Source organism: Pteropus medius, unplaced genomic scaffold (assembly GCF_902729225.1).
Source record: "Pteropus medius unplaced genomic scaffold, Ma_sr-lr_union100, whole genome shotgun sequence".
In the NCBI taxonomy this organism is placed as follows: domain Eukaryota; kingdom Metazoa; phylum Chordata; class Mammalia; order Chiroptera; family Pteropodidae; genus Pteropus; species Pteropus medius.
In genome coordinates, this window is record NW_024350924.1 from 7,268,908 (window position 1) to 7,340,280 (window position 71,373).

A 71,373-nucleotide genomic window follows, 5' to 3' on the forward strand; every position below is an offset into this window, starting at 1 on the left:
GGAACAGATGGACGTTAGGGCCCCAGAGGCACAGCCCCCGAGGTGGCCGCATCCCATCACAGCGCCTCTGCAGCTGCAGTGCTGGGGGACCTGGCGCCCCTGACTTAGCTCTGAGGGTCTGGCTGGGCAGCAGGTGGCTTGCAGCTGAATTCCCTAACCAGAGCCCACTGAGCGTGGTGCTGACCGCACAGATTCAGCATCCATTTATTACGTGCTTGCCATGAATAAAAGGTTAGTGAAGGAACCTCAGTTTCGGGAGGTGGAGAAGAACCTAGAAAGTATGTTCTGAAAAATGCTTTACTGGAGGCCCCGAAAATTAAGATAAGGAAAGCATTTTATTTAAAGCAGAAAATATGGGTACGTACTTAGGGTAGCGCAGTTGTTAAGAACATGTTGTTCAGAGTCAGGACCAGCCCTGATGCACCTTCTGGCTCTGCTGCTTTCTAGGCGGGACCTTCGACAAGACTCTCGGTCTGAGTCTTAGTTTCCAATATGTGAAATGGACAGAACGTCGCGAAGGTGGTTGTGAGCAGTGAACGCGATCACAGAGCACTCAGCGCGACGGCTGCGAGGAGAGAGGGCTGCAGCTGGTGCCACAGTCCGCTTTGAGTGCAGGCTTGGAACACCTCTGATCCGGACGACGGAATAAAGACAGGTCAATTCTCCAGTACTCCGTGTGGTTTGATTTGGGGCAGAGATGGGGAGGGACTGCCCTAGGCAGGCCTCTGAGTGGACTGTTTCCAAGAAGCTAACCTGAAGTGCCTCACTCACCTGAGGTTACAGGACCTTCACCCGCTGGCTTTTAAGGACACCGCTACTGCTGTGTGCTGCGCTTGCTTTGCTCAGTCAGGACAAGCTGAACTTGGGCTCCTGGCCTCAGAGATCACTGATGGGAGCAGCAAGTACAAGCAGCAGGCGGGGCAGATACATTTCATTGCAAGGGCCCTGGTACAGCCCTGTCGAGACTGTGCTGGCTGCCTGGGCACGGCTGGAGCCCCTCTGGCTCTCTCTGCTCACCAGGCACCTGCCCTCTCTCTGCCCGCCTGCACGCAGAAGGATCTGGTACTAGAAGGGTGTGTGTCTCCAACAGTATAGCTTATAGATCACGGCAGTGAAGAAAGAATCGCTACCATTTCCCAAGACCTCATTAAATGCAAGCTCCTTATGTGTATTTTCTCACTCAATTCAATTCTCACGACACACCTGCTAACTCCAGCCGACCACTCAGGAAAGCCAGCGGGAGGCTGTTTCAGAGGTACAGCTGTAACGGGCAGTGGCGGCTGAGAATATGGTTTATTTTAGCATCAGCCGCTGGGCTAACCCCTTTAGATGCGATCTCATTTAATCTTTTTATCAACCCTGAAGCACCGTCCTTACTCTAGATTAAAAGGATCTGGGATCTCTTTGGAGAGCCCACAATGTCCCCTGTCCAGTGTCACCGACATGGTGTCCCCAACAGGGCTGCATCTGGAAATGCCTCTTTGGGCTGCCCATGCTGGGCACGGTGATATGGCCCGTGCTACTGCATGTGCATCGCCTCGTCCAGTCCTCAAATGGCCCATGAGGTGAGAACCCATTTTACAGGCGAGGAAGCCGAGGTCCCTGGGCTCTGAGGGTGCTCCCAAGTCGCCTGCACGGGAAGCCGAGCTACGTCTCCAAACCCATCCCAGCTGCAGTCAGCAGGGACAGCAGACGGTCTTCCTGGCTGGGAACACGGGCCCTTGGGTCCCTCTCAAGGGCGCCTGTGGCTGCCACCTGATGTGGTGGCGGTGCCTAAAGAAGCTCCCGCCGGTGCCGGGGGCCACTGGGAAACGGCGGGTCCAGAGACTTCTGTGCACCAATCACTGCGGAAGCACTGCAGGGCCGTCGACGCACTTCGAAAACACTGAGAACAAAATGATTTCGAGAGTTCCCGATTCCCCCGCCAAGCACGTCGCTGTTGCCTTTGCATACTGGGCCTCGCTCTAGTTCACGGACATGGACTTACTTTTACACAGCTGTGATGAAATGCACCCGTCCGGGGCTGTTTGCGCTTTATAACGTAAATATTTTCATCGTGTTATTACGGATTCTTCCTAACTGTAATTTTTAATGACAGGGTATCTTTTTATTGGGTGGATATGCCCTCATTTACCTGAGCATTTTCCAGATGTTTCACAGTCAAGGGGTTTCCAAAGTTACACCATCATAAATGATCCCATGATGAACACTCGTGTACAAAGCCCTCTCGATATTTAGACCAGTTTTCGTATCTTATATGCACAGGAGCAGAATTAGTAGGTCAAAGGGTGTGAACGTCTGTAAGGGCTTTTAGTATTATTGCCAAACGGTTTTCCACGGAAGCCTTATATAGGGTTTTGATCCTTGGAACACTACTACTTATATTCTAGAATGTTCTTTCGGGAAAACTTCTAAAATGCACTTCCACTGAGATGCAGTAACCCTTTCCTAGAGCATGTACATTTAACTCGGGACCACAGCTAGAAATGAAAAGATCTGTGTCCCAGTGGGGGGCCTTCAGGCACCAGCAAGAAGGCCAGGGGGTTCTTTTGGATCAGGAGAGTTTTTCTGGTGACTCTGAGCGGGTGGCCCCCTACCCTTGCCCCTGGCAAGAGCTCTGAGGGAGGCCAAGGGTCACGGGCAGGTGGGAGAGAGAGAGCTCACTTCAGGAGACACCTGTCTACAAACAATCGATAGTCACATTCTTCTTCTTACAGGTGACAAAGCAACAACGAATAATGACATGCGATCATGCACTAATGTCCCCTCCAGCAGTCTCCAAGTGCAACAGCCATCAAGGCACGTAAATATTGCGGACCTGGCTCTGCTGGCAGCGTGTGGGTTTCTGGGGTGAGATGCCCAAGCCCCGGCTGGCCTCTTGCTTACTCCGTGTAAACCTGCTTGCTGTCCCGAATCTTGAGGCTGCCAGTCCTCACCAGGAAGTCCCTCGGCACAGCAAGAGGTCTCGTCAAGGTCATACCCCCTTTCTGGTACAGTCTACATCCAGTGACTGGTCAACATGGGTGTAAAGGGAGGGTTCCCTCACCCCGGCTTCAAAGTTCCCTAGGGCATCAGCTAAGACCTTTGCTTTGCAGCCCCATTTCTCTCCCTGCCCAGACCGTCTTCCTCACTTCCCTTCCCCTCCAGCGGTGATGACCCGAGAGCACCCCTCATAGATGCCCTTCATGGAAATCTCCATCATCGGGGAAAACGCAACCTGCCACCCCAATCTCGCACGAAACAGTCGCTCACTACTCTCTAGGGCCCTGTTTAATAAATATTATCTAGCAGTAATATGGGAGAAATCATAACTCAGTGTAGACTAATTTATGGCTCTATGGCTTCTTTTGTACCGCTTTTCTGATCCTTGGAATACCTATCACATTGTGATACCTGTAGACAGAATAATGATGTCTATTTCCTAAAACTCAGAACCTGTGAATATGTCAGTTACATGGCAAAGGGGAATTAAGATGGCAGATGGAATTCGGGTTGATAATCAGATAATGTAAAAATAGTAAGATTAGACTGGACTATCCTAATGGGCTCCGTGTGATCACAAGGATCCTTAAAAGCAGAAGAGGGAGGCAGAAGCGAGAGTAAGATGTGATGAGGGCCGGGGATCGGAGGGATGCAAAGTGAAAAGTGTCGACTTAACCATCGCTGACTCTGAAGACGGAGGAAGGGGCCACGAGCCGAGGAATACGGGAGGCCTCCAGAAACCGGGAAAGGAGAGAAACAGATCCTCCCTGAAAGCGTCCAGAAAGGGATGCGACTCTGCCGACCCTTTGATTTTTAGCCCCATGAGACCCGTGTAGGATTTTTTTTAGCCCACAAAACGATAAAATAATAAATGTGTGTCGTTTTAAGCTATTATCTTTGTAGTAATTTGTTCAGCGTACGGGAAACTCATACGCTAGGCAACTCTACTTCCTTAGGGACCCAAGGGGCCACGTGCAGGGGAGGGAGGTCTTAGCAGGAAGTAGGAAGCACCTGGTACAACTTGTCACATGAATGAACCTTGGTCTTTGTGATAGACTGAAGGCTTGTGTCCCTCTCCTCCGCAAATTCACATGTTGAAATCCTACCCCCCAGTGTGATGACATTAAGAGACAGGGCCTTTGGAAGGTGATCAGGTCGTGAGGGTGGAGTCCTCGTGAATGAGACTAGTGTCTTTCAAAAAAAGGAATACCACCACAGAGCTCTCTCACCCTGTCTGCGGATAGGAGAAGATGATGGTGTATGACCCAGAAGATGGTTCTCACCAGAACCCTAGCGTGCTGGCACCCTGATCAAGGACTTCCAGCCTCCAGAACTGTGAGAATTAAATTTCTGTTGCTTACCAGCCACCAGTCCGTGGCGCTTTGTTGTAGCAGCCTGAACTGAGACAGCCTTCTTATCTTCATGTTACCACCTAAGGAGAAATCATTTAGTTTTTCTCTATAACCTACCATTTTGGAGTGAAATAATAAATATGATAATTTGAGCAGCAGAAGAGAGTGTGGGGTTCATTTCTATCCATGATTTTCAAGCTTTCTTTTAGAGGAAAATAAGGAACCCCCCTTTTTCTTTTTAAATAGATCACAGATACCCAATATCCAAGACAGACAAAGTGGAAACTCTTCTATGGGAGCCCAAGGCTCCTTGTCCTTCCCCTCGCCTGAGAGGCTCTAGCACTGAGGACAAAGACTGCCAATCACACACCTGGGTCACTGGGCCCTGTGGCTGGAGAGCCGCAAAGCAAAATCTAGAACTCACTTATCTACCCTCTACCTCGAAGTCTAAGCAGAGAGACTGCCTGTGGGTTCTTCTTGGAATACAATGCGTGGACAGGCTTTCTCTGCCTTCTCTGATCAGTCAGATTTATGCGGTGTCACACAACACTTGTGAATTTCCTGCAGGCAGCTCTGCTCCTTTATTTACGGGATTTTGTTTGTTTTATTTTGTTGTTATATACACCCATAGTCACTCTGAAGATGAAACAGGCAGCCTACTACATAGTATGAGTTGTTGGCAACCAAAGTACCAGCTGACTGCAACCTCTCTCCCCACCAACCTGCCGTGATGCTTGACGCCCCATCCCTGAAGTCACTAAGGCATGGTCTTCAAAATTCAAATACATTTCATTGATTCTAAGGCTCACACAGTACCATCTTTCAACATCTTTAAAACCAAGACATAACTTTAAATCTCTGAATTCTTACAATTAGAATTTTTTCCTTAATAGCACGCAAACTAAAGAAGCATCTTGCAATCTATGACATCTTAGATTCGAAGAAATACGTGACTTGGGAGGATGAGAAATAAATTAACCCATCAGCACACTTGGAGGCTGAGACAGACGAGAGTCCACAAAGAATGAACAGCCTCCGAGAGGAACTGAGTTAAGAAAGAGATGATTAGGAAAGGTTCTGTGTGTACACAGGCGTGTGAGTATGTGTGTGCATACACGCGCACACGTGCAAGGCAGTCTGCACAGTGTGAGGGATCTGAGCAACAAAGAACCACATGGGAGGTGAGGGGTTAGGGACACTAGAGAGGTTCTCTAAGACTAAACAAAGTTTGTATCCTGACATAAGAAATTAAATTAAGATTCTCATTTGTTCTTAGAAGCAAATGAACAAATGAACCAAAAGGGTTCACAGAGCTTATGTTACAATGATATTCCTTATTTCAGAGTCTGAAGGTAATCCGGGAAGTATGACATGCAGAGTTTCAAGCATAAATGTGACTCCTGCATCCTACAAAATGGATGTAGTTATCGTTTCTGTGTATTGGCTAAAGAGTAGATGACAGCTAATGTTAACAATAAATAACAATTAGTCAATTGGATTTCTGTTTGTTTTTCCAGTTCATGAGGTTAAATGAACTGTTAATTCATTTAACCAGAGCCCTCTGCCTTAATCAAAAGTATTTGCCAATCCCAGACCGACATTTAAGATCTAAAAAACAAAAATATACTCTTGAAATACAGACACACTGTCATTAGCTAACAATTATGAATAAGACGGGAGTTTGTTATTTAAATAATTTTGTTTTGCAACAGAAGGAAGACCCGAAATTGCCACTCGGGGACTTGTTATTTCGTCTTCCCTGCTGCAAAATATTAGCTACCACTTGGTGTCCAGCCAAGGCCGTGAAGTCCCACTTTGCTTGCCTTGCATTATGAATTCGGAGATGCGTTCCTCTGGAAAACAAACTGGCGCCAACACATAATAAAATTCTGTGCAAAAGGACAACAGACCTTTAAAACTCACACGGAGAAAAAAAAAACAATAGTTTTCTGTTAAAAGCTTCATCGTGTTACTCTCTACGGCTCCCCAGTATGAATGCGAATGGTTGGAATATTTTTATGTTTGGCAGAAAAACATAAAGATCTAAAGAAGAAATATCACTGACGGCTTAACCGAACAGAACATAATGAACCGACGATCTCTCAGCTGAAGCAGCTCCCTCTCCAGTCCTCAAGGCATTGTCGGTGGTGCACAGACCCTGTTCCCAGCATGCTCTGCAGAAGTGGCTGGCATTCAGCAATGTACCAGCTGATCCGAGGGGAGGGACACATTGATACGGAGATGCAGAAGTGACCACTGAACATAGCCCTAAATATCCAAATAGACTAAGGAAGCTGGACATTCTGCAAGCGGTCCCATCTGTGAAACCAATTCCTTGAACACAGCTCACCTGGCTAGAAAGATATCATACCATAATTCGGCCGACTTTTCTCGAGGATGTAAGTCTGTGCAAGGCATTTTCACTGGGCTCCAGGGAGGATACAGACTGGCACTGCGTAAGAGCCCTGCCCTCAAGGAGATCACCATCCAGAACGTCCACAGTGGGCAGGTGGGTGGTGCCGTCACCCAGCCACAGGGTAAGGGGGTGGGGTGGGAGTCACAGAGGAGTAGGGGGCATGCCTTCTGACGCTGGACGGCGGGAGGAAAGCAGATGGTACAGGAACACACAGCAGGTGGAGGGAGGTGTGTCTGGTCCAGACCTTGTAGGGGTGGGATTTTCGCAGGGCATGAGGCAGAAAGGGTATCGGGGCAAAGGAAACCGTGTGAACAAAGGGATGGAGACCAGAGACGCAGGGGTGTTTGGAGAAAGGGCGAGTTCCCCAGAATGACAGTGCTAGAAAGAGAGAGAGAGGCTGGGGCCAGATTGCCATGGGCAGCCCAGATGTCCTGCGGGACCAAGGACACTGCGCAACTGTGGAGCAGAGGGCCATCCATCAGGTCACACCGTCGGTCTATGCCACCAGTCCCATACTGCACGGGCCCTGCAGAGGGAGGAGCGGATGCCTGTTGTAGCCTGCAGAGGAGCCTTAGCGGTGCATGTGGTCTGACCTCATGCTTTAGCCTTAGTCTGCAGGAACTACAGCTTGGCTGTAATCCGGCAGCCCCTGCAACAAGCCTGCTTTGAGTCAGCCACAGCCTAGGCCTCCAAAGAGAGCAATAAGGGCAGAGCCCACGCTCCCAAGTAGCCCTGGATTCACCCCTGTACCACAATTAAGTTTAGAACTTTCTCACCCCAAAAAGAAATCCTGCTGAACCTCAGCCATCGCTCCCAGCCCCTCCAACCATCTCCTCAATCCTAGGCAATCACTAATCTACTTTCTGTCTATAGAAAGCTGTAGAGATTTGCCTGTTCTGGGAAGCTCACGTAAGTGGAATCAGGCAATAAGACCTTTCATAGATGGCTTTGTTCACTTAGCATAAATAAGGTCTTCGAGGTTCATCCACGCTATAGAATTACCAGTACCTCATTCCTTCTTTATGGCCAAATAGTATTCCATTACGGATATACCGAATTTTACTTGTCCATTTGACACTGATGGACATTTGGGTTGTCACCAGTTTGGGCTACGATGAATGATGCTGCTATGAACAGTCGCGGTACAATCCTCTGGTGGACATACATTTTCAATTATCTTGGTATCTACCAAAGAGTGGGATTGCCGGGTCTTTTCTCATTCATCCCCATTTCTCCTAGAAACTAACGTGAATAAATGTTTGTTGAGTGAATATTTGTTAAATGAATGAATAAAAGCATCTCATTTTCTTAAAAGGTTTTGAGAGGTTACCACAAAATCTATCAATATGTGCCGTTGCTACTGACAGTCAAACCTTGTCACAGTTCTCTTCTCGGGTTATCCGGGCTGAGGTGAGCCTAGGGTCTGTCAGTTCTCCTGCCCCGACCCTTCCTGGGAAGCTGAGAGAGCTGGGGTGGGTGGACAGAGGGTGTGTGCACCTCCCCAAGCCCCCCAGGAAGCAGAGGCTCGGGGAGGTGGGGGCCCGCAACCCAGCTGACTCACTCAGGAGATGGACGTGCCAAGATGGGGCTGCACAACGGCCACTCCTTGGAGCTGGGCCATGGGATGTGGGCAGAAGGGACGAGGGGCTGCCTTACACCAACCCACTAATCTCGTACAAGGCCTGGATGGGTGTGTATAGGGGCAAGGGGTGGTGGACGGGGTTGCGTGCATCCCCACGGGTGTTTAGAATCCAATGAGCATGCTGCCCATAACCCACGGGGATCAGCGCTAATGGGCCATGCAGGGACTTGGGGCTCGCTCCCTGATGTCACGTGTCATGATGAAGCCTCTGCCTCTGCACGTACCTCATGCACCATCCACACTTCTGCCTTGGCTGGCACTGGGCTGCTCAGCTGACAGCACGGGAACAGGGCAAACTGCTTTGACAGCTGTGACCCAGATTCGTGAAGGGCAGGGGCAGCTGGGCAGGTGCCTTCCCAGGTGATGCGAGGCAGGGCCGTGCCCTCCCGTGGGGTGCCCCGAGGGCCGCCCACCTGGGCCAGGCTCCTCCAGATGGTCTGGTGACAAAGGCTCTGAGGACGCAGCTGTAGGAGGTTCACCGGTCTGAGCAGAGCATAGTGGGTAGGAGGGGCAGAAGGAAAGTCCTCTTCCCACCCGGGAGGGGGTGCGCTGCCCCTGTCCCTCCTCCTCGTGGCTTCCTAACCACCCTTGCGGGCCCAGCAGCCACGGAGCGCATCTGCCTCCTCAGTGCTGGGCTCGCGTGGGCACTGCCATCTTTCCACGTTCTCTCATCCATCATGGGGTCCTTTCTCCCCAGGAAGACTACAACGCCTAAGGAGGAGAATATTTCTTCTTCCGGCTTTCCTGAAACCTTCAGAACACAGACACAGGCGGCCTCTCATCCAGAAATCGACAGGGACGTTTTCTCTGCCTCCTGAAGTCACAGCCACGGCTAATACACCCAGAAGTCTGTGGGTCATTTAACACACAGCTAACATTTCATGCCTAAGCCGTGTTTAAGTATTTCACTTTAAATGTAGCCCATGTTCAACACAGAAAATAAGAAAGTCATACAGAAACAAAAACCATCCATAACCCATACCTAGAAATAACTCCTGAAATATGTCAGTGTATAGTCTGTTATTTTTCTACTTGTTTGTTCCTTTTTTCAAAACTGCCATCACGATGTACACGCTGCTTTACAACCTGCTTAGTGTGAGTAACGTCATAATGCCAGGAGATAATTTTGTGCAATTTCAATGGCTGTCGAATATTCTACATGGACTTAATGAAAATTGCTCCTTATATTGACTGCTCTCAATTTTCAAATTTATAAATGTCACGAAAATAATCTTATACAGAAATACTTATGCATGGTCCTGAATATTTTATTAGGATGCATTTCTAGAAATGGAATTTGCAGGATCAAAAATTATAAACTTTTTTGAAGCTTCTTAGACTCACTGGCTGATCGCCCCTTAGGGATGTAGGGACACGCTCCTACGGAATTTGCTACAATTTGTAACAAGCTTGACTTCTGACTGGAAGCTTCAGAATAACAAAGAGAGATGAGAACTGCAATGGCCTGGCCCAGTGATGTCAAAAGGCAGAGTAAAAAAAAAAATAATTTGGTAAAACAGGCACATTGCTGGGCAGAACAGAAAGATATGTGTTCATGAAGGTCCCTTTACCCATCAAGAAACTGGTACAGCACACCACGCCCCTCCTCAACCTTAGTGTCTGTCCCCTGCTTCGAAGGGCAGGGAAGTATGGAATACATTTTAGAAAGTTTCTTCCAAAGCCATCACAACGGCAAGCGTCCTTTTGGTGGCTGCATAGCGTGGTGGAGCGAGGGGGTGACTTGGTGTCAGAAATCTAAGGGTCAGCTCCTCGGCCACAAACCCCCCAGAAACACGGAGGCAGACACCGTCTCGCCCTCGGCGTCCCCATCTGCAGCTCAGAAGAATATCAGAACCTACCCAATGGGGTTCATGTGAGCATCAAAGAAGATCAAGTGTGTCAATGTACTTTGCAAACAGTCAAATGCTGACCTCTCTGCTAAGACTGGACGCTTGCAGGAGTAAACACCGTTCTCCTGGGTGGGAGGTGTAAGTGCCCCCTGGAGATGCCCAAGAAATAGAGCGGGGCCAGGCCTTCTGGTCCTCCGGCACCCGAGGACAGAGGAGGTCCTCATTAGTACATTCCCTCTACATCGAAGAGACTGCCTACGGACGCGTCTCTGTGGGTCACAGGAGGAGACGGGTGGGTCTTTTCCTGGTTGAATTCCAGCCTCCGAGGTCGCTCCAGACATGGTCCCCCACGTGGTGGGGTCTAACCATCCTACAGCTGCAGGAAGCTTAATTGGCTCCGTTGCCAGGGGATGCGCTCCTGTTGGCAGGCCTTGGAGGAGAAGCTGGAAATAATAACGTCCCAAGGTGAAATGAGGTGACGGCTGAAATAGCTTGGAAATGTATAAAAAGCTTGGCGAGGGTGAGGCCTAACCTGATTCGGCTGTGATGAAGGGACCAGCGACGTGCGAGAGCCTGTGTCGCACAGTCGGGATCGTGGATTTTCGGTGCCAGATGAGTATGGCTCTGAGTTCTGGCCGTGCCCCTTACTAAGGCGTGACGTGTTATTTAATCCATCGAAGCCCTCACGTCGCCCTCCTCACTGTGTTTGGCGTCGGCCTCTCTCCACTAGGTCAGCTCCACGAGTGCAGGGACACATTGTCTCGTCCACTGACGGGCTCCCGGGACAAAGGGGGTGCCTGCCTCCAAGGTTCTGTCAAATGGATGCATGGTTCTGGCACGCCCTTAGGTTGTCAGTTCACCGACATCCGCTCAATGCCTGGGACAGGACTGACGTTCAGGTGTGTCAGAGGCAAGAGGCAGGGCAAGGACGGGTGACCACCAGAAAATTTACCTGTGGGTACAACAGCATCTTCCTTTACGAAACCACCTGCTCCTTTTTTCGGAAAAACGTAACAGCTGAAGAGACTGATTTCAGCAGGTTCTGCGTCCCTACGGGCAGCAATCGCTCCTGAAAAGGACTGTTATTTCGGATTGTAAGACACTCTTTGCCTTCTGAGTACATCTACTCAATAAAGATCATTTTCCCACCCCTAACCGCCACCTCCCTAAACAAAAGGTTCGAAGAGCTGGCTGACTGAAAGCCCAGCACGCCACCGCGGCCCCGTGAAGGCCGAGGTCTTCGCTCCGCCAGGATGCTTCTTTCTCTGTGCTGCCTTCGTCTGCACCCAGAGCTCCCCTCCCTCGCCTGCGCCTCTGGCAGGAGGCAGCCAGCTGTGGCAGTGCGAGGCAAAGGGAGCCAGGCTTTCCACAGACGGGGCAGGAGCGGCAAGCGCTGAATCAAACCCGGGCTCGGCCTCCCTGCTGGAACTCCCGCCGTCACCAGTGGCTCCCACGGGGTGCAGAGGGCTGGGGACGGCATCCACATTCCTCACAATGCATGTCGAATGTACGATCGAGGAGGAGAAGCCGGCTTCAATGAATGAATGAATGAATGAATGCATGCACGCATGCGTACTGAGGGCCGTCTCTGTGCCGAGGGCTGTGGGAAGCGCTGCCACTTGTCTCCATCGTCTTCCCGGCAATGCTGTGCAGCTGCGATGATCACTCTTATTCAAGGCGAGGAAAATGAGACCGTCTGCCAAAGAGCCAACCAGCCCTCAAACCAGGCCTGAGAGCTCGCAGGTGGCTGAGAGGAGCTCCATTTGCAGCTGTATACAGAAGTTGTTCGTGAGGCATTTAAAATGAAAAAAAAGAAAAAAGAAAAAGCGGGTAGTGGATGGGTTTTAGCACAAGTACCCTAACCGAGAGAGGCTCTCTTGGTGTTGCCCCGCTGGGCCGTAAGCAAACCGACATCTGGAGGGAAGACTCAGAGCTCACGTCATGGGAGCTGCAGGAAAGGATTGAGAGTTACTCTCCTGAATGAAAGAAATCAGGAGGCAGAAGATCTTCAAGGTTTAAAGGAGGAACTAGATCTAAGATAATGTGGCCCCTCTCCCAAAGTATTCAACTGAAAAAACTTAAGGGAATTCATTTAAAGTCCTATCAGATTCATAAACTCGACTTTATAGTGGGGGAGGGAAAGAACCTGCTTAGCAGTGATTAGTGACTGGGCTGTGGCTTTCACCCTTTGCATTCTCGTTACCAAAGAGAGGGAAGGGCAGGACACGGTCACGGTCAAAGCTGAGGAAATGAACCTCGCTGCAGGCCAGCCCCCAGGGCAGTCCAAACCACCCCTCGGCATTCCTCCCACTTATTAGGTGCCCGCAGGAAATTACGAAAGCTACACGGAGGTAATGACAGTTCTTACAAGGTAACAGCCGTTTCTACCTTACACAGAGATGGTGAGGATTAGATAAAATAATAGAGAATTTAACGGCAGCTAGGAAATAAGCACTTACTGAACACTAGTCATTGTAATTATTGCCAGTGCTTCCATATTATTAATTTGCGCTGTACATGTTCATGTACGTGAAGTGTTTTCCTAATTAGGTTTATTTTCTTTAGTTGTATGACCAAAGGTGACATTCCCAAATCGAAGGGTCTGAACACTGTTAGATCTCTGTATACATGTTGCCAAATTACGTTTCTAAAGGATTATAATAGTATCTACCACGACCAGCTAGCTACAAGGAGACCAGATTTTCAGCACCAGCACTAGCCTTGCATATTACTGGTTTTTATAGTAACTGGATTGTTTTTTAGAGTTGATCCTTCCATGGTGAGTGAGCTGGGTTTAGCTGGGAACAGGGCAGGGCCAAGAACCCCAGCTGGAATGAACCCAAAGGCAGAGAGGGCTTCTCAGGTCCAGGAGGGCAGAGATAAGGACGCTAACAAAGGCACGAATGTTCCCAGGTGCTCGCGGCTGGGAGGAGTGGGGCTGCAGGTAAGCCTGGATGAAAGGAGGGTTCCCTGAGCCTAGCGCTGGTACACGGAAGGGCAGGTGACAGGTGGGGCAGAGCACCATGGAACCTGGCAATCGGTGGGTGTAAAACTAATCAAAGGAAGGGCCCCCAAAGCACACCTTCTCACGGAGTAATTAGGAGAAGAATCAAAGCCTGCTATCTCAGGACGGACAGGAGGCACCTGGCCCCATAAACAGAGAGAAAATGAACCTCTGGGGGACTCGTCACCCTTTATATGTTAAGCACAGCATGTCCTGCCTTCGTGGCTCCAGTCCTTCGAATGGCTCCTATGTCACTTAGAGAAAACTTGAGGTCCTTACAGGGACCTACGAGGCTGTTATACGTTGCCCTAACTCCCGGTCCCTCACGATATAGCCTTACTTGGAGGCAGGGTCTCTGTAGGGGTAATAAGGCTACAGCAAGGTCACTAGGACCGGTCTCTAATGAAGGGACATCTGACACAGACACGTGAGCACGGAGAATGCCGTGTGAGATGCATTATGCTGCCATAAGTTGAGGAATAACCAGGAGCCAGGCGAGAGGCCTGGACCACCCCTCCCCAGAGCCTGCAGAGGGAGCGTGCCCCGCGGACAGCTTGATCTGGAACTTGAAGCCTCCAGAACTCGATACATTTCTGCTGCTGAAGCCACTCGGCTCCGGCACTTTACTACAGCAGCCCTGGCACACGCTCACGGGCCCCCACGGTCTGGCCCCCTTCATCCCCGCCTGTCACCCTCCCTCATTCGCCCTCCTCGGCACAAGGGGCCTCCTGTTCCGCGGTCCCCAGGCACGCCTCCGCCGTGGGACTCTGCTCAGCCGTTCCCTCTGCCTGGACTGTTCCTCCCCCAGGAGTCCACCCGGCTCCCTCCCTCACCTCTTTCAGGTCTTACGAAAATGTCACCTGGTCACCAGGGCCTCTCCTCACAACCCTGCTAAGAATCCGAACCCTCCCCCACTGGTGCCTCCCCGCTCCCCGCTCCCCTGAATTCCCGCTCGGCTCTTTCCCCATAGTCCTTAGCACCGTCCGACGTGCGACAGACTCTCCGCAGTTATTCCCTTTGGTGTTTCAGGCCTGCCCTCCGGCCGCACATCCTGCCAGTGCCCACGGAATGTTCTCGACAATCGCGTGGGCTAAGAACCTCGATCCTTGTTTCGCATAAACGAGGAAACTGAGGCACGAGGTTACGTGCCCGCCTTCGCTGCTGCAGCCGGACGTCGGCATCCACGTCCCATCCCAGGCCTTGCTGACTCCGATGCCACACTGGCTCCTCGCCGGGCACTGGCCGGGCTCCGTCCGGGAGAGAACGCCCCTGGCCCGGCTTCCTAGGGCTCCGGGTGGGGGGCCAGGGCAGCTGCCGCTCCACCGCCCAGGGAAGGCGTCGAGTGGCTGGCCACTGCCCAGCTGGTCATCTCCCGAGCTTCCAGGCTTGGCTCCCTGGCGATCAGCTGGGTCCAGATCACCCTGAATCTGCCACTCACACGTGCGCCGGGGAGGGTGAGAGAAAGAGGAGAGGAGAGAGGGCAGCGAGCGAGGGCAGGGAGAAGCAGGCTACGGAAACTCTAGACTCTCCGGGAGCCAAGTGGGCCGCGAGGCTGGCACGGCTGGCTGTGCTCAGCGGGCGTCCAGTGGGCAGAGGTCCCACTGCCCAGCTCTCCCGGGGCGGGGGCAGAGGGCAGACTGCAGCTCTGTAGCTGCATTGTGATGGCAAAGGAGGAAGCGGGAGCAGCTGGTCCGGCCAGGACCGGGAGGGCCCACGTGTGCACAGTTAGGCCTTTGTGTCCTGGGCCCGACAACGGGCTGCATTCTTCCCCCACCTCGGTGACGTCCTTCACGGACATGTCCCCAGAGGCCATTTTCAGAGGACTAATTAGCTACAGCTCAGATGACAAGGCATTCCTGCCGCAACCCATCTCTGCCCAGGCTGTGCCTTTTCTTTGTCTTGATCACAGAGCTGGTGGCTGACCTGGCCCCGCACAGTGGTCACCGCACGGCCGCAGGCCTCATGATGTCTGGTGCGGGACTCTCGGAACTGGACAGATCCAAGAGTTAGACCGGCCCCCGGGCTTTACTAGAGGGGCACTGGAGTCAGCGGCAGAGGCATCGCTTGGACGCAGGGGTCCTGCACCCAGAGCAGTGTCCTTTCTGGACTGACGTCTGATCGGCCCCAGGAATCTGGTTGTTACAGCAGCCCCGGCCCAGGGCCTGGACCACCGCCCGGAGCAGCCTGAGGGGCAGGGTACCTCACGAAGCCAAACTAGCTCTCGCCAGGCCGACCTCCAGTCCTGCCTGACCGCTTTCCAAAGCACGTGGGTTACTCAGCCAAGACAAACGCAGGAGACAGGAAGCACCCCAGGATGTCACTTGTTCTGTTAACCACGCTGTGGGACAACTAGGGACCAGTGACCTGTGAAGTGCCATTGTCTGGATGCAAAACACATCTTCCAGCACTGACATGGCTGCTGCTGCGGACACTGAAGCCCGAGCCCCAGTGCAATGGTGTGTGCAGATGGGCCTTTGGGGGTGATGAGGACTAAATGAGGTCCTGAGGGTGGGGCTCCCGTGACAGGGAGACCGGAGCTCACTCTCTGCCACGTGAGGACACGGGGAGAAGGTGGCCTTCTGCAAGTCGGGGAGAGAGCGTCTTGGACACTGAATTGCAGGCACCCTGAACTTGGACTTTCCACCTCTGGAACTGAGAGACAGAAATGCCTGGTGTCTGGGACGCCCAGTCCGCGGTGTCCCGCTGTCGCCGACAGAGTCCCCCGCCCCGGATTCTCCGGCCGTGCTTTCGGAGTTGGAAAATCTGGGCCCTACTCCCAGGTATGACAACTTCGAGCTGCAGGATCTTGGAAGAGGAGGCACCCCATCGAACCCTCACGCTCTCACTGCGAAACGGGCTTCTCTGCCCTCCGCCCTGCAGAGACCACCGAGAGGGTCGAACAAAGCAGGGCACGTGAAGCACCACCGCAAGGACGGCTAACGCGATCACTTAGGCTGCGAGCGTCACTGCGGCTCTGCCGCCGCCGCCACGACGACCATGACCATGACCACGACCACGACCAATACTACTACCGCTGCTGCTGTTACTGCGGCTGTTACTACTAACACCACCACCGCTATTACTACCGCTATGACTATTACTGCCATTGCTGCTACCAACAACAGTTGCCAAGTACTAAGCAGCTATTTACTACGCCAGATATCGTCCGATTTATAACGTTTTCAAGTATAAAGGCCCTTTTCACTTAAAAGTCCATGAAAGCGTAAAGGCAATTTTACATGATTTTTTATTCTATTGCTCATAATGGTGTTTAAATTCATTGAAAAATAGTTGTACAACTATGTTCAAAAGCACAGATGAGTGAGGCGCTCAGGTAAGAGAGATGCTGGGGAACTGCTTTGAAATCATGGAGCCTGAGGAGCCTGAATATGACGTGGGATCCCAGATAAGCGTCTAGACCCACCCCGCACGCACCGCAAAGATGGCTGAAAAGGATGTTACTGGGATAACGATGAGACGGAACGTGGGCTATAGATTTTGATACATGTATAACATAATACATTGTTATTACACATAAATTAATACTTAATAGGCTATGTAATTGGAAGTCCTTTGTTCTTAGAAAATATATAACACGAATAAAAGAACGTCATATCTGCAAATTACGCTCAGTTATTACATACAGTGCGATCGAGTTTGGCAGAGACCTGCCCAAGCCTGCAAGCTGCACTGCTTCCTTATGCTGCTTCTATAAAGATTTACTAGTTTGTTTCCTGGAAGATAAATGTCTGACCTTAGCCTAATCATACATAGAAGGGAAAGCTGACGAAATGAGCAATATTCCTGACCATAAAGCTGACCTGGTAAAGAGTGTCATGTATAGTTTAAGCTGTTCCCGACTCATGGCTGAAATGCCGCATTAGAGATTCACTTCTTTTACTCATAAAAGCTTTTCAGGCTTCACCAAAAATAGCTTGGGGAGTCATCACTGCTTTTGTGCTATGAGGAGGAGTCGATCCACATTGACTGAGAACCCAAACATCAAAGCAGTCAGGAGACTTTCCCAAAGACCTCACAGAGGTAGGAGCAGAGCTGAGCTGAGAACCTGTTTTATCAAATGTTCTCTATTGCAATAGACACAACGACCAGGACCATTCGCTCCTGGCAGCATGTTTATCAGATCGATTTACAACTCTGACAGGTAATGGAGAGACGCGAGGTCCAACGTGAATCTGGTCCAGGTGGGACATCTGGAGGAGCCAGGAGACGGGGGCCAAGAGAGAACTCAGGAATGAGAAAACTCCCCAAGAAAACTCACGTGCTTGGTGGTACTCCTTTAGCACCAGCCCGCGCCGCTTCTGGGGAGACCAACGACGTTTCTTTCCTCCTCTTCCTTCTCAAATATCTCCTGCTAGTTACGGGGCAAGCCCAGTGCCTGGGCTCCCCACACTGCCGCCTGTCTCCATACAAGTAAAGGTAAAGTTGGGGGCGCAGCTCTTCTTCGGGTCTCTCAGAAGGACCAGAGGTGTGGGAATGCAAGACGAGATTCAGACGATGCTCCCCAATCCACCTCGGTGCTCACGCCTCACTCCAGAGAGAACTGAGCTGGAAGGATCGAGGACAGCCCAGGGGCTTCCACTGGAAGAGGCCAGGAGAGGAGCGATGGAGCCAGAGGACACAGCTCACACGGATGAGGCCCGTCTGGCCCAAGGGCAGCCCGAGAATGCGAGCCGAAGGTCATCCTCCAGCGCCTGGGGCACAGTCAGCCCCGGTCTGAGGCCCGGCCCCTGGCCAGGTGAGCCCCACTGAGGTTACCCGGCTGCCAGATTTGGGCGGAGAAGGGGGTCAACACAGCAACAGACCAGATCCTTGCTGGTTTACCTTCTCCCTCCACGCTCCATCCCTTCCCTAAGTCACCGCTCAGCAACGACCACTTCAAAACGGAAGTTACAGCGGCCCCGACCCCATGGACCGATGTCGGATTTGTCCAGTGCAGATGATGCGGACATCTGCGCTGCCGTCCTTTTCGCTAGGTTTGTCTTTAACCTGAGTTCCCTTTAAACATCCTAACTCTTCAGAGTGCACCGAGAGAAATAGTTTTTCCAGGAGATGGTTGTGAGTGGGGGTTGGAGGGGGCGGAGTCAATGTGTCCTCAATGGCCTGCTGTGATGGGGACCAGCGGGAGACCTTGCCCGGAAGTGGGCAGAGGCAAGAAAGGACACCCTGGGAGGGGGCATGTGGGGCCGTCATGCCTCCCTGCTCCTGGCCCTTTTGAAAGCAGATGCCAGTGCTTGTTATTGAAAATCGCGCTGTGCGCCTGCCATCCTGCCTGAGCTCACTCCTCCGGTGCTGGATGATCTAGTCACTCGTCTCCTCCCTAGGGCATGTTCCGACAACCCCTGCAGCAAGCTTCTTCAGGACACTTCGTGTTCTGGCTGTCCGAGGATTTCTCCGAAGGGGAGGGATCTGAGGGCTGCACGGAAGAGCAAACTGAGGGAGGGGCAAGCCGGATGTTCGAGTGTAAGCTGAGTCTTAGGCTTTTCTTCGATTTCTCCTTCCTCCCATTTCAAAGCAGATCTCCTTACTCTGCTGACTGACTGCATGTGGCTAAAGAAATCTGTGTTAATTTTTGACTCCATTTCTAGATTTGCCCCAACGTGAGAGGGCTATACAGCGTCTGAAGTCAAGGCTGTGCTCCTAACAGCCTGGGGTATATCTGGGTAAAAGTTCTAGCAAGGATGGGCAGTGCTTTCGGGTCCCAACGTGGCCTGTCTGCGGCCTGGAGAGGATTCTCCAGCAAAGCAACATCCCAAGTTCAGCCAGATGCTAAACCTGACCTCCAGCCCAATCACATCTCTAAAATGTTCAGAGGCAGCTTACAGAACCATGGGTCATGCTCAGGACTGGCTAAGCTTCCTGAGCTGCTTGTGGTCACGGGCCAGGGCTACCGATTAAGGCCTTTCTACTCAGCTGGGCTTTGCCAGTTATTTGCTATTCCATCTTGGGCCAGAAAACAAACCACTCACAGCCTCAGTGTTTCCATATGAAAATGAGGAAACCTATCGCCCTGCGTTTTGGTTTGCGGTCAGGCGCGTGATCCAGTTTGAAGCTTAGCATTATGACTTATTTGCTATGTGTCCGAGGGGAAATTCTTCCTGTTCTGTGAGAATCCATTTCCTCGTCCGCACAAATATAGATGACGAATAAAGAGCTGCTGAGTAGTAAAACAGTGTTCTCGATTCACAACAGCGCGCTGGGACCAGCAGCATCACCCAACACTAGATGATTCTTCTCTCCCTCTTTCTTCTCCCTACAACATCCCTAACTCAGACACACTCATCCGGGGTCTAACGTGACAAATGACGTTTCCTGGCATTTATTTTAGTGAATTGGAAAAAAAGAAAAAAGAGCCGATATTTTTCTGAAACGCCAACAGTAAACTCTCAATATTTGGTATCCTTCCGATTCTGTCTCTTCCATATGACTCAGTCCTCGGAACAGTGTCAGAGACATATTTGGCATTTAAAAAAAAAAAAGTTTGCTGAGTGAATAAACGGTTTAACAAAGATATGTGGAGAAATTGGGGTGAAGCTATTCTGTCCCGAAAGAAAGCTCACATCCATGGAGCGTACACGAGCCGAAACCTGGGTACCTTCCACAGCCAACTGGTCGACACGTCTGGTTAATTCTATTTCCTAATTCTCTCTCAAGATTGTCTTTTCCTCTCGAAACCCTCTGCCGGATCCCAGATCGGGCTGGGGCAGCTCTCGCTTACTGCCATGGCCTCCTCGTGAAACTCCCGACGGCACCCTCCAAACCCCACGCCGGACCCTGCCGCCTCCCTGCTTCAGTGGATGCCTCCGGTGGCTCCACATCCTCTCCATGAAGTGGTCTCCAAACTTAGCTAATTTTTAGAGTCACCTGGGAGGAATATAAAAAAACAAAAAACTGGAATCTCTGATGGTGGATCCAGGGATCTCTATACCTTCAAAGCTGCCCAGGTGATTTGACGGTCAGTCAGATCTGAGCATCACGGGTTTCTAGGCGACAGGCCCACCTCCTTCTCATGGTGCAGAAGGTTCCCTGTGATCTCTCTCCCCCTGCCTTTCTCTCTAGTATCATTTCGGGTCTCCTTCCCGCTCTTGAATCGTTTTCACACGTGATGTGCTCTGTCTCTGCCTGGAACACACGATGCCCATCTCCACCCTCCCCTGTGGTGGGTTCCCAGTTACCCTCTCGGCTCATCCCAGCCAGCAAGGAGTCTGTGTAGAATGGCTCCACTCATTAAAGGTTCAGAAAAGGCAAAACTAACTTGTGCTTGAAGAGTCGGGAGAGTGGCTAATGACTGGGAGGGGACGCGAGTGGGGCTTCTGGGGTACTGCTCATTTCTTGAGCTGGGTGCTGGTCACACAGGTACAGTCCGGTTTATGAAAACACATCAAACTGCACACTAACGACTTGTGCAGGTTTCGTAGGCCGGACCAGCTCAGCTCTCGCGATGCTTCCTCCAGCAAGCCTTTGTGCAAACGCCCGCCCTGAGGGTTGGTCCTGCACCTTTCCTGTCGCCGCTCTGCCTGGTTCACTCTGCTTTTTTGGTGTTTAACACTCTAAATCATCCTTCCTCTATTGACATATTCGTCTCGTGCCTAGACTGTGAGCTACTTGAGAACAAGATCCAAGAACCTCCGGCACCTCCCCGGGGCACCTGCCTGGGGCTCAGCGAAGGTATGTGGACTGAAGGAATGAACGAAGGAAGGAAAAATGAGCGATTACCCCTTCCGCCTTTCTTCCTGTGGAGCATACACAGTGCTCGGCTATGAATCTGCTTTTAACCAACTAGGACAAGAAACTGAGATGACCTCTCTCACCTCCTCTTGTGCCTGGAGGTGACCGGCTGCATCCCCATGGCCAGGGCTCTGGTCCCCACACCCGTGGCTCTCCCCTCTGATGCTCAGTGCACCACGGCCAGTAGCTGCTCTTCTGATCTCATCCTGTGCAAACACCACAGCCCAGAGGGTTCCTGTGGGATCACCACGTGGGCATTTGCTCACTGTCTTCCATTTTCCATTATTGCTTAGCTAGAGAAAACATTTGGCAAGTCATATAATGATAACAAAAATTTTCCTTAAAAAAAAAAAAGAAGAATTTTTGGACTAGGAGGGGTTTCAGTGGCCACTTATGAGCCCAAAGCAGACTCACCCTTTGGGAGGGGTGTCAAGTCGGCAGACTTCTCCTAGGATGCCCCCAATCCTTCCTGCATCCTCTCCACCTTCACCCCTCCCCTGCATCCCCTCAGGAGACCTAAGGTACCTAGTTTCTAAGGCTGTTGCCCTCTCCTCCTACTAACAAGACTAGATTTTAGAATAATGGCCACTTACAGGCTACTTGTAGTATGTGCACAGGGGTAAGTCAGAGCTGCCCTGGTATAGCAAGAACTCTGGACTTGCGACTGTAAAATCCGGGTCTCAGTTCTATCTGTCACTCACTGTCCTTGGACAAGTCACTCGAACTCTTGTCCTCGATCTCCTTATATGTAAACAGAGACATAAACAGGGCACATTCCACTGACTGCTGTGAGCATTCATGAGATAAGGCAGCACCAATGACTTACACACTGTAAAGCTCCATATAAATGTGAGGAGCATTCACAGCAGTGTGGATGAAGACCACCTTTTCAAGGAGTAGTTGTATTTTAAACCCAATATCTTAAAGGAATGTTAAACATTACTGACTGACTGGGGGCTGGGGGATTAGGGGCGATGTGGGTCGGAGGGCTTTGCAACAAGAGTCCTCCAGGACAGAAGGAAGCAGTAGGACGTGGAAGGTCACTCATCCCCTTCGGGGGGCTGTATTTCCACATCTTGAACATCCCACCTCACTGGTTTTCAACATGCACATCCCTGAGGTCACAAGGCCCCTTTGTCTGTGTAGGAAGAGCTATTCCCCAAAACTTAATTGAGACTCTGTCTCATTCAGTGGACACCACTGAGGGCCCACCCCTGCCTGCTGTCTCTTTGGTAAAACTGGTAAAATTCTCTGAAAACACTTATCCTATAGGCGCTCAGGCAAAGCTGGATGGGCAGAAACACATCTCTCTGTCAACATGTCACGTCATCGAGGTTGAATGGCGCAAGCGACTGGGAGGCCATTCACAGCTAAAGGCCTTCGGCTCATCAATAAAAAGAATAATAATAAACTCTAGCACATAATTTTTAAAACGGTCTCGGCAAAGGCTGCTGAGCTTCCCTGAGTTACCATCACAGGGCGCAGAGCGGGGTGCCGAGGGCTCCCTGGTGAACTCTCGCTGCAGCCCCATGAGAATATCGGACGGTCATGAGGACTGACATGCGTCCTGTGCAGCCGGCCCGTTTCCCCCTGAAGCACCGGGGGAGCAGAAAATGCTCCTCCTCGGATGCTCACAGCCTCTGACACAGCACCCAGAAGCACAGCGGCTGGGATGACAGGCCTCGATGTCTGACAGGCTTGGGACGGAGTCCTGGTTCTGCCATTTATTCGCCACGTGACTCCGGGAAAAGTAAAGAGATGGGTAGCAGCGACTCGATTGCCTCGGCCGCAGAACAGGAGCTAAAATGTCCACGTCACAGCGGTGCTTTGTGAGTCAAAGGAAGATGATGCGTGCAAAGTGTTTACCAGTGGCTGGCAGGTTAAAAAAAAAAAAAACCCTCAATAAATGCTGGTTATTTAAAAATTCGACTTCAGAACTAATTTCTAGCAAACAGTCCTTTACATGCAGACCCAGACCTTGGTAAAACATAAGCACAGTTCAGTTTCATTTTGATCCTTCCAAAGTCCATTAGCAAGGAGGGGGAAGACAGCCAGGTACAAGGTGAATTAAGGGATATGGCTTCTTATCACTCCACTCGGGGCATGGTTCGAGCTGAAGGTGATAAGTGTGTATAGGGTTCATTCTGACAGCCTAAGAGTTTCAACCAAGAAACCCAGATCCTTTCAAGGGGGAGAAAAACAGAACCTCCAAAGATGAATCCAACCTAAGTGGCTACGCCAGACAGAGAGGTGTCTGAAGCGTCATCCCGTCCCAGGGAACAGTCGCACTGGCCAGCTGGGTAGCATCTTGATCCTTAATGAGAATGGCCAGTCATTCAGGGACTAGGCCGAACTTTCGAAAACGTTTAAAGAAAATCAGGTTCTTATAGATTAGCACATGTACCTAATCACACCTATGAAATTATAATCCCTTTGCATCAGTTGGTTTTATAGTTATGCTTACAAGTTACAACTATTTTAGGGGAAAGACAAGTAACAAAGAAAGACGGTCTCTTTACAAGAAGCTCCCAGCCCAGAAAAGGGATTATCCTGCCAAAACCCTATTACAGGACATAGTCCATACATATTTACTAAGCGATTGACTTGTTCATTGATCCATTAATTCTTTAATTTAGCAAATGCATACTAGGCACTTACTCCTGCAAGGCTCAAAGGCCAGAGGTGATTAAGACACAGTCCCTAATCTCAAGAAACTTAAACCCCAGTGGAAGATTATTTAAAAGGCTGACTATAATGGTGGGAAGGATGAAACAGGCATTCTAAATGAAGTGCTGTGGCAGCTCAGAGTGGAGTGGATGCCCAGCACAGAGGGAACACTCTGTCATACGTCAGTCAGCCCATAAAGCCTGATGGGCCTGGTGGACAACGCCCGACGGTGAGATGCTGAGCCCCCAGACACAGAAAGCAGACTCCTCTCGGCTCACGCCACGTCTGCACCTCCTCTGCCCACCCCAGACCCTCACCTGAGGCTCTGTCCTCAGCCAAGCCAGGCTCAAGAATCGAATGGCCGGCCCCTCCCAGCATCCTCAGCTCTTTCTTCCTGCACTGCCAACATGTCACACCACTTTGCAAAGTCAGCATCTTATGGGCTCAGCTAATAGCCCCCAATGCATCTTAGGCAGGAGTCTCAGCCAGCAGGGAAATCAGTTCACTTCTGTGCCCTGTTGTGACTAATCTTTTCCACCATTTATGAGGTGGGGATCTTGTCAATCTGGTGCTGCTTTTGCTCTGTCTATGAAATAGAATAGAGAGACTGACCAGAGGGCAAAAGATGGAGTGAAATATAGAGCAGCGTCAGGAATTCTGTAGGAAACACAGACGTGCCCAGCAGTCGACAGCTGCCCTGCTGTACGAACGGAACAGCTTGACAACTTAATACAGTAAAACCCCAGTGGGACTCTGAATTTTTTTCATAATCATCATGTCTGGGACTTGTCACTTTTGAGGTTCCCAAAGTGTTAGTCTGATGGCAGAGTGAGTCAGAGTGGAGCCTTTGGAAGATGTGATCTCACCAGCCTGGGGGCCGCTTTGGATCAGGGGAGTGGTCCAGGGGCGCAGTGAGTGGAGCGGCCGTGTGGCAGTCGGTGACAGAGGAAGGACCGGGGTCGGTGACAGCCGGAGGACCGGGCTTTGCAGTAGAGACCTGGACAGGGACCCGGGCCCTTCATGCCCCCTTAGATAACTCACGCTTCATCTCTGTGAACCTCGATTTTTCTCATCTTTAAGATGGGAAATGATTATATATAGAAATCGATACCTGCTCTGACAAATGGGCCAGAGACTCAAACGGCCGTGAAATTCTTCCCTAGGAAACAGAATTCTGTCAGTATGAGGAGGAGTTAGATACAGGGATACATAAGCCTAAGATGGCAAATCTAGAATGGGGTTGGCACACATTACGAAACCTGCTTTTCTCTCCTTTTCTTGAGAGTTGAATATTCCTCATCTCTTAAGACTTCTAGCTCCCCAAAATGACAATTCATTCTAGTAACTACTTATGGAGCACTTGCTCTATGCCAGACTAGCTCTGTGTTAACCTCTTCATAGGACCGTCTAATGCTGACCTCGTAACATTCCTGTCAGATAGGAAGAGTCCGAGAGGGAAATAATTTGCCCAAAGTCACACGATTAAGGGCAGAGGCAGGATTTGGACCCAGAGCTAAATCTTCCTCGGGGCTAGTGTTGGTTCTGGAAACAAGGGCGGGAGGGTGGCTAATTCTGAGCCAGCGTGACCGTCCTAGGCCACAAAGGACAGAAGGCTAGCGTCCCTCACCTCCCACACCCTCTTCCCAGGACCATGGCCAGCGGGCAGTGGCGAAAAACCAAAGCCTCGCTGAGCGATAGCCCAGTAGATGCCACGCTGGCCGCAAGCAGCGACAGCAACGATTACTCCAGCAGCCACAATTAGGGGCGGCTACTCCCTCCGCTCAAAACGTAACCCTCATCGCATGTACCCCGTTTGTCCTGCTGCGAACCTCCACGCCCCCCTCCACCTTACAAGTGGGAAATGGATCGATGGAGATGGAAATTTCACTCCCCAAGCCCTTCACTGTGAAGTGATGGTCTCTTCTGCTGCCTTCACCTGACACCTGAGCCCTGGATTATGTAAATGCCGCAAGTGTGGCCCACCCAGCACCCGCACTAACAAGCCCCCGGGAGGGGAGGGCGCTGATCCTGCAGACTGCCAGAGGACAGCCTGCAGAGTGCTCTGTCTTTTCAAATTGCTTTGAGATGAGCTGAATTCAGATCCCTGCCCCTCCCTGGCCCCAGCTGATTGTGGGGGTTGGAGGGGGAGGAATGGACGAGAAGGAGAAATAAGTGGGTTCTCAGGAGCGGGAGGAATGAATCCGGCAGTGGAGGTACTGACCAGAAGCCCCACACCCCGCTTTCAGGCCAGAGAAGCACCTTCTCCATGCGATGGGCTTCCTCAGCGGCAGATTCCTGCGCTTCCCCAGGGGGCTTGGCTGCGAGGCACCCCCTGCTGACCTCTCAAACCAGGCCCAAGGGGACGCTCTCCACTCTCAGAAGAAACCCAGCCATTATCCAGGCCAAGGCGCTCACTTTATTTGGCCGCTTGTTTGGGCTCAGCCCTCAGTGTGGGCAAAGAGGGCTGAGACACTAGGGGGTGGGGGGAGACAGAAAGGCAGGAGGGAGTGAGGGACAGGCAGAGGGCTGCAGAACGGGGTGGGGAAGGACAGGGAGGGCAGGCTGCAGAAACAGAAGCCAAGTGCAGATATCTAGTCTGCCCGCCTCACAGGGCTGGAGTCCGGGCCCCAGCATGCGGCTCCAAGGCCCAGGCTGGACATGGGAACGGGCGGGCCTGGTATGGGGTAGAAAGCAGAGGCCATGTCAAAGGACTGAGTCTTTCACGTAGTCGGAAATCAAACTGGCAGGTGCAGACAGAGCGGGATGGGACGCTCGAGCCAAGACTCAAAGCTGGGGTCCAGAGGCTGACAACCTTTGTGTGGGGAGGTGTGGAGCGGCCTGGGAGGCTGGGAGGGTGGCTAAGAAGCAAGGCCGAGATGGAGATCTTCCTTGCTGTGCCCTGAGGCGGGCAGGGTTCTCTCACCGTCCCTCTCTCCTGCTCCTGCCCCTCTGACCTTAGAGTGGGCTCATCTGAGGCCGGCCCCAAAGCAGCCTCCCTCCCACCACGTACTTCAGCCCTCCTCCTCCCGCTGCAGATGCCACAGAGAGGCCCCGCTATGGACCGTGTGACGCCCAGAGACACTGGCGTGTGAGGCCGCCCTACACCACGGCCTGCTCCAAAGGGACGCTTACAGCCACACCTGCACGGCCACCGGTGACCGTGCAGCATTTTAGATCTATTGTTTATCTCAGACCCACGTTCAACCGAACAGAAATAAAATAAGTTCTGAAGTGATGGGAAAACACACGCGCACAGAAACCCAGCGTTCCGGAGCCTGGTTATTTCAGTCACATCAAACAGTCCTTGTTTGTCACTCACTGGACACAGCCTGGTCTTAAGCTAAATGGCTCAGGTTGTCTTCAGCTTCCTCGTCCCGCCCAGTCCCAACACAAGACACACCCCTGGCGGCCCTCACGCTCTCCCCGCACGCTGCGCCCCGAACCCACACACTGCTGCCCAAGAGGCCTCCACTCACACAGGCCCCGTGCCCCAGGCACCCGGGTTAACCCGTGCCTCCCCTCCCCATCCTACTGTGCAGTCCCACAGCCAATCTGGGAGTCCTTCAGGAGAGAAAGAATATTAACTCGCTGAGCAACTATTACAGTCCACCACAGCAAGCGCCTGACAAATGTTACATCAGAACCCTTATAACGACCCTTTGGGGTAGCTGTTGACGCCACTATTTTGTAAACAAGAACCAGACGCTCAGAGAGGTTAAATAACGTGCCCAAGATCACACAGCAAAAAGTTCCAGTGCCAATATCCCAAAGCTGTCGTTCACTGGGCTGCTCCAATTTTTAAAGGGTTTCTAAAGACCGTGTTAAAGTACACGGGGACAGACTTTATTCACTTTGGTATGCACATGCGCTGGCCGAGTGCCTGGCAGGTTACAGATGCCAAATAAATGTTACCAGCTCAATGAGGACACGAATGAATGAATAGGAGAAACGGTATGAATGCTGATGACCGTAAGTTAAAGGGTTCATCTTCTCAGATAATACATATCTTTATGGAAATGGTCCCATTTTAGTTTGTGCCTTCCGTACCGGTTCTAGAAAAAGTGCGGTGTGTTCAGGGGAAAGCATCAGGATTGAGAGGCGATCCCAGTGATTTGTCACGAGGCACGGTTATCGGGACTGCCAGAGAAGAGAACACGTGTGTTCTAATGTCTGAAGCTGGGCAGGGGGCGCACAGAAGCGGAAGTGGGCGGTCCTGATTCTCCAGGGCCGTAGGACAAGGGTCAGGAATGAGACCACGGCTTATCGACACATTCTGTTCTGTGCCTACACAGACATCTCCTGCGAGGCACGAGAGACGCCACCCACAGGAGGAGCCACATGTCCATCTACGTGTCTAAGAAAAAGAACAGGAAATTGCTAGGGCTTCTCCTAGGGCCCTGAAAAAGGCCCGTATGTGCCGAGGTCCTGGACCTAAAGCTTATTACTCACCAGTCAACCCACCCGATTCATAGTCCTGCCTCTTCCGTCCACTCTCTCCTCCACTAGTAATCTTTTTATGTATGTCATGATTTGTGATTGCATAAAAAAATAAGAAAACATGTATAAATATTCATACCCTCTTTTCTTAAATAAAACGCTACGCATCTTTTTTCCAACTTGAGTTAATGCTGTATCTGCGGAGCAGTATATAGGTTTGTTCGTTATTCCTTTTGACAGCTGCATAATACTCCTTCGCGCGCACGTGATTTATTTAATCGTTTTCCTAGTGATGGATATTCGATTACTTTTCAGCCTTTTACTCTCTAAAGAGGGATTCAATGAATGGCCTCGAGCGTCATCTTTTTGTATTTTTGCCACCGTATCTTTGGGATAGAGTCCCAGGAGTGGGACTGCTGGGTCAAAGGGTCAGTGCACGTGCGATCTTGCTGGAGACCAAGCTCCCCACAGAGCTTGTAGTTCAAGTCTCTCTCCCTGCCAGCCTCTCCTCCCATCCCCTCCTTCCTCAGGCACTGCCCAGAAGTGTGGCCCAGTGGCTCCCCGCCACCCTGGGTTGCTGCCAGTATCTAGGGACAAGTCAAAGGAGAGAGAGCAACATGGGGTCACATGGAAGCGCCCTGAGGTGGGGACGCCTGGAGTGCAGAAGCGTTTCTAAATCCCGCCTGCCCAAGGCCGCCTGGGGTCAGAGGGCCTTTATGATCCATCTCCGAGTTGAGAGACGATTAAATACCATTAATAGTAATAATCTGAACGATAATATGTGACTGAGAATGGGTGAGGCCAGGAGCTGCACCAGACGCGCCTGTGCACACTCGAGGGAAGCGGACTCCCTGGCCCCAGGGCCTCGGCCCTGCTCCTCAGGGAGCCCCCGCCACGCCTCTCGGCCACCACGCTCAGTCCCACATGAAGCCAGCACACTGGACAGCGGCTGCCGGGGACTTCGTTTATTTATAGCATGACCCTCACCTCCGTGAAGGCTGTGCGAAGAGAACAACGCGGCAGGGCGGCCCGCGTGGCCATCTGCGACTCCGTTTCCACAGCAACGCCTCACAGCTGCCTGTCGTCTGCCCGGCGCCCAGCAGCGCTGCTTGGACACTTGAGCTGATGGCATTCAGGGCACAGCTGGGGCACGGCCAGTGGAATCTCAACCTTGTCACCTCATCCCTTCTCAGAAACAGGCTGACGCCATAACAGCCCTTAGAGGTCACCCTGAGTGCTAAGAGCAGAGCGGTCCCGCGGCCAGAGTCTGCGGCTCCGGGGGCTGCGGAGGGCCCTGCAGTATCCCTGCCAGTCCTCGACGCCCTGAGGTGCCTTGTAAGGCATGTAGAGCCCGGGCCGCAGCAGGCAGCGGCGAATCCGCAGGCCAGCACAGAAGCGCTGTGGCGAGCCCCATCGGCACGGGGCAAGTCTCCTCAAAATACGCCTCCTGCTTGGAAAACGCAGAAGGCCCGTTGGATGCCCGCCTTGTCACCGATTCTACAAGTTTCAGGCCAATGCCAGTGTTTTTAAACTGTTAGGGTCACGCTCCACTGTTAAAAACAAAAATTCTTACGAGCACTCAGGCTTCTTGCTCTGCTCGGTGCACCCTAACTCCGCCAGCCAGCAGCACCTGCCCGCACCAATGCCCTTGCAACCTGTCTGAAGCTGTGAAGAAAAGGCAGGCAGCAGACCCCGCCTTCCGGCCAGTCCGCCTCTTCCCCCCGACTCCAGCCCATCACACGGTTGCTTGGAGAAATCAAGACAAGAAAGGGTCTGAAGACACCTTAGCTGCTGACGAATGTGATCATGGCTACAGCCCAGGCAGGGAGGGGGGCATCTAATACCCCATCCTTCAGGGGCAAGAGCCTTGGAGATACAGGATTTGAGCAGTTCCACTTGGGATCGAAAGCCTGGGTAATAACATCTCTCGCTTTCAAGGCCATGTGGACAGAGAGTGCAGCTCAAACGCTGAGGCGCTGATCTTAGATGGACGGCTTAGGCTCTTTGCGAGAGCTCAGCTGACCCGTCCGTGAGCCACGCCAGCCTGCGGGGCAAAGCCCTTGACTCTCGGCCCCCTTGGTGTCTGAGCTCGCCTCCTCATTCTTAAATTCCTGATTTTGAACCCAGGATCTCTCACCTGCTTCTGGCTCCCTTGATATGGCAAATCCCCAAATCTTAGCCTTTGGGACTTTTTGAAAGCTCTCTGCTCGACCCACAGCAGTCTCTAGTCCAGCACCTTGCGGGAAGGACGGCGTCTCTGCCCCTACAGCTCAGCTCTGCCTGAGGCCCACTCCCAAGAAAGGCAGACAGGCATCAGCGCTCGGGTCTTTCGTAGAATTGGTGTTAGAACTCTAGGTCCCCACCCTACAGGGTAGAGGGGGAGGACTAGACCCTGCAGAGGCCATGCCTGGACAGATAGGCTTCCGGAATCTTCTCCAGAGCAGAGTCCTGGACAGTCAGACCCCGAGGGGCACAAGATCAGGGCTGATCTGGACTCGGCTCTGCAATGCGGCACGCCCGGGGTCGGTGACAGAACTCTTCTGTGCTACTTCCTGCCTGTGTGTGCGACGCCCCTATCCTTCCAGGCCCCTCAGGAGAGAGTCTCCCTTTGGCCTCCTCATCCCTCAGCAGCCACCGTCCAGCTCTGCCTATGTCTCCCCTCTCCGCAGTAGAAGTGGCTGCATTTCAAAGACTCAGGAACATGTGGCCCCAAAGAGACCCAGGCAACCTGACCAGTCAGCTTGCAGAGCCCAGGTCTCGATTGTCCACATGAATAAATAAACTTCGGTCAAGCCCTCCCTCTATAGTTACTAAGGATCATTCACTCCAAGATCCAAGCTGGCTTCTTGGTCCCCATCTAAGCTTACGACTGTTCTCTGCTTGCAGAATGTAACGCATTGGCAGAAACTAATGCAGGGCTATATACTCCACACACTTGGTGCTTACTATGTGCTATGAGGTAGGCATTGTTCACATGCTTAGTTTATAGATGAGGACACTGAGTCACAAAAAGATTAAGTAACTTTTCCAAGGTTATCTAGTTGGTAAGTTGCAGGGTCAGGATTCAAATCCAGGAAGTTTAGCCCTACCTACAACGCAAAGTCTAACGGAAAGCACTTGGCATATAATAGGCACTTGGCAAACGGTACTAAGGTTAGTATTATGACCTCCCCAAAGCCTCAACTCTTCTACCTTTTCACTATGTAACACTGGACTGTGATAAAAGAGGTTAATTGTTAAGTGGCCAGTTCTAGTCAAGTCTGGGGTACAGAACTATGCAAAGGAATTCCAAGAACATGACCTCTGGCATTCTGTATTTTATGAGCTGGTCTGTCTAAAGATCTAGAACAGATAGTAATTTCTAATTTTGCTGAGGCACAAATCTGAGTCACATGTACCGTTCGGGAGCTGGTTGATGGGCGCTGGTCCTTTGGTTAGTGAGCGAGCCAAGCCAGCTGCTTGCTGCCTTATCATATCACAGGCTTATTATCCTCTGTTTGCTGTTGTTCACAGAGCCTCTCATGAATGACAAAAATTCATGTTTCTTTATAAAAAATATGAACGCCACAAGAATAAAAACTGCTGGTACCGATGATGAAAGCAAAGAGATTAAAAAAAGATCATCATTCATTTTTCAAAATAGGAGCCATAAACAAATTAAGGAGAACATCAAGTTGGCAGTGACTCAGGTCCCTGCCATGAACGAGTCCACCGTCAGCTCTGCAAAAACCTAAGAATAAGCAGTTTGTGAATCTCTACGAATATCTTGTCTAGAAAACTGTGTGAAAACTGAAAAGGTGTAACTTTGAGAGGAGGAAATGTACAGAGAAGACCTGACAGCAATTATATGCTATGATGTCCGTGCAATTTTGAGAATTTACCAAGACGTTGAGGATGTGAACTTTACGAATGCGGACGATCTGCTCTGCTTACGAACAATGCCTGGGGGGAGCCTGGATGCAGGAATGTCTTTCTCCTTTTTTCCCCAAGGAAGAAAACAAGTGGGGGTATCTGGGACCATGAGGGTCCCATAATGGAGCAGCCTGGGCTTACCCCCTCCCTAGGCACAGCCAAAGGGCCAGCCCGACCCTCCTCCCCAAGCTTTCACATCCCCAAGGGAGCCCGGGCAATTGCTCCAAAATTGTCAAGTTCAAGTCAGAGTTCTCCACACTTAGTCTCACATTTCCTGAGTTCCTAGGCCTGCTTTATCCTCTGCTCTGCCATCTTCAGTGTTGCCACAGACATTTTCAATATAGAGCAGGACTCATCAGAACAGCTTCCAGTCAGGGCTGAATCACATCTGACTGACTGGGGAGCCAGCGTTCATGGCATTAAGAACAGTAAGAGCCAAGGCATTACTGTAAACAAAGACATGCAGTGAACTATTTTATACACAAATGGTCCCTTTGCCCTTCTCATCGAGCTGAAAAATATCCTGAAACTATTGACGAGGAGCCAATTAAGTTGACTGTCTATCTAATTAAAAGACAACCGGAACTGTTGTAAAATCGAACGCTGCGAACATCTGCCAATCCAAACTTGGTAATTTGGGAGTTTTAAATGAGTAGCAGCAACAAATAAAATATTTACAGGTCTCAGCAGAAATAAATGCATAGAGTCTCCTTTTTAAGGAAAATATGCATATGGCCGTTCCAAATGCTTCCCAGTTAGAGAATGTGCAGGCGCGCAGGACTTGTGGGGTGGGGGGTGGGCGGGGGAGGGGGCGCCATTTGTCAGGAAGCCAGAGAGCACCGCCTGGCACTTCCAGAGGGGGTCACAACAGGAGGAGGAGAACGCTATGGAATTCAACAGGGTTACCAGATAAAATACAGGACAGTAATACTGCACGGGACATACTTACACTAAATTTTTATTTGTTGTTTATCTAAAATCCAAATTTAACTGGGCATCCTGTATTTTTATTTGCAAAATCTGGCGACCTTAAATCCAAGATATGTAAGTAACCCCCTCGACCTGGGAGAGCGGCTGGGTGGCCAGCAGAGGGGAACCCTAGAGTGGTTCAAGTGCTGTGGGGTATCGTACGCCACTCTGGGCCTCCATTCCGTCATCTGCAGAATGGGGAGAATGATGCTTACTGTGCAGGCTTACTGCTGTAAGCATCATCAGTGAAGTCACAAAACACCGGTCACGTTTTATGTACTCAGTGAAGCTGACCCTCCATATCCACGGACACAGAACCCGTCGATACAGAGGGCCGACTTGGGCATCCTTGGATTTTGGTATCTACAGGGGTCCAGGAACCAATTCTCTCTGGACACCAAGAGATGACTGTAAGTAGTAGCCGTTACTGATAGGTAGAGGGCCTGTAGCCAGTGAGCAGAACATAGTAGGCCTTCAATGAGTCAGTTCTTATCTCTAAAGGTAAGATCTATTAGGTATGAATAAGCAACACTTATGAGTACCTACTACACACCAAGGACTTTACATTCTTCATTTAAGCCTCATCATAACCCTACAAAACTGGTATTACCATCTTTCCACGGGTATAGAAACTGCAGCTCAGAGAATTTAACTAGTTTACCGAGCGTTACACTACCTGTACGAGGCAGAGCTGGGGCCCGACCCTGCTTGACGCCAAATCCTGTGCCCCCCACGGTATCCTGTCTCCCTCACTGGATACCGTCCCCCCACTGGATCCTGTCCCCCCTCACTGGATCCCGTCTCCACACTGGATCCTGTCCCCCCTTCATTGGATTACAAGCAGGTGTAATCCTTCTGGAATAACAGATTATTCTATTTGCCACAGAACTGGCCTCTCTACCTGTTCACCTGAGTTTTCACCTCCACTTACCCCGGGTTTCCTCGTCCTGCAGGAACATAGCTATTGCCTCATGAAGTCGGTGGAAAAATGGATTCTGAAATTTTGAAACTCACTTTACTGTCAACTTCACTGCTATGCCTGTTTTGCCTCCAATATGAGATAATCATAAAATTTTAAAATCAGAAAGCACATAAGCAATCCCTTTGCATGGCTGGAGGGAAGTTAAGTGATAACTATGGATTCTTTACCTGCTTCTCTCATGCTCCATCCTATCCTCACACATGCCCCTCCCCATTTTTTAAATGGAGCCAGGAAGCTCCTTGGTCCTTGTCCCTTACGAACTAGTCTGGCGAGAAGAGAAAAATAAATGAGGGACAGGAAGGCTGCCAAGCCGGAGAGAGAGATCTTTTGGAGGACGACATTTAGAAATCGGTATCACTTTTAGCAACACACGGGGTGCCAGCTGGGGTCCCACTCGGGAAGGAAGACTCTGTCCCTTTGAGGGTGAGCACGATACGGGGAGGACATGACTGAGCGTTCTTTCTGCAGCACTGAGGGTCCCGGGGAGACCTGGGGGAAGAGGCAGAAGCAGGTGTCACGCCAACCGTGCCCAGAATGGGAAGTCAAGACGCAGAGCTGGCACAGTCCATAAAAGAGAAATTCCCGTCGATATTGAAAATACCTCGCCCTCTCCTGACTTGTCTACAGAGTCACAACGCGGAGACAGGGCCTCAGCGACGGTGAAGTGTCTTCTGTATGTGCTCCCCCATCAGACTCCCCTGCAACTGCTTTCGCTTTTTATTGATCACGACACCCCCGTGCCTTAGGATGTTTCCTTCATTCTATGTAATTTTGTGCTGTGACTTTGGACCAGCCTGACAAAACAGCGCCTCACCCCTCGACCCTTATAACTCTAAGTTCCTTGAAAACTACTTGCCTGGCTCGTTTGGCTCGTTACTGAACCTCGCCCTTTCTCATCTTCTCTCTCTCGAATCTCTCCCTTTCAATCTCCTTTTCCTTTGTCAGCAAAGCTTGTCTTTACTGGAGCAATCTCGGCCCTTACACCGATGAGACAGTCCTCGTCAGAGCTGGTTCCACACCCGTCTCCCCAGTGCACCCCCTCTTCATGTCACCTATCCTCAGGCCCGCTAAGAGACCAGTGACCGTCCTGGAACCCCTCTCCAGGCCCCATTCCTCAGACGCAAGTGCAGGCCCTGACCTTCTTCTGCACTCACAGCTGTGGAACCTGCATGCTGAGGTAGCATCTGAATGTCAGTGGAGAGCTGTTTACACGTCTGCAGGCCCAAGGGGGCTTGTTTGCACAGAGCTCTGAGCTAAGCAGAGCCAGCTCCAAGCCCCAGGGGCCTCGAGAGAGCTTCCCAGCCTCCCAGCGAGGGCGCAATTAGGGAGCAGTGGAGAACCACTGTTGCCCAAGCCGGTTTTCAGCTTCCAAAAACAAGCCTTCCGACTTGAGACCAGGCCTTTCCCTTGTTTGTCAGAGGATTCTCGAGCCTGAGATTTCCCAATGGAGCTAAAGCCTTCACTACAGAACTAGGTTCGTCACATGTTTACGTGTGAGGCAAGCTTTGAGGCGCCCTCTTAAACAACGTCTTCGAGCTCCGAGCTCCCAGCTCAGGGCCAGATGTAGAGAGACACAAACTGGCACCATGAGGTCGGGGGCTTCCCAGATTCTCCTTTGACCCAGTGATCTGCAGCTTGAGGGACTGCATGCAGGAAGCTGAGCTCCTTCACAGCTTTTATATCTGGTCTCGTTTTAAAGGAACGCGGATACCTTAACAATTTGGTACCCGGTGGAGTCCACGGTTGCTTTTTTGCAAAGGTTGGAGGAAGGCATCGTGGCTCTGCTTTTGTTTTTACGTCGGCGTCCTTGGTCGATGTCGTGGTCGGAACACTGCTTTGGGTTCTTTGGGTTGGGAGTGGTGGCGAGCAATGTCCGTGAATGTGAAATACATGATGTTAATTTTTTTCGTAAATAAGTGATGGTGGTGATGGTGGTAGAGATGGTGAGGATGAGGCCGGTGGCGGTGGAACAGGAGGAAGATAAGGATGAGGAAGAAAGAGATGGAGGAGTGGTAGAGGGAAGGACACGTTTCCATCATTATTGCTCTTGGTTCTGAGACCTCCTCTGGGCTCTGCCCAAGTGGCATACTCTTCCGCTGACTGCCCCATGAACTCTGATTTGACTAGCAATCAAAACATCAAGTTTTCGTGGATAACGGCAGGATCTGAAATGGGACAAATAAGGGTAATTTCTCACAGAGCTTCCCAGTGTCCAGGTAGCGTGGAGAGAGTTCGATTGTACATGTCATCACTCATCAGCCCACCTTGGGAAGCTTTAGGTACAGAAAGAAGTACCAGTGAGGACCACAGTGCCCGGTAACTGCTTAAGGAGAAAAAGTAGGGACGTTGGAGGCGTAGAGATGAAAGCTCGCATGACAGGCTTCTCATTTCCTGGTAACTGACAGTCTTCAAGCCTTACTTTCCTCATCCATGAAATGGGAATAACAATACCTACCCGACAAAGCTGTGCCGATTAAATGAAACAGGGCCTGGTGCGTGGTCAGTGCTCAATAAATGTCACTTTCTTTGCTGCTGACACCAATCCAGGACGGGGTCCAAGGCCAGCTAATGATGTTCAGAGCAGTTTCATGCTAACTTTCTGCTTCTCCTCATCTTAGATCTCAGCCAGAACTAGTAGGCGCTTCCTGTCCTAAACATTTTTCCTAAGGTACGTTTTCATTTACTAAGAACCTTGAATCCTGTGACTTAGGATAACAAAGCTTTAGACATCAAAACAACAGTTTAAAAAGAGAGAGAGAGAGAAATTTTAACCACTCGATTGGTTGTTTTTTCAAATGCTGCCCAACTGTTTTTTTCCACTGAACGGACTGATATTTTGGTTGACTTAGCAATGTGAAATGATTCTAAAACTTTTTTTTTTTTTTACTGTCAGGCTGTTTTCCTTGATGTCTGGCCCGAGTTCTCTTTGCTTACGTCATTCCATGACTCCTGTTCACACTGTCTGCTACCTGAATAAAACATCCAGATTCCACCACTTAAATTTGTTCCTTTCAAATATTTATAAACCAGTCATGACTTCATACAGTCAATCCTATACATATCTAACTTTCCTTTATAAATAAGCCCTATTTTCCCTAAATCATTTATTTCTCCTGCAATCTTTCAAAAGTTGCTTCTGCCTTAAGGAGATGCCTTTACACGAACGGTCATCGAACAGGTTCTAGAAAGTAGCTGTTCGAGATCCTGGGGTATGTCTTAAAAGTGCAGATTCCCTGACCTCGGCGCCAGAGGTTCTGGCTCCTGGTTCTGGGGTGCCGGCAGGTGCATTTTAACGACCCGCGCACACAAGTACACAGTCCCTAGGTCCTTCTGATGTGTGTTCCCTGTGGACCACAGTGTCACACCACAGTCGGCATGGGCCGGTAAAATGCAAGCCATGAGCGTCCCGCTGTCTAATCTGCGATCACATCCAGGGCCACCTTCCTGGGAGAACATCAAGATCCCGCTGATCGGGAGCTGAGGGATCCCAGTCCCTTCACATACTCACATCGTCTTGGTTCATGGCTGCAGATGGCTAAGCATATCTGTTCGAGACAGATTTTGCCAGTTTAACTTCTAGAAGGTTCTCCCACTCCCCTGCTCTTCAGGTTCTGGGTTGAGGGGCAGGGGACAGTGAAGGGCTGACTTCACTGCCACCTACGCGTCGCCAGCCATCTAGCAATTTTGCATCATCTATAAATATTACTCATACTTCTCTTTTTAAATAAGAATATGACTTCGGTTCATAATAACTCTTGATATTTGTACAGGACATTGTGGTTCAGGAACTACCTTCATTTCGATGATTTCGTACGACCTGCACAGTAGCATGGGTGTGGATAAGCGAGCCGGACGTCACCGTTTCTACTGCACAGATGAGGAAACGTTCAGAGAGTAAGTAACGTGTCCGGGGGTTTAGACCAAGTGAACAGAGGACCCAGGACGTCAAACGATGGGCTCTTCCGCCCCCTCTACCTTGGGTCACACTCTTCCAGGCTGCTGTATTATCAGATCTCTAGGCTGATTAATAAATGATGCGTTTGCTTCATGAAGGTCTGGTACTCAATGCAGCCGTGTGAAATGAGTAGGGAATGTTTAAACGGCGTGTTTTTAACCTGCCCTTTAATCGCTGCACTGGTGGGGATAGCTCTTAACGCCTCTATGTCTTATTTTGAAAGCTGAACATAACAGGCAGGGGCCATTTATCACGTTGTAAAGAATATGGCTGCTGACCTAAAGGTCCAGCCTGCACGTAATGATTCGCCCTGTGGACTCCGCCGGCGGGAGCAGGAAGAGGAAGCTCTCGGTTCTTGGATAAGGCCTGGGCCACGGGTCTAGTTTTCCCAAGCTCCTATCAGTCCATGGAGCATAAAATCGATGCATTACAATTAATTAAAAGCATTTATTGAACACTGGCTGTATCCAAAGTCCACACGTTAGATAATATTAAAAGAACATAAAAGGAACATAAGAGCATCCAGGTGCTAAGTGAATTGTGAGTGCTCAAACTTGTTGCTCATACCTCCATTTACCCATTTATTTGTTCATTCATTCATTCACTCACTCACTCACTCACTCAGCCATCCACTGAATACATATTTTATTGTATGAAGTGGGCACTGGGGCTACTATACTGACTCACGCCCTGCATCACGAAGCTGAGAGCCTGGTGGGGGGTACACGCAAGGACCCCGGCAGTTACAGGCAGCGTGAGAAACGCAGTGACGGGGGAGGGCGGGGTGTCACGCGTGCACTCACGAGAGGCCCCCGCCAGGAAGCTGGGCTTGCACAGCCGACCCCTCTTCCCTGCATGGGTCATGGATTTGTCCGGAGTGGGCTGCGGGGAGCCTGCATGGCCCGCATACCGCTTGGCACTCCCAGAGCAGTAGGGAGTCACAGCCCTGCACCCAAAGCTCCCTCTGCCTGGAACATTTTCCTCTGCCACTAGCTACATCCTCCGCTGCGGCCCGCGCCCTGTTACCGGCACGTTAGATGCTCCACCTCTGTGCACTGCACCGTGAAAGCCTCTCTCACAGTCCTTACCACCCTCACTGTCCCTGACACGTCTCCCACATCAGGCTGTGAGCACTTCTGGGTCAGGGCCCAAGTCAGTGACCTCTGTATTCCCTGCACCAAGCAGACGCCTGTCTCATAGTAGGAGCTTGATAAATGTTTGCCGAATGCACAAATGAACGAACGCCTCTGAACTTCGAGAGCTGGTTAGGAGGTGGGAGGTGGAACACATATACAAATGAAGTCATTTGCAAACAATGGGACGCAAGTCAATAATTCAACTTATGAAATCATGCAGTCCCCCTCCCCCCATTTATTTACCCAGCACACAGAGTCCTGCCCCCGCCAGGCGTGAAGTGTGGGTACATGTGTATGTGTAATCTCTCTAATGAGAAAAGTATCAGAGAATTACTTGAAATCACTAATGGTATTATCCCGCCCCAAGAAAGACGAAATAATTTTGGAGCTACTATAGGTAGAGTCTGTCAGAAAGGTAGATTTAAGCAGGAAAATTTCCATCAAAAAGCTGTTCACTGGCAGGGATGAAACCCAGTGCGGCTGAATTCGAGGCCAGGTCCTGCAAGTTCAGGGTCAGGTGTGTCTGTAGTTGTACTTTTTAGTTTATTCTTCATATTTTCACATTAATTTGTTTTTTGTTTTTTTTTTAAATATTGCATTAATGCAACAATTGCTCTCCTTGGTATTTACCCAAAGGAGCTGAAAACTTATGGAACGCAAAAACCTTTGCGCAGATGTTTACAGCAACTTTATCCATAACCTGGAAGCAACCAAGAGGCCCTTCAGTAGGTGAGTGGATACACGAACTGTGGTCCAGCCAGACGATGGAATATTATTCAGCACTAAAAAGGAATGAGCTATCAAGCCATAAAAAAGACATGAAGGAACCTTAAATGCATATATTAAGCGAAAGAAGCCAATCTGAAAAGGCTACATACTAAATGATCCCAACTATATGACAGCCTGGAAAAGGCAAAACTATGGAGACAGTGAAAAGATCAGTGGCTGCCATGGGTTAGGGAAGGGGGAGGGACGAATTTTAGAGTATTTTTAGGGCACTGAAACTACTCCGTATGATACTGTAATAGTGGATACATGTCATCACACATTGGTCCCAACCTGCAAAATGTTGGTTGTGAACCCTACTGTAACTATGGGTTTTGGGTGATTACGATGCATCAGTGTAAGTCCATCAACTGTAACAAATGTATCAGCCCAGTGGGGGATGCTGATAATGGGGGAGGCTGTGCATGTGGGGGGGAAGGAAATATGTGGGAAATCTCGACCTTCTGCTCAATTTTGCTGTGAACCTAAAACTGCTCTGAAAAGAAAGTCTATTAAAAATATCACATTAGGATATCATTTGTTTTGATTACTGAGGCTTTTTATTTTTTGCTTCCCCTTAAATTTTGCGCCTACCCCATCACCTGAAGCCCCATGGGGTCCGTCTCCCAGCACCCGCCTTGCAGGGGCTGCTCCGACTCCCCCGGCAGGAACCGGACATCAGCTGTTGCCTGGGCTTTGCTGCCGTCCCGAGGCTCACTCTGCTTCCCCGCGCCCTGCCTTCTCCTTTGCCCTCCCCTCGCCGCCCCTCCCGCAGCTGGAATGTTCTGCTGTCACTCTCAGAGCCGCTGCTCTCGGACGTTGTCACCTTCACACCATCTCGACCTGATGTTCTTTGTGATCTGCTCTATCTACCTCCTCCCTCCCTTCCACTCACACCGACTGGCTTTATGATAGAAGCAGCGTGTTCACATCGGCCATGAAATCCTGTCATCTGGGCAGGAAAGGACAGACTCCCTGGCTGAATCATCAGGAAAGCTCCCGCCGTGGAAAAGGATTCCAAACATCCTACAGGTCAGTTTTCCCCTTCTCTCAAAGGTGTCCCCTCGGCCCCACAGAAAGGCTGTAGGACGAGAACAGGGGCTGGGTCTGCCCTGACTGCCGGGGGCCGTGCCGCCCCATCCCTCGTGGCTTCCCGTCCACCATGTGCTGGGCGCAGGCTCGAGTCCACGACCTCGACGATCCCCTCGCCTGCCCGTGCTGCTCTCACACGCCAGGGCAACGGAGGCACTGGCACATGGTCGCCTCGGTCAGTCGCATAGCCAACCCGGGACAAAACAGAGATTCGCACCCAAGTATTTTTGGTTCTCAGTCCCGTGTCCATTCCATTATTCCATGATCTCTCCCCTCTACTGTCTCTGCAAAGTCACTTGATCTCTTGGTCAATTAGCATGGGCCGTTATTGATGTTTCTAAATAGCAAACTTTCAGGCTTAAGACATTCGAGGTACTCTTTAGGTCCCCACAGACACATGCAGCCGCTGTTAGGAAAATCCGCCCCCTCCACTCTCCTGCCACTTTTCTCCAGCCCCTCTGCAGAGCCATTTATGGATTCCTGCTTGCGACACCGCAGAAGGATGAAATGCACTGAGGCGGCCTCCCAGACGGACCGCTGTGCGCTTCAAAAACAGACACGACACCGGTGGGTATGTGCGTGTTATGTTTCTCAGCTGAGCATCCTCAGAAGCTGGGGACATTAGTTTTCCACTCCAGCATGTAGCCTTTGTGGTCCCTGAGGATGTGGGAGGGCAAAGTCCTGTAGAGAGGCCATTGTTTTCCTTGTCTTTGCTGATAGCATGAGATCAGCTAAATGATGATGGCAGATCTCCAAGACCAAGAAAAAGAGCAACTGGGGGTACAGTAATGGGAAGCAGTAAATTGCAGAAGGTATTTGGAATCCAACCGACAGAAGTCGTGCCTTTTCTGGGAAGCTGAAATACTGAATGCTCGAGTGCCTAATGGGTTTTGAGGCCCCAGTGTGTGGGGGTGGGTGCCAGGAGCGAACAAATCACTGTGACCACAAGCCACCTCAACCCGCATCTGAGATCCCCACTGAGAATGGCTGGAAAGGCTCCCTGATAGGCCGACCCTAAAGCCTCAGATGAGGGAGGCCAGGGGACACCCATTCTCAGTGCTCTCCAGGGGACCTCAATTATAACATGACCTTTTCTCAAACACTGGCACAGGTGCTTTACATATGTCATCATCTCAGAGAATCCATACTACACTCATAGGGCAGGTGTTACTACACCCCTATCCTAAAGATGGAACGTGAGACTCAGAGAAGTTAAAATCGTGCATCTGTTAAGAGGTACAGCGAAATCCAAACTCACCACTTTGTCTGACTGCAAAGCACATGCCCTTAACGCCCCGACTCCACTGGCATCAGAGGTCTTGCACCAAGCATCCCTAGGCAGAAGCCACTCATCTTTCATGCATTTGACACTCAGCGCTATTTCGTGAGCATCTCCATTGTGCCGGGCCTTTTGCTGGGCACTGAGACTTCACTGATGAGAAAGACCTGGGCCAAGCCTTCCTGAAACCTGGAATTTAATGGGTGAGTGCCAGGCTCTCCACCTAAAGCTGGGCAGGCTGGGCCTTGCACAAAGTCTCCTGGCCAAGGAGGTACCGAAACTCAGCTCACATTCCACTAAGCGCCTACAGAGCTGCATCCTCTAGAAGAAGCAATTCTCAATTTTTTCCCAAAGCTGGATGTGCCCACCCGCCCCACTGTTTCAAGTCAATGCTACTTTGGAAGACCCCATGACAACTTGTGGTGCCCTGAGAAGGTGAATGCACCAGGGCAGAGTCTGGACCCCGAGGAGGTCAACAGCAAATTCAAGAGAGTGTAGCCTGGCCCGCCGGACCATGGCCAGTGAGGGCCACACCCACTCTCGGAGAATCTTCCCCAGAAAAGTGCCTGGATAAGTACGACTTCCAGCCAGTCCCAAAGACAGGACCCCCATCCCCACAGAGCACTGAGCCCTTGCTTGGCCCTGGACCTGAAGGCCTTCTGCCCACGATGGTCAGACCCCAGGAAGCTGTAAGGAAGACTTCTGCAGATACTTATTACAGGGAATAAAGGGGAGGAAATGTCAAGGTGACATTGAGCCCAAAGCCCCAGTCATCAGGAGGACAGTGTCCCTGTTAGCAGAAACAGAGACTGAAGGAGGAGGTCTTAGGGAAGAGGGCTTAGTTCTGGGTCGGCCAACTTTTAAATTATAATTGTAGAATGGCTTATGTTTACGGAGCCTTTGTGTATGAGGCATTGTGTGTAATTCTTACAAAACCCTAATAGAAATGAGGAAATCGGTACACAAAGAAACCAAGCAATTTGGCCAAAGTCACATAGCTAGGAAGTGGCAGGGCTACAAGGGGTGAACACGGGTCCACCTGACTCGAAAGACATGTGATTAACTTGTGCTCTAGCTTCAAGGAGACATCCTCAGCCCTAAGAGGAAGGGAAGGGGAGCGAGGTAAAGGGAACGTGGCCACGTGCAGAGGGGCAGACAGGGAGAAGCACAGGTGGCAGAGGGCAGGCCCGAATGACTTCTCAGAGGTGACGGTTACTACGATTGGCTATGAATGGAGTTTATGGAGCTCAGTGCGGAGAGTGGAAAACGTCCAAGCCAGAAAGGGCCTTTGTGCTCTCGTCCAGCCTCTCTTCACGCCCGAGGAAACAAGCCCCGAGACATCGAGTGGTGTCCCCAAGGGTCCCCAGGCTGCTCTGGGGGGGCAGGGCCGCGGCCAGGCCCTGGTGCTGATCATTCCCACCACCCCTGCCTCACTGAGATTAGGATCGCCAGTGACCATGGCGCTGTTAATGGCTGTGGTCACCCGCCGTCCAGTTGTTTAGCACGCCACCCTGGCAACCATCTTCGTTGTGTGGCCTGAAGAAAACACTGCCCCGGTCACGTGACCGTCAGAGACCTGGAAAATTCCAGGTCATTGAGCGCCCCCACCCCCGCACACCCTCCTTCGTCGGCCTGGCCTTCGGAGGCTCCCAGGCCCTTCTGTCCCCCCACCGGTTAATATTTCACTCTGGTGAGACTTTAGGGAACAAAGAACACGCAGCTGGCCTTGAGGGGCCAAAGGTAGGCAGCCAATGGCTCCTGCAGCAGCTCATAAATAAGAACGAGTGAACGCTGGGTAAGAACAGGCACGAGGCGGCCTCCTGCCGAGCCCCTGGGGAAGCGACTCACGGGAAACGTGCTGTTCGTCCACCTGGCCCCTGAACCAGTCCCACCTAACCGTGCTGCCTTCCCTGCACCTGTGAGTCACACGCCTCCTTCATGAGCCAGGAGTGGCGGGGGCAAAGGAGAACTGGTTCCCTGGGCCACACGAGGGAGGCCTGGGAGCCGAGAATGGCATTTCCAAGGGCGTCCCCTTGCCCTGGCAGAGCGGGCTTAGGATCGAGAGCACATTGAAAAATCAGCCTCGTTCCCCTCCACATCCAGCGGCACCTCAGGCCCTCTGTGACCCTGCCTTTGTCCCGGCTCCAGTCCCCAGCCCCCGCTGGCCCCCCAGGGAAGCCAAGACCCCACTGGTGGCTCAGGTTGCTGTAATGTCTTGTTTCCCAGAGGAGAAAGCCCATGGGAGCACCATGGTGGGGGGCAGCTCCCAGAGGCCCCCTTGCACCTGCTCCCTGGCCACGTTACAAGCTTTCATGCTGTGGACTACAGGACTGAGATTACGTGTGAGTTGAGGTGTGGGTGACTCGTCCCCACGTTCGGCACCGGCCACCCTGGGAGAGGTCGCCCACCAGTCCTCCTTCCTGCTACACAGGGAAGCATAGTCCTGGCCTGGTCTGGAGGTGAGAATACACCAGAAGTGGAGTTTTTCCTGGTCCACCGTAGCCCCAGGAGGTCCAGCCCAGGCTTGGGCACCCCTCATCGAGGAGCCTAGAAAGGGGGCTCCCAGGGCCAGGGCCTAGCTGGAGAACCAGCTACTCTCCACAGCGGCCCTGACAGTTCATGTCCATCTTGAGCCTGTGAGCAAAACTCTGGCTCTGCGCCAGAGACAAAGCAGCACTTGGAGCGCATCAGACTCCGAGCATCGGGACCGCCCTGCGTCCGCCTCTGGTTGGCGTCTCCCTCCCTACGCTGAATTCCTCTCTCCTGCTTTCACACACCTGTGGGGCCCTGGGGACTCCATAGGCCATGCTACTGAGGACTGCGGTCAAAGTGTGGCTGTCGCCCAGCGAATCCGCAGGTGCGCTCGCTCTGGGTGCTCAATCCCCCGCCGAAGGCTCAGCACCCTCCGCCCGCCGCGGGGCATCAGCTTCTCAAGGGCACATGCCGGGCCTTCGTCTCGACTCTCCACACAGCGGCTCACCGCCGGCAGGCAAACGAGGACTTCGCAGGCACTGACCACTCGACATGTCTCGTTGGCTCCCAGACTTTGCTCCTTGTAGGCAGGGACTTCTCGCCTCTGCGCTTCTGCAGGGCCTGGTACCAGTAAGGTACCAAATCAATGTCGATGTGACTTGCCCAACTTGAGAACAGAACTCCATAAACGAGTCAGTGTTACGACTCGTTTGGACACAGATGAGATCATCTGATGTGTGTGAAATTTACACTAATGGCCACAGAATGGCAGATGCTACAGCTACGTGCACAGATGTACATTTCACCCTCGAGAAACTAGTACCTTTTTCAGAGATTTTTACTATTCTTCACGAGCAAAGATGATTCACGCAGAGAGAACGTGGCATTTAAGCTGTCTTCCCAGCAGAAGGGATGTGCCTCATGCTGAATCGTTCCCTCCTTCGGCATCTGTGGGCACCTACTGCGTGCCAGGCTGAGCACTCCCAGAGAACAAGGCGCAGGAGGGCTCCGTCTGGCGGGGCCGAAGGCAGGCTCACCAGGGGCTCACTACACAGGGACAGGTGCAGCCATGGGAGGATGGCCTGCACTCCGTAGGAGTGGGGGGCGGGGGACCCCTGGGGTCAGAAAGGGAGGACGAAGTTAGGGAAGGCCTCCCGGAGGAGCAGGCGTGTGAAGGACGGGCAGATCTAGATGGACGACACACTATTCTAGGCCGGAGGGCGTAACAAACACATCGAAACCCTGTAGCCCTTTGGGAATGGGGGAACTTCTCCCCGGCTCCTGCTATGGGTGTTGGCCGACGGCAGACTAAAGTCAGGTGACACCTTCAGCTGGGAAATGGGCATTTGCTTCCAATAAGCCGGCTTGTCTTGAGGACCCCTTCTGTGCGAACGTGGCGGCCGGATCCACCTCCCCCATCAGTCCCGGGGTTCAGACGTGGCAGAACAGGCTCCTGGGGTGCCGGGCAGACCTTGCCGCTGGAAAGCTGGACCCACAGCACGACAAGGGGCCCCTCGGGAGCCTGGCAAGAGGCCAGGCCTGACTGTGCCCGGGACTGGCCCGCTCAGCGCGGGCAGACCCTCTCCACTGCTTTCCCCCTTGTGTGACTAAGAACTTTATCATAATAAAAGCTATAAAAATGCCAGACTTTAACCTTCTTAACGTCACACCATTCTGGTCTTGGCAACCCTAACAAGTTGGGATTGGGATTTTACAACTCAGCCGCTATGACTGGAGCCCTCCAACAGCCCCAGGTCTGTCGGGCTCCGTGATGGATGACTAAGGCCTCCAGGGACCGGCGCCCACCCACGTCCCCACCCGCCCCTCGCCCACCGCCCACTGCGTCGCCGTGGCCACCCATCGTGGCCTCCTGTCTGGTTACGAAGGGAAACAGGCATTTCCACTCTCCGGGTCCCTGGGAAGACGACGCCCCTTGCGGGCCGAGGCGGTGTTTTCCTCTGGATTAATGAAGCACAGTGGAATTCAGCTGCTGTCGTAATGATTAAACGTCAGATCGATACTGCAGGAGAGGCCAGCAGGAAAGCGATCTGGGAGCCAGCAGAGGAGGAGGGGCGAGAAAAGGTGAGGGAGGCAAAAAGGGGACACACAGCCAGAGCAGGAAACACGGAAACGGGGGGGGGGTGGGGGGTGCAGGGCGGGGAGAAAGCGGGGGGCGGCGAGCTGGGCCGAGTCAGCCGCTAAGGAGAGATTCAGGAGCAGGTCTTAGCGTGAGGTCCTGTGTGTGTGATGTTATTCAGCGTCGTGTTATGGGGGGGGTCACAGACCCTTCAGGATGGAGGGAAAGTATGAGCTTTCTCCCCAGAAAAACGTGCACAAAGGAAAATTTTGCGTCTAGTGTCAGGAGTTCACGAAGCCCCTAGACCCTCATAAAATAATAAAAACAAAATAACCTTGTGTTCGGCTGACGGTGATCCCACAGCGGGGACTGCGCCACCTGTCAGCCAGCACCCCTTCACCGTGCGAGGCCTCCAGAAACAGGTGTGGACGGTACCAGTGCCGTCAGCCGCACGCACTCTCCCTGCTCAGCCTCCGCTGTGTCCTACAAGAGGGCAACCCTCTCTTCCTGCCCGATGCCCACATCTGATACCGCTTTCCAGGGGGCCATGCTCACTAGGTCCCCTGGCTCCCGTGCCCCCTCACTGCTCCAGGCTGTCCAGATGCCCCTGTGAGAATCGGTGTCTGCTTGGTATGTAACCATGCTCTGCTTTCTTCAGACCCACACACGGATGGACCGAGACATGGTGGCCAAACCGCCAACGGGAAAGGCATCTGCAACACAAATCAGTGAGTCCTCCAGCGCCAAGTTTTCGCCTCTCCTGATGATTATTTTTATCACGTTGTTTCATGATTTCACATTCTCTATAATTCTAGCCCTATGTAAAGGTCATTGCCTTTACTGAACTCCCCTGTCAGTTTCAACCGGCTCTGAATTTTCTTTCCCGTTTCTTGATCGCCGCCTGTCAACAATGTCACGGGCAGGGTGATCAGAGTTTACAGAACCCCTTGGGCTATCCCGTGAATCGTCGCACACTGTAGCTGATTCGCTAAAAGCAGAGGGGAAGATCAGGTTCTGTATGCACTATAAAGGCTACATTATCTCTGTGATTGGAAAACAGGACAAAACGCAACAAGAAACACTGGCTGGCACGCTCAGCAGACGGAAGAATTAGCTAATTTACAGATTTCTGATGGTTTTTTTTTTTAACATTCTACAGGTATACCTGAGCGATATGGAGGGTTCCGTTCCAGATCACTGCAATAAGCAAGTTCTGCAGTGAAGCGAGCCATGATCTTTTTGCTGGCGGAAGGTCTTGCCTTCAGTGTGTAAAAAAACATGCGACATCTGTGAGATGCATAAAGCGAAGCACAGTAAGGCGAGGGGCGCCTGTGTTTTCAGATAATTATAAATTCAATGAATTTGTAGTTGCAAAAAAAAAAAATACAAGGATTGCGACAGCCAAAAGGTGGAACCCGCCCAAACGTCCACTGATGGATGGACGTGCAAACGAAATGCAGCACACGCGGAGCAGAATATTGCTCACCCTTAAAAAGGGAGGGAATTCTGATACTTGCGACGACATGGCGGAGCCTCGAAAACGTCATGTGAAGTGAAATGAGCCAAATGCAAGAGAGGAAACGCTGTGCGACTCCACTCGCGCGAGGGGCCTGGAGCAGGCACGCTCACGGAGGCACCAAGTGAGGTGCCGGTTCCCAGGGACGGAGGCTCTGGGGACGTGGGCGGTGGCTGGATGGACAGGGAGAGAGGAAGACATCTGAATGCACTTAATGCCACTGACTATGTAAATTATGTAAAAATGGTTTACATTATTTAAATGTGTTATGTTTATTTTACCTCCCCCCAAAAAAGAACAAGGAAGTCCCATGTACCCTTACCCCGGCCTTCCCCAGGTGACACCCTGCAGAGCTACAGCTCAGAATCGAAACCAGGAAACTGACGCTGGTGCAATCCAGAGCTGCGTGTGTGCGCGCGTGTGTGCGTGCACGCGTGTCCACGTGCGTGTGTGTGCACGTGTGTTTCCGTGCAATTTTATCTCCTGCGTAGCACTGTGCGGCCACCGCCATGTCCACGATCCGTAACTGCGTCATTATCACCTCGGGGCTCCTCTGTGCTAACCCTTTATAGCCGCGCCCACTTCGCCCACCAACTCCTGGCAACCACTACTCTGCTCATCTGCACGATTTTGTCATTTCAGGAATGTTACATGAACGAAATCAAACCGTACGGAACGTCTGGCAACTGGCTTTGTTCATGCGGCGTAATTGCTGAGATCCATCCACGGTGCTGTGTGCAGCACTGGTCCGTTCCCTGTTATCACTGAATAGTATTCCATGATACGGATACACGTTTCTGATTATATATTTTTACAACTAAAATTAACTAATTATTCAATTCTTCGTCCACAGTAAGACCACTGGTAAGTGGACTCGGTTCCCACGTGCGTCCTGGGCCACCGCCCACACAGGGGTTTTGCCTGAGCCACAGATCGTCTGCTTAAAGGAAGAGGTCAGAGGTCCTGCAGGGCAAGGGGTCCGGCCTGCTGACCTTCGTCTGTGGGGACCCAAGCGGACAGGCGGGATGACACAGAGGTGGCACAGTCACGACTCCCCTCGTTCCCCACCGTAAGCACTGAGACTGCCGGGTGGCTTCATGACAACAGGCAGCTGGGGCTCCCCTGAGGGGGAAAGAAAACTCCAAGAACCATTGTTTAAAAACCCAGTGCTGTTTCCGGTTCTCAGAAGGGAGCTTTTCACATTCCCCATCCCACGGGAGCCTTCAGCTCGTTCGTGGACTGTTGACCCCCATCTAGCATAAACTCCCAGCCCCGAGTGACACTCGAGCAGAGAGGCCAAATCAAGGGGGCTTGCACAGGATCACCCCCTGTGGTGAGCAAGGTGTCGCTGCATCTATAAACCCTGCTACCTCGGCTCTCTGACAACAGGTGGGACCAGGTACATAAAGGAGAAGCCGTAAAAGGCTCTTTTTTCCTCCTGGCCTCCAGCTCCCGCTGCCCCTCCCCGTCCTGCCCTCACACCTGCTGCCTTCCTCCAGGACTCTGGGACAGAACTCCATGTTCTGGGTAGGGTGGGGCTCTCACGGAAAAGCAAGTGGCAGGGGAGGTGAAAGTGTGTGCTGGGTGGGGTGGCGCTTGAGGTGAGGCGGTCCGAGGAATCTTCAGGCACAGACAGGAAGGGGCAGGATCGAAGCTGCCCCCACTTTGCCACAAAAAAAAAAAAAAAGGAAAAAAAATAAAATAGAGCCAGGCAGAGGCGCCTTGCTTGGGGCTTTCTTCCTCATTTTCCCTTCCCTGCATCACCTTCGCATCCCAGCCTGACCCCTGGCCACGGCCACCTGGCGAGTCTGCATTTCTACATGATAGATGGAGGCAAAGAGCAGCCACATTCAATATCCTGAAACCGCCCCGAGGCCCCAGGTCCTGGGACCATCCGCTGTGGCTCAGCTTCCTCCTTGAGGACAAGGGAAACGTGGCCGGAGCTAGCACATTTGAAAAAGAATAAGTGCCCTTTAAACCCAAAGGACCCGTCCGCCCCCAAGATCCAAAGGCGGCTGCTTCGAAAGTGGGCAGGGCACCCCAGTTTTCATGGGAATCATTTCCTGGCTCGCTGAAGGGTCAGTGAGGAGCTGGCACCAGCATCTCTGCCTCGCTCTGCTTCCAGGTGTCCTGCCTGCAGCGTGCATTTAGTGTGCACTGCTATGGCCCCTGTGGAAGAGAGTCCTCTAGCCCTGGACACGAAGGGGTGGCCCTTCTTCGACATTGGTAAAAACTGTCACCACCCCTTCAAAGCTCTGGAGATTTGGAGATCCCTTGTCTTAACAACCAGAGTTGCCGTGCATTCTATCTAGGATTCGGTTTGCCTGGCAAACTCCAAGTCATGGACTCAGTATTTCTTCAATAAACTCCATATGCGTTTCCCATTATCTGGTGGCTAAAATTAGCCCACCCTCCTGGCCTTTGTTCTTTGAGGTGAAAAATTACACTCTAAGTCCTCAGAGTGTGCAGTGAGGCCCCGGGGTCCGTGCACAGGCTCCGGCAACTGCTAGCGCTGGCTGGGAGACAGGGGTCAGCAGTCCTTCGCCCGCGTGGTCAATTTTTATCTAGAACGGAGCTGTGCCTGCATTAATCTGTCACTAGCGGAATGTAAATATGAACCCGCTAAGCAGGATAGAGTTTGACGTGGAGAGTGATGGGTTATTCAGAAAATCTGAAACACACATCACATGAGAAACCTGCGTTTCCGAGCACGGGTAACTCCTTCCTGGCTGAGAACAGCCACATCCAGACCTGCTCCCCGGTCTGAGCGCGGGGGAAACGGCACGAGACGAATTTAGGGGAGTCGACAAGGACCAGCTGGTCCAGAACTTGGGGGCCATGGTGACTGGTTTGCCCTTTATCCCAGGGTCCAGAACAGGAAAGAATAATCGGCAAATTTCTTACATTGGTTTAAACGAAGCTTCCTGCTCTGATTCAGACCACAGCGCAAGTCAGTGATGGCTGAGCCTGACTCCCCTGAGCTGGGCACTTGGGGGAAGGGAACCATCCAGAGGATTCGGCAGTGACATAGCGGATAAGCCACATCGCAGTGGGACCTGAGTGACAGGAGAGAGGGATGCGCATGTCCCTGCTGGAGAGCTCAGCTGAGAGCTCCAGGGAGCCTGCAGCTCCTCCGGGCAGCTTTCCTCCTGCTCCTGCATTTTCACGTGCCCGCCTCACCCCTGCCCTGGCCTGCCCTCTCCACCACCCTGCCACCCTCCCCAGCAGGCGGCCCCACCCGCCCCTGGAATGGGGGGACCCTGGCCCTCAGGCAGGATGTGCTGGCAGGTGGGCTGTGGGAGGGGAAGAAGTGGGAGGGACGTGGCAGGTGGAAGGGGAGAAGGGAAGGGGGGAGCCTGTTCTGCGTCTTCCACTCACACCCTCTGGCCCTTCTGATAAAAAGCCAGGGAGCAAGTTTTAAAATGAAACACAAGCCCGTCGTGGGATTCGCTCGGCCCCCGAAAGCCCACCTGACTCCCACTTGCCCCTCTCCTTGAGGGCCACCGTCTGCAGCAGCCAACACAGAAGAGCCTACTGTGTGCCAGGCAGGCACTGCGCGAGGACGGGCGGGGGCCAGGAGTCGAGGTGGCAAACCATCGTATTTGCCTGGAACGGGGGTTTCCCAGGACATGAGACTTTCAGTGCTAAAACCAGGACGGTCTCAGGCTAACTGGGATAGCTGGTCACCCTTGTGGGAAGTGACCATCCCTCAGTGTCAACAGCCAAGATCGGTCGCCGCACAGGGTGGCTTGTGGGTGGTGGCGGGTAGGAACAGTGTCTCCTTAGAACTGAGAGCCCAGTTCTCGGCACTTCGCTCCCTGCTTGCAAGGACCCGGTGCCTGTACTCACGATGCCACCCTGCCAGGCCCAGGTCCCCCGACAGGCGGGCAGTGTCTGGTGGCTGTGTCAGTTGCTCTCATTATCTCAAGCTGGGGAGCCTGTTCACGGGCTCTGCAGGCCAAGGTCAGCTAAGGACAGACTGATAAGCTTGCTCCTCTGGGCCTTTCTCTTCGTGACACCGCCTCTGGCACAGAACAAAGGCTCCTGGTTTTGCTCAGCGTTGAATGCGAGGGTGCTGCCACCTGCTGGCTATTTTCAGGAGGCGCGCCTCAGCCTAGGACATGGGCAACTGGTGAGCCTGGGAGTGGAGGGCGGCTGAGCACACAGGCCACGGCAGGGCCCGGGGCCACCCAGATGCCCCGGGCCAGATCTCTAGGGAGAAGATCTACACCCGGAAGAGCACTGGAATTCCTAGGATTTCCTGCTAGCGTGGGCACTCTTAGCTACAATCCTGCTCTCTGGGCCCAGGTGCTGTGCTTTGCCAGAGTCGATTATTGAATATTCAGGAATTTTACGAGCTGCGATGGCAACCTGAAGTTGCTCATGGTGGGAGCATTTACACCATGAAAATTTGCAAAAATTAGAGCTCTGCCCATCCCCAGCCCCCCTCCAGGACACCGTCAGCACACCTCTGCAAAGCCCCTATCAAACTTCAAATACCGTCACCTGGGAGACGGAAGTATCGGCCTGTGAGGAGGGGTTTTCTCAAATAAACATCGAGTATGGCATTGTGCCATAGAGAAGAGCTCCATTCTGATAAGAGGGAGTTTGTGGGAGAAAGGTATTTTAAGTCTGGAAACACGGCTCATGCAATAACAGTTGAGGACCCTGACGTCACAAACACCTAAGGGACAGCTCTTCCATTTGCTCATTGTAATGACAATGAGCAAACGGCTTTACCTCTTTACCTCCCAGTTTCCCCATCTGCAAGTGGGGGGACCGGGAGCAGCTACATCGATGGTAGCCGTGAGGTGGTGCGTTTAAACGCTCAGAACATCGCCAGCCACGAAGTACGGGCCCGCACACGCTCCACAGTGCCAGTCGCCGGTGGGAACCGCAGCTTCGGCCGGCATGGCACACCAATCTCACCATCCGCCTCCTAACAGCGGGTCCACCTCTAGGCGCCCGTCACAGGCCCGGGACGTGAGGACGGGCTCCTCCATCCTCCCAGCAGCCAACCCCCAACATCCGCCTCGCTTTGGGCCTTCATTTGTACTTGTCCCCTGCAGTTAGTACACAGAGCAAAGTATCTCCTAGAACACAGAAATAAAGGGATGAGGGAGCACCCTGAATGTAGAAGCATTAAGGATGTAAACAGTGGATGGACCCCGCAGAAGTCACCCGACAGCCCGTCTCTAAGCAGTGATGTGTCCAGTCTGTCCGTTCTGAAGAAAAAAACCTCAGATCTGCTTGTCACCACAAGACCCGAATCCTCTTAAGTCATATTGCCTTCTAAGCAGCAGGAACACTCGATTTTCCAAAAATCAGACACTTCTGATTACAAATCAACTGCCAGATGTAACCATGGGACCATGCCCAGACTCAAGAAAGGTGGAAAGTGTCTATCCAGAGCGGACTAGCAGACAGGTGTCTAGGTGTTCCATCTTTAAGGAAGAACAGATATCGGGGCCTGACCCACAGGCTCCCCCACCACAGTCAGTCTCCCCAAGCCTTCTTACAGCTTGTCCTCTGGACACTTCAGGATGACACCCCCACCCCGGCCCCCAGGAACAGCTGCTAAGTGAGTCCAGGTTGGACAGGTGGCGGGATCTCCTCAGCAACATTCTCTCCAGGCTCTGTGTGACTACGACCCCCTCCGCCCTACGCCTGGCACAGAGCCGCCCCCTCCAGCCCCGCCCCTCCAGCATCTTTCCAAAATGTCCCTCTTTTCCAGGCCGGGTGCCCCCACTGGGGTCCAGACCTTCATGACCACCGATCCGGGTTATTGTAATCACCCCCTCATTGTCCTTTCTGCCTCCACCCGTGTTGTCCTTCAAGTCCCCCTGCTGATAGATTACTCTTCCTAAGGTACGCGTCCCACCATGGCACACCCCTGCTCAAGGATGTCGCTGGGTCCTCAGTCCCTGCCCCGAAGTCCAAATGCCTTAGAACCCTGAAGACTCTAGGAATAGGCCTGGGCCTGGGTTTCTAAGCTCATCTCGCTCACACTTTGAAGATGCAGCAGGAAAGGGCTGCTTGCCATTCCTACGATGTGACTGCTCCCCCTCTTCCTGCCTCAGCCATCGGAACCCCGCCCACATCCCAGGGCAAAGGCCTCCTCCTCCAGGAAGCCTGACCCCCGCAGCCAGACCTACTCTCACTTTCTCGTGGTGTCGGAGGCCTGCATGCTTCTGCCACACTCAGACTGTGAGCACCTGCACTCCCTGCTGGAGTGGAGGCCTCCTGGGGGCTGGCACCACGCACGCACGCACGCTCGCTCGCTCATCACTGTTCCCCTTACGGCATCTAGCAGGAGTGCCCACCGTGCCAGTGGCACAGTAACTGCTTGCAGATCTGCTTTCCAGGGCTGAGCTGGTGCTCCATGGAGGAGGGGCACGAGAACTGGATTCAAACGGCTCAGGGAGTGACCTGTGAGCCTGCTGGGGTCAGGACGCTGGAAGCAAACACGTGGGCTCCATCTGAACATACAAATGTAGGTGCAGAGCTTGTGCGAGAGAGGAGCCCCTTCTGGGCTTGCATTTGAGGGGCTGCGTGGGGTGATGGAGTGGGGCTGGTAAAGACTGCCATCACCACCACCCTCCCCCGCTTTATTTAAGGCCGGAGGTATGAGTACCCATGAAAATCAGTGCTTTGGAAGGGGGCTTTAAATTACCTAGACAAACCCCTCATTTCTCATGAGGGACCTCAGTCCCAGAGAAGGTGGCTTGCCCAAGGTCGCGTGGCCAGAGTGTACGGTGGCACTCATACTGTCCCAACTCCCAGTCCGCCGTTTCTCCACCGCGTGAGCGGCCCAAGTTACGGACATCGTCGTTTCCCAAGGTCCCATCAAGTGTTGGGAAACATGAGGTCATGGAAGTTACACCTGGACGTACGCTTTTATTTTTACGTTTGCCGCCGTGAACGTGTTTTCTGCTCACCCAGCGTGAGAAGGAAGGAACGCCGCCAATTTTCAGAGTTTAAATTCCTGTGTCTTCCCACCAGTTAGATTTTCCCTTTCTCTGTTCACTGTCATCTTTTCTTTTTCCTGGGGAAAGTACCAAAATGGCTATTCCAATTTCCTGTTGGGTCTAAGTGTCCCTGGATCACCCATTCTCCCCGCAGTGTGTAGCTGGCTAGATGTGGCTGTAGTAGATGAGACTGGACCTTGGCCTCCTGAAAGGCCCCTTGTTTGTGGATCACATGAGGGTCACGTGATCTCATCCACTATGCGACCCCGCGTTTTCGAATTGCACGGGTAAGGCCTTGGGCAAAATGCTGATGGATGGGAGGGGGCATTAAGTGCCAGGCTGCACTGTGTGTTCACTCCAACCCATTCTCGCTTCCCTGTGCTGGAGAAGGTTGTGACTACAGCCCAATTTACTAGTGACTCGATCCAGGAAAAGGACATGTGACCAGAACCTGGCTCTCGTGAGGCTGGTAGCCAGCGGTGCCAAGACAGAGACGGTATTGTCCAGGGAAGACTCAGGATGTCAAACATCCGGATATGAGCGCGCGTGGTCCCCTCAGCCTGTGTATTTACACCTCCAAGGGCACTCAGAGGGCGTCTGGAATATTTTCTCCCATCTCGAATTCAGCATCCTATTGGGCCGGGAAAAGGAGAGACCAGTGCTCCTGGGGGCCCGCTAAGTGCCTGGTGCTTGACCCATTGTCACGTTCCCCCCAGAACCCCGAGAGGAACATTGTCGCCACTCCCACTTTGCAGGTGAGGAACTTTGGGCACACAGAAGTTAGGGATTCGGCCAGGCCCAGCCAGCTACTGAATGGCAGATGTGACCTGGGTCCATGCTGACGCTGAACTGTGTTTCCACTGTCTGAGAGGCCCAGCTCCCCCCACGCCGGTGCCCGGCTTCCCTCTGAGACACGGACTGCGGCTGCGGACCGGACGCTTCCGGAAGCTTTCCCGGTCTCCCAAACACACCTTTGTCCTGACCTCGTTCTCTCCATCTGTTTACCCTTCAAGCCCCTGGCAAATTCCACTTTCCCCAGGAAGCTTTCCTGAGCAAGCAGCTCGCAGAGGGCGCGCTCTCGCCCCGGCTCTCATCCTCGCCCCTCGTGCTTCCCGCTAACCGGGCCCAGAGTACGGTTCAGCCCCACAGACCTGCACGTGCGCACGGACACCCCCAGTGGAACCCCTCGAGGGCACCGACGGCCCCCGCCCCCCGCCTCTGTCGAGCCCTGATGCTAACGAGCAACACCCAGGCGCTGCTGGTAAACACACACTGAACGGTTAATTTCTAAGAGACACTACGGGAGTCCGTGATCCTTTTGAGTTGAGAAGCACGGGGAACTCAAAGACAGGTGACCGCTATCTCCGACTCCCTGGCCAACACTCACCTGTGCCCACAGCCTATAATCCTCTCCCCACCTTTCTGGGGGTTTCAGAGGAGACTGCCGTTGCCCTGCCCTACAGCCAGGCCTGCAGCCACCGGCCGGTGCTGGGGGTGGGGTGGTGCACCCTGCCCGCTGTGTCCGGGGCCAGGCTGAGCCGTCCAGGCTTTTCAGCCACCTTACCTGATCCCTTAGTCTTTTCCCACATCTGATGCTCACTCCTGGCTCTGCCCCAGAGACTGCTTGACAATGGCCTAACCCCGCGGGCCAGCACCACCTGAACCTCCTCCAGAGACACGGCCTGCACAAACCCCAGGTCTCAGCCCTCCGTCCTGGGGTTCTGCCTGTTCTCTTCTCCCTTATAGCCCTTTCTCTACGAAGGGTCATTTTATCTCCAGCTCTTTGAGCAGACAGTGAACTCAGCGCACGGTCAGGCTGGGCCCCACCTTCCCCTGGCCCCGCCCCAGGTCGCTGGGTCACTGGGGGCCTCGTCAGCACCCGCCTCCAGGCAGCCTGCTTTCCTCTCCTGCTCGTGCCTGGGTGTCAGGAGCACGTTGCAGCCACATCCAGAGTCGCTCTCCCCCAGGCGCCAAGGCGCTCTGCCCATACCCCGATGCCAGCCTGTGCCTATGAGTCTGAGCGAGAGCCTGACCGTCCCCCCTCACGCCTGTGAGGGCCCCAAAGGTGCCACCGTGTCTTACCTTGATTCCTGATGCCTGGCTCCAGCACGGCACCTCGTAGGTGGTCGACATCAGCCGAAAGCAGAAACGCACGGCAAGTGAGTAAACGGTCTTGGTCCTGCCCTGTGAAAACACTGTGCGTCACGGCGAGCTCACATTTAGTCATGTGGAGAGGGCTCTGACGGGACTCGGGGGCACCGGCGAGTGCAGGCACTGCCTCTGGGGTGCTGAAGCCCAAATACCTCAGCCGCTCGACCACTTCCAAAACAGTGAAGTGACTTGTCACAGTGTGTCTAATCGGAGAGCCTAGACCAGGCTCTCGGGTTCTGACAGAGGTGCCACCTCGGTCAGGCCTTCAGAATAACATGCTTTGCTCCTAAGACACCTTGTAATTCAGACTTCCTTTTCTCCCAGCTGTTCCCAAGTGGCGAGATCTGGACAGGGCCACCGGTCCCAGCTCGGGCGACGTGTCCTCCCCAAGGGAGCGCCTATGCACGCCGGCGAGCGGGTGTCCGAGGCCCTGCTGGACCATGAGCACCACTGCACAGGCTTCCAGGACCCAGCTGTGTGGGCAGGACGGAGGCGACACGGGCAAGGCCCCCCCTCTCGCTGCCGGCCCCGGCCCTGGCCCCACCGCCGCCGCCCAGAGGCCGTCCGGCTGTCCTCGCCGGCCTTGTTCTTATTGAACCTATGACACTGTTTCTGGCAAAAAGCTGACGCCTCACGGAAAAGCAGCACGCGTTTATCTTTGTGCCCGTTATCTTCCAGTTTGAACATTTTTCTCTCCGTTAGCCGGGGCACTTACTGGAAAACTAGATCTCTGCCACGGAGTGGTTTCACATGTTCCTTCTGTCCCTAACCCACCTGGAGTCAGAATCCCGTCTCCGTGACAGAATCCTCGGTTCTGCTATAGAAATGGCGGTGCCGCCCCAGGCAGCGGGCCTGCTCTCGAGAGAGCCACACGCAGTGGGGCAGGGACGACGCTGCAGGGTCCTGCGTGGGACCTTTCAGGCTAGGGACCCGATTTCTCCAGGCCAAGGGGGTCCCTCTGCTCCTCTTCCTTCCCGGGCCTGTGTGTGTGACCTCACTTATCCACATCCCACCCAAACACAGAAACCTTCCCCTACCTTCTCCCCTCGGATCCCAGATCCAGCTGAGAGCTTGCCTCGCACCTGGTTAACCGCACCTGCCGATCCCCCTCTCCAGTCCAAACCCACCTGATCCTAGTGCGGCTGTACTTCGTTTATTTGAGTGGAATCACTTGCTTTGCTTCTCATCACGCTCGGGTCAGTTGGCTGTGTCCTCCCACAGAGCCCAGGCCAGGCCCTCTGACCACAGGCCCTTGATAAATGCTAGGGAGACGACGGACTCAGGTCCCAGTCTGTCCCATTAAACCTACTCAGTCTTACTTTCTGGGGGCCCATAAGCCTGGAGCAAGAGGCAAAGTGGACAGCTCTGCCTGCCATTTGGAACATGTGACAACCTAGTGAAAAGAAAAACCTCTAAAGCTTCAGGAACCTAAAATACCTTCAGGTGATAGGAATGAAAAAGCAGTGCCTGGCTATTTAGAAGTGTTTGACTTTTGTGGGCATTTATTTTTATGTTCCAAGTTTTTCTCTAGTCTTATTTTCTGGTGCCTGGGACAAACCCAGGGACCCACTGGCCTCCAGGGCCTGTGACTCTCTGACTTAACCTGACCAGAGACCTTCTTCTGCACTGCCATGTGGGCGACGGCAGCTCCTTGTGGCTTGGAAAACCCAGAGCTCTTCTGAAGTGCTGCTTAGGTTCAGCTTACAAACACGCGGTCTGAACTCGGGGCCCTGCCCATCGTCAAAGGGGCACGCACCACCCCCACATCCGGAGCCGGGGAGGGCGTCCCCCGCCCATGCCGGGTGGATGCAGGCATACAGGGCTGCACGGGGTCACACAGAGGTGGCAGCTTGGGTTTGGGTGGCCCAGCCTCCTCCTCCTAGAGCCTGTCCTCCAGCCCCCTGAGGCGGGGGTAAACTGACAGAGGCATCTATCCCATTCCAGGCGAGAATCGACCTTGGAGATGAGCCCCACATCCCAGAGATGTCTGAAGAAATTCCATTAGCGTGCAGGCCGGAGCGGCTGAGAGGAGACCACGGGCCGAGCCACTCGGCCCAGGGCTGTGTCCACTCGCGAGAGGCAGCTCTGGTGTGAGGGTGGAGGTAGTGTGGGGTATCCCTCAGGGCTACCTCAGTGAAAGCGGCCCCCGAGGCCTGGGGAGGTGCTGGCAGGGTATCCTCACTAGGCAAAAGCCCCCCACTCCCCCCCAACACCAAACACAGGGGCTCCAGGGCCATGGGAGAGCTGGCCTAGGTCCGCGGTGGCTGGGAGACTGGCCCTTCCTGGGAAGGACTCGAAGACGCCGCCACCCCCCACTGCCCCAGCCTTGCCGCCCTAGTGCCCTGTTGGGAAGAAAACCTTGATTTTCCGCTTTTCTCCCTGCCCAGGGTAGGTGTGGGGAAGCCAGGAGACGCCCCCTCCTGGAGGTTCGCCCCTTCTGCTTCCAACTGGACTCTGTGGCTGCAGCGGTGGGGCAAGCTCTGTTCCCCAGGAAGGGAGGTTTGGGATACTGAACCCGAAGATTCTTCTTAGCTCTGCCCCAGTGGCAGGACAAAAGATCACCCTCAGCCCTCACGGCTCACATCCACCCACCAATTACCCAAGGAAAGGGTCAGGGCCCCCTCAAGACGGACTCGCTGCTCGGAGCAGAGGTCAGAACTCCAGCCGGCTGCGTGGCCGGCCCCGAGGCGGGTACTTCTGAAGTGGCCATTTTGGAGACAGAGCCACAGGCTGGCCCACAGCCCAACAGTTCGCACCCCTCACCAGCCACAATGGGGAACCCAAGGCCGGCTGGCAGGCAGCTTCCAAACGTCCCTTCAGCATCTGTGCGAAACTGCTCTGTCTTTTCTAAAGAAACATTTTCAATAAGTTCTCCCCAGGAGACAAGGAAAACAGAGCTCAAATACCAGAGGCACAGAAATAGCCCGAGGTCTGAGTGGCCGGGAGCTGTGGCCTCCCGCTGGCTCTGAAAATAATAGAGGAGCCATCGCAGGCTGCTTTGCAAAACGTGTCCCTTAGGCTCCCGCCAGCCAGATCCAGGCGCCTGACAGGCCCCAGGTGCAGATGGCTCCGTCACGGCACATTGAGAAGGAAGAAGGGGCAGGCTTTAGAGTGGGAAGGGGAAGCTGCAGCGGGGCAGGGGAGGCCGGGGCCGAGCTCCCGGGTCCGGTCTGGCTGCGCCGCAGTAGAGACCGAAGGGCTGATGCGAAACTGGCCGATGCTGCCTGAACCACCAGGAAGGTCAGCGGGGCTCCGTGCCAGGTGAGCGGCCGCTGGAGGGCAAAGCTCCCACCTCCCAGGAATGCCGTCCTTCGCGGAGGAATCTTTCCCGCGGATGGCTTTTGGTCTGGTCTTGTTGATATTTTCCCTTCCCGGTAACTGAGAGTTTCCGGCCTTTCACGATCGGATCATTCTCCCCTCCCCTGACTCCGCTCTGTTTCGACGCGTCTGCTCTTCTTCATGTTCTGGAATGAAGTTTAGGGTTCCCCCTGTTCGGTGTGCCCTACCTCATCCTCGTCCCCACGCTCCCCCCCTCCCCTACGGCTTGGGGTCTCCCTCAGTGACATTTGCTCTAGAGAGGACTTTCGTCACTGTTGGTTGTATTCTGGGGATGCTTCGGGCCACTAGGTGGTTTCCCAGATCAATATAGCTCAGCCCGGTGGAGATGTGCTCAAGACAATAAGGGGTTCGCCCATGCAAAGCCTGGGTGGCTGAGTGGGCTGGGAGAGGGGGTTCCCCAACCCAGCAGCTCACCAGTTCACCCCAGAAGCTTTTTAGCATATAGATTCTCAGGTCTCACGAGGACCAACTGAATTAGAATCTCTGAAGGAGCCGTCTGGGGGGTCTACATCATCCAAAGTTCCCCAGTGACCTCCTGACCAGGCCGGTGTGGGGACCAGTGGCCCAGGCCACGAGGGAGAAAGGCAAGGTGGTGGTTGTGACTTCCTAACTCCCATCCCAGCCGGCGAGGGTCTCGGGGCAAATACTTTGTTTTACTCATCTTTACAATCCGTCCACAGGGCTGGCCACGTGCTCCATGTGGGAGTTGAATTTATTTTCTAAATCTTCCCCCTTCTTGGTCCCCAAACCCCGTCCAGTTTCCAGGCTGACATTTTCAGAGGCCTGGATGACGCAGACAGTGCTGCTCCTGAGCGGGAGAGCAGGGGCGCTCACAGCTGGAGAGGCCCTTACAGACCCCAGGGGCACTCACAGCTGGAGAGGCCCTTACCCCAGCTCACAGCCCCAGCCCCCAGTCCAGAGATTTTCACGTTAAGTGCCCTGGGGTTCCACAACAGAACCCCCGAGACCACCGAGAAGGAGCAGAAGCCCATGGGGGGGGGCTCCGGGTCCCCTCCCCCCACATCCCTCCGACTAGGGAGCTCCCTCCACTTTTCCAGCTTGATGTTACCACTGCAGGGAGGCAGAACGTTTCATTCCCAAAGAGGCTGCCCTGGCACACTGGTCATTCCTAATTAAAGGCACTTAAGAAACAATCAAAATAAGAAAGACATGCGGACCCTCCCTTGTCGTCCTGAAAGCAGGAGATGACTCTCCCGTGAGAGAGGTGGCCTCCCTGGACCAGGAGGAAGGCAGGCGTCCTTACCCCTAGAGACGGGAACTTCAGGGCAGAGAAGGCTGTATAAACAAACCCGTCACCTCACCAGTACTCGCTACCCCCAGCTCAAACCCTTTGTCTTGTCAACTCTTCTCAAATTTACTGTTTCTTTGTCCAAAAGGTACAGAAGCTGCCAGCTCCGGTCACTTCGTCCAGTCTTCATTCTCTTGTGAAGGCTCCCATGTACCTCATGCATGTAAAAATTTAATAAAATTTGTGTGTGTGTATGGGGGGAGGGAATTCCCTATTGATCTGTTTTTGTTGGTTTAATCTTCAGACCCAGCCAAGATCCCTAAGAGGTCAAGGAAAACTTTCCCTGCCCTACACGACGACGACTACGATAACCTAACTGGTTTTCCAGCCTCCAACCTGCCAGCCCCCAGCCCCACCCCTGTCTATTTCCATCCAGTGTCCAGAATGACGATTTCAAAACATAAGGCCGGTCAGGTCACTCTTCTGTTCAAGAGCTCACCCTGACTCTCTGCCTCCCTCTTCAGCAGTCTGAGGTCCTCCCCAAGGCCTGCAGGTTCCTACATGTCCTCGCCCGCTGCCCCCGGCTCATCTCCTTCCACATTCCTCCTCCCACCCCCACCCCTCCCCACACCCCAATCATCTGCTCCAGCCACGGTGGCCGCCTTCACATCCCCGAAAACACCAGGCGGGCTCCCAGCACGCGTGCAAACACGGACCCTTCCACGGGCGAGGCCTCAGGCCCCCTCCACAGAAGGCCACGATCTCACTGGCGCCACCTGCCTGCTTCAAGCAGCTTCCTCTCTCTTTGGGGACTGTTTCTCTGGGCATGGTACCTGCTGCCTCTGCTCATTTGTGACTCTAGAACAAAGCAGCAGCATCTGAGCTTGGGGGCAGCTCCCCGGCCTGCACAGCCCCTTGGCTGGTCGCTGTGTCAGAAGCCCGTGAGTCCCCGAGTGGGAGAAGTCCTGGGCTTTCCCATGACTTAGCACTCACAGTGATTAAAGCAACAGTTCAGGAAATGAAACCCTTTTTTACTTGGTTGGTCGTTCGTGTTCTGGTAAAATCTTTTCTGATCCTCTTTCATAAGGCCCAACTAAAACAGACATCTGAAAGAGAGCTGGGGGGCCCCACTTCCCCTTCCTCCTCCAGCCCCAGAGCTCCCAGCGAGAGTGACTCGGGTCTTAGGACCTGAAGCCAGATGGGCCCCAGGGGTCATCGGCCTCTCCTGGCCCCGCTGCAGCTTCCCCTTCCCACTCTAAAGCCTGCCCCTTCTTCCTTCTCAATGTGCCGAGACGGAGCCATCTGCACCTGGGGCCTGTCAGGCGCCTGGATCTGGCTGGCGGGAGCCTAAGGGACACGTTTTGCAAAGCAGCCTGCGATGGCTCCTCTATTATTTCAGAGCGAGCGGGAGGCCACAGCTCCCGGCTCCTGATGTATCAGTCAGGTCCCACCACACTCAGGGACGGAGCTGCAGTCCCCGGGCTAAGACCCTGAGACGCCAGAAGCAGGGGTCAGCCAGCTCCTGTAAGGGCCAGACGGCGAAAACCTCAGTCCTCATGAGCCACACACGGCCCGGTCTCTGTCACCTACTCTTTGTTTCTTACAACCCTTTTGAAATGTCAAAACCATGCTTGGCTCATAGGCCTTGCAAAACAGGCCATATCGGTGGGCAACGTGCAGCCCACGGGCCAATCCAGCCCGCACCCACATCTGTGACGTGCAGTTCCGCTGGAACCCAGCCGTGCCAATTTATGTGCCGTCCACGGTGGCTTCCGCGTCTCACCAGCAGGACTGGGCACTTGCAACAGAAACGAAAAGGCCAGCAGAGACTGCAGCATTGACTGCCTGGCCCTGCACAGGAAACATGGGCCAAGCCCCGCTCTGAAGTACCGCGACGAATGACTCACCGGCATTCCTGTGGAACACACACGCTCCTACCTAATACTTGAAACAACAATCTTTGAGATTAGTATCTGTCCCATTTTGCAGGTGAAGAAACTGAGATCAGAGAGGTTAAGGCTTGCCTAAGGTCACACAGCTAATAAGTGGCAGAAGCAGAACCCCAAGCCGGATCTTGGACCCCTAAGCTAGGGATGTTTGACCAGATAAAGGGCATCCCTGAAACCTGAAATAGTCTCGGTCGGCCCATCAGAGAAAGACGCAGCAGGTCCCTTGGTGCCAGAGCCTGAGAGAGACACTGGGCGTGGAGAGCAAGCAGGCTCTCACAGTCCTAGTGTGTAGAGATTATCTCCAAGGACTTTCTGTCCCCAGAAAAGACTACGGACTGGCTGGCTGGCAGGAGAGCTGTCCCTTAACGTCCAGGTTTGCCTTCTGTCAACACTGAAGGGAAGTGGCATCACTGTGAAGAGTGCCTGAGCTGCTGCCACCCTTCCTCGGGCTGGACTGGCCTTGCATCCCGCGGGGTCCCAGACCTGCCACCTCCTGCAGAACTGGGGAGCAATGCCATAATTTGTATAAGAGTGACCCCAAGTGGACATTGGTAGTATTGCCGCCCCTCAGAGCCGCTCTAGAACCACCCTCAGGCTCCCAGGAGCTCAATTCCAGAGCTGGGAGTACACGGGCTGGTGGTGTCTTTGAGCAACGGTCCCAGTACAGGGAGCCAAACAAGTGCCGTCCTCCTCAGAATCCTTGCTGATGGAGGCTGGGCGATGCTGCCATTTCAAAAAATGTGTTAGGGGTGCCTCCTCTGGGCCCGCCCTCACAGCCTTTCTCATGCTTCTGGAGCCTCATCCGTGGGGCAGGTCTGACTCCTGAGACCAGCCGGCCTTCGCGAAGATCGGGGTTAGCTCCCTTCAGTCCGGCTGTGCTCCAGGACCTGTTCTGTGTGTCCATAATGTTGTTAGTTTGGGTCGTTACTGTTCGTGGTTTTTTAATCTGACTCGAATACCAACGTTACAAATTAGGATTGCCAGCCCTTCTGGAAAAGTCAGGCAACACTTGTTCTGAGTTCTAACCCAGTGCCCAGTGGCTGAAGTTGAGGAGCTGCTGCCCGCTTTGGCCAGGCCAGGATTTTCCAGTTTGCCACAGTCCCCACCACTCCCTCTTGTCTCCTATTGCCTGCCCTGCTATTGATTACACTGCCTTCCTCGTCCCTATAGAAGCTTTGCAGTTACATCACACATACGGAACCAGCGCCATAATAATAACTGCTGTCGCAGGAGGAGACCGTATGCTAAGCACAGCACACATATTTTCTCATTTAACACAGTGAAATAGGTATCATTACTCCCAACTCACAGATGCAGGAAACCGGGGTTCATCATCCCCGAGCAACTTGCCCGTGATCACACAGCAAAAACCTATGCCGTGCAATTAGCTACTGTGGTCAGGCCGACAGTCAGACCCGGATTTCATTCCATGGGATGTTGTTAAGTCAGGTTACATGGACGTGAAATATCCCTACGAATTATAGACTCAAACGGAATTTCAGTTATGGACATGCGCATTTTACTCTGTCAGACGATGTGTGGGCTCCTTCTGCTGATTCAGAGGGAGTGACTGGCTCAGCAAAGTCCCCAAACAATCCCCAGATTTTTCTCTTTCTACATGTAGTGGATCCGAGAATGGGAGCCCCGATTCCAATTATGAAGTAGGCCAAGTATCTTTAGTGTACAGACACTGGTACATTCTCCCTTTCTTCCTCAGGACACTTGTCTTGACCCCCTTCCGATGCCATGTGCCCCGTGGCCTGAGCTCCCCACAGGGGTGCAGGGACCCTGCTGTGACAGTGTCTAGTCCTGAACTCTGAGACACCACCTCACCTTCCAGATTTTCCTATGTCCTATGTCTATAAAGGTGTCCTCCATCAAAACACTCTTGGCTGTGTCCCAAATTTTCAAGCTCTTGCTAAATGACTGACGATGTGATAAACAAATTGGGAGAGAAGGTGCTAATGGACTCGTTCATTCTTTAAACAACTACTTACTGTTTGTTCCCTCTTCTCAAAACCATTCCAGGGCTTCCCACGGCTCTCAAGAGACTGAAGACAAAATGGCAAGGCCTTAAAGGCCCTGCATGTTCTGTCTCCTCAAGGCGCCCCACCCACCCTCCACCCAGCATGGCCACTGCCCTCCTCCAGTTCCTCCAGGCCCCCTGCCCCTCTACCTCTGCATCTTTACCCGGACCCCATCCTCTGCCTGGGAACTTCCTCCCCACCTTTTGCCCAGTGACTGCCTCCTTGTCCTTCAGAGCTCCGTTCAGTCCCAGCTTCATCGGACACCACGGCCTGACCTCCCCAAGCAGACCAAAGGCCACCATAGACTGGGCCGGCACCGTGAGCCTCTCCCGCGGGGCCCTCCTCGGGGGTGGAATTCTGCGTTTATTTATTCGATTTAATGTGGCCGTGTCCCACCAGGCCGTGGGTTCAACGAGGCCATCTTGGAGGGACGTTACCCGCTTCTAGCCACGTTTGTTGCCACGATGCCACGATGCCTAATTCACAACTGTCGAAGCGAAGGGGTAGCTGGGTGGTGGTGGGGAGGGAGTGAGGGGAGAAATTTCTAATACCTTCTGCGGTTGAAACAGAGAGAACCTACGCAACTTGCCCAAGGACACAGCGCGAGTTAGTGACACAGCGGAGAGGTGGACCCAGGTCTGCAAGACACATTTCTTTTCTACTCTGCCATTCCTTCCTCCGGGGCTGCTGCAGGCCGCTCCGGGTGCGATGAGGAGCTGTGCCCTGGACATTACTCCGGCCTTGGAGGCGTGCCCAGAGTGGCTCCAGGCGGAGGTGGCACAGCAGGGTCACTGACTCACGCTGGGGCACAGGGTGCGGGCGGTACCAGGCCAGCCCTCTGGGTCATGCCCAGGTGGTTCTGGACACTATGGCTGGACTTCACGGAAGCGTAAGACGTGGCATAAATGACCGGCTGGGAGAAGAAAAGCAGCCGTCTTCTGTGCCCTCGCCATGTGTGAAACCCTCCGAGGGACACCATTTGGTGGATTCCGACATGAGACCCGCCAGAGACATAGTCCTCTCCCTGTTTACAGATGGGAGAAAAGGTGCCTCCAGGAGTAACGCAGCAATAAGTGGGAGAATTGGTTTTTAAACTGGTTGTGTCAGATTCCTGAGCAATTCTTTCTCCATAATGCAGCTCAGCCGAAGACCCGATCTAAGTACAGAATCTGAGACATCAACATGAGAAGGAACAAGAACACTCCTGGCACAGGGTCACACGGCAGGAGGGCCCACGCCCCACGGGAGGAGGCTGCCTGGGGCTGGGAGGTGCAGAGTTTGCGGTCCGCCAGCCCCACGGGAGGGCACCTGGGCCTGACTGGAGAAGGACCACGACCATGAGCCCGGAGTATAAGGCACTGTCCGTTTCTCCAGGCTGTGCCCTCCTTCCCTCCAAGTCTCTCTAGCCAAAGGATTTTTTTCTATCTCTACTTTCTACGGAGACATGCATTGCTTAGCAGTCAGCTGTCCCGGACCTGGAAGAAAGTGTTGGGCCAGTGGACCAGCTGTCCAGTTCAATAGGAAATGCAGTGATGCGCCCCTGTCCTTAACGTGGTGTCTCCAACACCTGATCCAGAGAAAGGGGTCCAGAGCAGGTGAGGCAAGCACTTCCCAGGGCGGCGGGGACTCAGGAAAGGGCACGGAGCTGGGAGCTGAGGCACTGGGTGGCCGTGAAGGTTCCTTACTGTACTGGGTCCAGGCCTTTCCAACTGAGGCCTGGGGGTGCAGGCAGAGTACAAGAGGAAGAACAGAGGTGATCGACAGCCATCCAAGAGATGATGTAACAGGTGACCAGAGTCTGTGTCTGAAACCTATCTCACCTGCATCTTTTGTACCTTGAGGTTTTCTCCTATTGTCAAGGAGAAAAACAGTCGTAGACTTGAATAGATTGTGGGTGTTGTATAACATAAAGGGACGGATTAGCTGTCAGGCCCAAGTTCTATGGTAAGACCTTGGGGAGACAACTTATCCTGACACCACGTGCCTAGTTTGTAAAAGAAGGATAATAATGCGCACTCCCCAGGGGGCCTGGAGGGGTCAGATGAGTTTCCATGGAGAGGACGCAGAGCACAGAATCTGGCGGAATTCCTGTAAGTCATCTATTGTTCTCCCACTCCCCCCTCCAGTCCCCCCACTGCGGTGGGGAACCACCAGAGTGGAGAATGGCACTAAACACTGAATTCAAACGCATCGAGTGTTTCTCCAGCACCAAGTGTGTTACGCCCTCCTCTTTCATTCAGAGGAAGAAGTGACATCATAACCCTCACAGCGGCCATGTGGAGCCGGGTACTGCTGCTCCCCCGTGCAGCTGAAGAAACAGAAGACCCGAGATCTGAATCCGTCTGCGCATCTTCGCACAGACGCCCAGGGCCGCCTGGGGGGCGGCTGCTCTGACTAGGGTGTCCGCTGGCAGAGGCGCGAGCTTGGGGCTCATTCTGATAAGTGCCGGTGTTTTACATATTCGCACTTAACGCACCCCCACCCCGCATTCCCAGACTGGGCAGGGAGGGCTAGAGCCAGAGGCTCTCTCACTCTGCATCTTGGCTGGAATGGAACAGCCTCGATGCCCCTGGGGCAAGGGCCTCTCTCGGCTGCTCCCCTGGGGTAGTTGAGGCTTTTGCAGCTGCCACTCTATCTCCGCAAACGTTGCCATGTATGTAACGCCTCCATGATCTGCCACGACCTCATTCGCCCCCTGAGTTATTATTACTCCTACTCTGCAGTTGTGAGCAGGCTCAGGGAGCTTCTGTAACTTCTGTGACTTCCCACTAGAGGTCACAGGGGACCGGCACGGGCAGCTCTTTCCGCCTGCCGACACTGACACAGAATCCTTTGGGCTCACCAGTGGGGCTCTTCCAGGCCCGCTTAGTCTTTTGCCCTAACGGGGTCTTGTCACCCACAGGCCGAGGTGAGGGCCTGGAGTCAGAGCCCCTGTGAATTCAGCAATAACAAGACTGTGCAACTCTCTCCCCCCAAGAAGTGAACCAACAGTTCCTTAAATGTGCCCTTTCTTCAACTGTGGCATTCATTTCACTGTGATGTGTAATGCAATTACCAGCCGAGAGTGTGATGAGTCACTTCTTCCTCTGAGAGCTCACATCCGGGGCAGTGTTCTTCAGCCCTGCTGGCCCCAGCGCGGGGCCCCGAACAGTCTTGGCGGGGGCTGAAAGGTCCCACCCAAGACCCCTCTGACTACACCGATGCCTCAGGAAATCCTCGGCCCACGCTTTAGCCTTTCTGACTCCCGGCCTGTGCTGTAATCCCTTCCCAAGCCCGGCTGGGCGCCCCAGTCCAGGCCCTGATTCTAGCTTTGTCTACACCATTTGCTCCTGGATTGTTCTCAGGCCCAGTTATCTACCAGCTAAGGGCTGTAGGCCAAGCCGACCTGGGCCCAAATCCTGATTCTACCACTTCTTAGCCATGCAGAGTCTTAAACACGTTCCACTTCCAGGAGCTTCTGTTTTTTTCCATCTGCACCATGGGAGTCATATCATGGGAATAACAGTACTACCTACCTCCTAATGAAGCGTGAGATGCAGCAGGCAATGCACTTAGCACCGTGACGGGTGCAGTATAAATGTTAATGACTGTGTGCGTGTGTGTGCGTGTGTGCGTGCGTGTGTGTGTGCGTGCGCACGTGCGCGTGTGCGCGCGCGTGTGTGTGCGCGTGCGTGCGCGCGTGTGTGTGTGCACGTGCGCGTGTGTGCAGGTGTGTGCGCGTGTGCGCGCGTGTGCGCGCGTGTGCGCGCGTGTGCGCGCGCACCCCTCCTGAGCATCTGACTTTTCTTTACTGTGTTTTTTTCACCACATACTAATTGGAGCACGGCAGGGCTATGCCATTTCTATCCTCTCGAGAACCCTAGTGTCCTATTCCGCCCTTCCTGCTGCTTCCGGTTTCCGAAGCTCTTCTTCCATTCCACTCCCACAGCCTTTTTCGGCTTTCATTCCCTCTGTGCGTTTCACATGGTTTATGACAACGACATGACAATATTTATAATATTTTTCAGTCTTATCCAATGGGACAAGGAATGGCAGCTGCTGGGCTAGCCGCAAAATTAACCAAGGCAATGAATTACTAAAAAAAAAAAAAATTTGCAAAGGACACAAATAGGCAATTCACAGACGATCCAGCCCTGGTGACCAAAAAAACATATGACAAGATTTCAGATTCTAGTAATGGGGGAAACGTAAATTCAAAGAGCAAGGAGACGCTTCCTTGCTTCTATCAGAATAACCCAAATTTTAAAAGCCTGATAACACCTCTTGCTGGTGGGACTGCAGGGAAGGTTAACCATGGCTCTCGGACCACACAGCCTTTTAGAAAACAGTCTGGCGACATCCACTGAAACGAAAATTAAAACACTTGTACCTTTTGACCTAGCGGTTCCACTCCTGGAAACCTCCCCTACAGATACGCAAACACTAGAACGCACAGATGTAAGCGCAGGGCGGGTCATGCATTCTCCTTTCGAGCGGGAAACAAACGAAAGCTAGAAACAAAGCAAATGTCCTCCAAAAGGAGAGTGGACGAATAAGTTATGACTGCCAAGGAGTTGGAAAGCCATGAAAACGAATAATTTGGGTCCCTGAGAGCTGGCAAGATGGCGGGCGAGGGACAGCAGCGCGCACCTTCCGCGCGCTCACCTGGGCTCACCTACCGCGGCGTGGCCCTCGGCCACTTGCTGGACGCCTCCCAGGTCGGCTCCCCTCCCAGGTTCATGAGGCCTCGGGGGCACCGTGGCTTGCCCACGGTTCCAGCTGCGCCACCTCTCCTGCGACGCCCGTCCTCCTCCTCCTCGGTGTCCTTGCCCCAGGTAGCGACGTGGACGAGGGAGGGGCGGCAGCTGGACAGCCCCCCCCTCACCCCACCCCCGCTGCCCGGCGCCTGCGCAAGGCCGGGAAGGAGGCGTCGCCCGACGAGAGGGAAGGCCCAGGAGTGAGGACACGTCCGCGTGACGCCAAGGTCCCGCCCAAGGTCGTGGGGAGCATGAGGGCAACCACTACGGTGGGACCTCCAGACAGGTGGCAGTCACGCCTGAGTTGGCTGGTCGCTACCTGGGCGAGTTCTCCATCACCTGCGCGCAGGTGGAGAGCGGCCGGCCTGGAGTCAGGGCCACCCACGCCCCCCGCCTGAACACCCCCCCACCCTGAAGTAGCCTGCCCGGCCAAACGAAGGCACAGATTTCCGAAGTCCAAAAAGAAAATGGATAAATAAATTGGAGCTATAGCAGGTGACTCATGGGGGTTACAGTGAACAATCAGTGAGGACAAGCAAAGTGCCTGAAACTGGATGTAAAATTACCCCGTCTGTAAGAAGGCCCGCCGCCCTTCGCCACCCCGCCCCTCACCCGCGTACGCGCGCCAACGCGCATGAGCATGGAGGACGACGTGGGGGGGACCCAGCCCAGGTTGTCATCGTGGTTTGCGGGGGTGGGAGAG

General features: G+C 53.1%; 1 long non-coding RNA gene across 3 annotated transcripts; it reads left to right on the forward strand.

Moving 5' to 3' along the window:
- The first annotated feature begins 46,396 nt into the window (after positions 1 to 46,396).
- On the forward strand, positions 46,397 to 52,094 carry LOC120585086 (uncharacterized). Of its 3 annotated transcripts, none has more exons than XR_005648217.1 (4): positions 46,397 to 46,740; positions 47,394 to 47,463; positions 47,895 to 49,320; positions 51,118 to 52,094. It is a non-coding gene; the product is annotated as an uncharacterized LOC120585086 (long non-coding RNA). The 3 variants fall into 3 exon arrangements; XR_005648216.1 differs by lacking the exon at positions 51,118 to 52,094 and having other exon boundaries at positions 47,895 to 48,997; positions 49,105 to 49,938; XR_005648215.1 differs by lacking the exon at positions 51,118 to 52,094 and having other exon boundaries at positions 47,895 to 49,938.
- The last annotated feature ends 19,279 nt before the right edge of the window (positions 52,095 to 71,373 follow it).